The sequence below is a fragment of the Podarcis cretensis genome, assembly GCF_951804945.1.
Source record: "Podarcis cretensis genome assembly, chromosome: 6".
In the NCBI taxonomy this organism is placed as follows: domain Eukaryota; kingdom Metazoa; phylum Chordata; class Lepidosauria; order Squamata; family Lacertidae; genus Podarcis; species Podarcis cretensis.
Window position 1 is genome coordinate 49615756 of NC_137175.1, and position 60948 is coordinate 49676703.

The 60948-nt window shown below is 41.7% G+C and overlaps 2 protein-coding genes across 3 annotated transcripts; both read right to left on the bottom strand.

Moving 5' to 3' along the window:
• Window positions 1–532: 532 nt before the first annotated feature.
• LOC307218442 (galanin receptor type 3-like) lies at window positions 533–1495 on the bottom strand (the record flags this gene model as incomplete). The annotated part of the gene is made up of 1 exon (XM_079980702.1): window positions 533–1495. One exon carries the CDS (start codon window positions 1493–1495, stop codon window positions 533–535), a length of 963 nt encoding a protein of 320 aa, XP_079836828.1.
• A 5710-nt stretch (window positions 1496–7205) lies between these two features.
• On the bottom strand, window positions 7206–59875 carry SORT1 (sortilin 1). 2 transcript variants are annotated; one of them, XM_079980285.1, is made up of 20 exons: window positions 59632–59875; window positions 34227–34286; window positions 32590–32663; window positions 29348–29450; window positions 28289–28453; window positions 26623–26696; window positions 26069–26118; window positions 25115–25242; window positions 22605–22749; window positions 21905–22060; window positions 20553–20659; window positions 19749–19851; window positions 19355–19523; window positions 17983–18173; window positions 17327–17516; window positions 13871–13987; window positions 13065–13173; window positions 12242–12348; window positions 10885–10996; window positions 7206–10643 (listed from the first exon to the last, which is right to left on the bottom strand). In XM_079980285.1, the coding sequence occupies exons 1-20, from the start codon at window positions 59812–59814 to the stop codon at window positions 10629–10631; spliced, it is 2358 nt and encodes a 785-aa protein (XP_079836411.1). In that variant the 5' UTR covers window positions 59815–59875; the 3' UTR covers window positions 7206–10628. The 2 variants fall into 2 exon arrangements, with proteins under 2 accessions (XP_079836411.1, XP_079836410.1); XM_079980284.1 differs by having other exon boundaries at window positions 25115–25245.
• Window positions 59876–60948: the final 1073 nt, after the last annotated feature.

Below are 60948 nucleotides of genomic sequence, written 5' to 3' on the forward strand. Positions count from 1 at the left end.
GTACATTTGAACTTGCCTCTCGCGCCAACCCAGTGACCTTTCTCCTAACCGTTACACTACTTCGGTCACTGCTTCCCTCTTCCGGGATACTGGCCGGATCTGACCTCCCCTCCGTTGTCCGACTTTCTGATGGAGGTGTGGTCAGCCCTGCCTCATCTTCTCTCCCTGGTGGGGAATGCACTGGCCCCGATACTTGGGACTCTTCCCCCCCACTCTGCTCTGGTGGGGAAGCTGGTCCTGATTTCCAACTACTGCTCTGGGAGTCCCTGCTGCCCCCTTGCTCCTGGGGCGTTCCCCTTGGGAACCCCTACCCCTGGCCACTGGCGCCCCCTTCTGTGAATCTTCCGATTCGCTGGAGAGGCTCATGGAATCCCTCGGTCCACTGTCCTCTTCTCCTACGCTCCCCTCGGATTCTTCCCCTTCGCTCTCCATCTCCTCTCTTCCCTGTGCCTCTGCTCCTGAGCCCCTGACAGTATTGTACACCTTAGTCACATGCTACCTAACACTTCTATCTTACCCAAATGGATAGGACCTACTTGACGAATTCCTTTCCTACCCTCCTAAAGAGGTTCCTCAGCCTGGCCTGGAACTGGAAAGAAAGGCAGAAGCAGATCATGGGGTTAATGCAGCGGTTGGCAAAGGCCAGGAGAGAAGTCAGGTGATAAGCCAAGTACATAGGGGCTGTGGTTAGCAACTGGTCGTACTTGATAAAGAAAATCACCAGCCAATAGGGGAGCCACATGACCACCAGGGTCACCATGGTGACCAAAGCCATCACTGAAGCTCGCCAGTTCACTTGCAGGCTGGAGGCTGTGTGCATAGAGAGCCCCCTCCTAACCTTGAGGGTACAGATGATCCTCAAGTAGCAGAAAACCATCAGCAATGTGGGAGGCAGGAAGCCCACCCCTCCCAGGAGCTGCAGATAAAGGTTAACTTCCTTGCTTGCCATTTGGTTCACGCAGTACGTCTGCCCCTCCACGTGAATGATCTCATAATTAATCCAGAGCGGAGTGGAGAATATAAGGCAGGTCACCCAGATGAGCCCGCAAGCGATAACTATCTGCTTTTGGGAGATGGGCATCACTCTCATGGGGTGGAGGATCGCCGTATAGCGAAGCAGCGCGATGGCCAGCATGCTGTAGAAGGCAGCAAAGGAGACCCACATGGAGAAGCTGTGGTTGGTGACGCACAGCAGGCGGCCCAGGCGCCAGTCCCTGAAAAGGATGTTGCCAAACATCACAGGGGCATTGTAGAGGAGGAAGAGGAGGTCCAGGACCACAATGTTGAGGAAGAGGGGCTCCGTCAGGCGTGAGATGTGGCTGCCACTCTTTCTTTGGAGACCTCGGAAAAGGATCCAGAGCAGCAAGCCATTTCCAGGCATGCCCAGGAGGAAGAAGAGGACATAGAGGACAGCAAACACGTTCTTGCTATAAAGGAGGAAAAGGTCGCTCAAGCCAGAGCTGGTGACATTCCCTGCACTGGAATTGGAGTCCATGGTAGCATCAGTTACTTATTTAGTCTGTGCCATAGAATTTTCTAGCAGTCTGCCAGTCTTTCTTCTGTTCCCTGGAAACAAAGATATGACTTTCAATGCACTCTGAAATGCAGCATTTGGGATAATCATGGAAATGATAGTCTTGTTCAAAGCAATCTGCACTATTAAGAATGAGGAAGGGGCGAGGAAGGTGAGAGGAGACACCTGACTTTCTACTTACGGCTTGCACAGGAAGAAGGAAGAAAGTCTGCATGAATTATTTGAATGTCAGTGTGTGCCAACAGTCTTTCCATTTGTACTTCGTCTCTGCCCAGTGTTCCTTATTTAAAGTGCTCAGCAGAGTTCAGATTTATGGTGGGAGTCTTGCTTGTCAACTGTACTTGACCAAAGACACACACACACACACACACACACACACACACTTACAGTCTGTCTCCTCCAAAGTTATGTGTATTGTGTGTCTTTGACACATAGGGAGGCATTCACTGCAATATACAAACCATGCAGCATGCACAGCTGACCACAGCACACACACACACACCCCAAGCAAATGGGCTTCTCCAGGGGTTTCTGTTTGTCAGAAGGGCATTTAAGTCTGCTTCCTTTGTGTTTGAACAAGGCACAGAGCATTTTTAATCTCAATACATTAACATTACATGGGACAAAGAAACAACAACAAAAAAGGACCACAGTGACCAAAATAAATCAATAGATTGCATGGTGTTTATTTTTCGATAGGCTCTTTTGTTTATTTGCAAACAGAAAATTCTGCCTCGGCACATATGCCCACTTCAGGGGATCAGTTTTAGCTGGAAATGTTTTACTCCATACTGTTACATTGGCTAGGACAAAAAAACACCCCCATGTAAAATTTAATTGGTTTTCTTGGGTTGTTGTTGTTGTCTCATGGTTGTTTTGTATTACTTTGTGTGTGTACAGAAAGATGCTATTTCCATCGCACAAGTAAAACAGCGGCTTTAATTACAACCCAGAGTTTATGATTGTGAAAAGGACAGTGTCCTAGAAGGACTATGGTTCACGCCTACTTCCATGTATATCCTGCAGTGAAAAGTGCACTAGGATTCACACCCCAAGGTCTGGCTTAGGGGCCAGAATAACAAACATGGATAAATGAGCTCTTACTCAAGTCTCTTTTAGATCACCAGACACCTGCATTGCTAGCAGTGACTCAGTATAAGTGTTTTCCTCCATGGAAATACACCCATAAAGAATTTACATGAAAAGTGAAATGAAGAATCATGTGGGTCTTGCAGGAAAGAATCATAAGAAGAGGTCTAGATACAGGTTCAACAAAACATACCAGGATTGTGTGTTCTGGGGACAGAGGAGCTATTTGCTATGCCTGAAGCTTGTAAGGCTAGTTCTCAGAACAGACTTTAGTTTCACAACAGAGCCTCCATACAACAGTCTTTACTTGAATTTTGATCCACATAGTAAGATACAGAACAGGGGGTTTCACTGGGATCTTTGTAATTTATTCTAAGGTGTGCAAAGAACTTTCATTATTGGATTTTATAGAAATGTGAAAAATAAATATATAAAATGCTCAGAAGATTATAACTGCCCTCCCCTTCAAAAACAGACTTCTGCATAATCATACTTTGAAAGTGCAAAAACCTGGACCCAATCTCTGTCCAACAGATTTTCAAATCCAACAGATTTTTTAAAATATCAGATTCATTTCTGAGTCACCAATAGCATGTTGAGATCATCTTCTTTCTTTCCCACAAAGAAATGCATCCTCTGTAGGACACATATGAAATGGCCCAGTGTGAACAACACATCTGAACAAGACTCTGTTCTAAGATCTCTACCATTTAACATGCTTAGGATGGAGGGACAAGTTCAACAATCCGGAAGGGTAACTTTAAAACTAAGGATTTAACAATGAGAGGATGTGAGGAAGCAAAGGATCATACCTCACTGCTGATGTCTGAACCGGATACCACTTAGAGAGCAAAGCAAATGGATGTGTAAATTACGCTGGAGTCGGGAGCATTTTCCTTTTGCCTTGTCTTTGTCTCTTTTCAGAACCTCTGCAGACTGACTTAGGTATACAAACACACACACCCCAAGTGGTTCGGATTACTGATGCTGCTGTGGCTCTCTTACTGATGCTGCCACTAAAGAAGACCTGCCTATCAGCACTCTTTCACCTGAGCACCAAAGGCAGCCAGCTCAGTCAGAGAGAATCATTTGTCACATCATATTGGAGCAGAAATCAACCTAGGATGGAGTGAGCCATTCTACCCCTCCATCTCTGCTGGCAAAACTTAACTTCTTGAAAGTGAACTATTGCTATTAGAATTAGTTTCGGGACCATCCCTTTGGGAACAGATTGATAAAAGGGCAAGGGTTCAGGGGCTTCTGCTGAGCAGACATGCACCTTCACCAAGCATTTAAAGGCATCTAGGAATGGGGAAAGTAGCTGAAAAAAATATTAAATTCAGAGCCAAGTATCTTCAGGTATGTATATTTTTTCATACATGTAGTTGATGGAATAACCACATGCAAGCTGCCATTAGTTCTTTGTATAGAAGAACTTAGTACAGGATAGTACAGAAATGCAGTGATTACATAGAACAACTCACAATACAAGCAAGTACTGGAAAAACAAGTGGCAATGTGGATTTGGGGATTAGAGCCCCCCAAATGGTTTAGTCACACTTGATCCCGTGTAGCCAATGAGCTCATCCTTATAGTTTGGATCTGGCATTTGTTAATTCAACAGTGTCCACTTTTAAAGGGGGGGGGAGTGTGTGTGCCAAAAAGAGGTGCTATACTTTGGGGTGTACTTCATTTTTCCTTATGGAAAAGGTGGTCATTGGTAGGGCTGTGTGACGTAACTCATATCCATTGCAGTACACATGAGCAATTTCCCATTCATTCTTTTGGTGCCATATTCTGTCCTTTAGAATAAAAAGAAACTCTGAAAAGGGCATCCTTTTAAAGTGGAAAACAACAGGCAGATTGCAGGAAGCAAACTTGCACTGTTGCAATAGAAGAGTGAGTTGGGGGATGGAAGAGGCATTGCAAAAATCCACTCAATCTCTCCCCCCCCCTTAATATGGACCAGTTGCATAGCTTTTTTTCAGCCAGAACTTGCCAGAACTCAGTTCCAGCACCTCTCAGGTGGCCCCCATTGCCATTACAAGAGAACAAGGGAGGTGTTCATGGTGAGTTCCAGCACCTCTTTTTCTAGAAAAGTAGCACTGGCCAGCTGTATTCTGTTTAAATGTTTGCCTATCAAACATTTATAGTGCATGTGCAGTCAAAGGATTATGAGAATGCTTGTGATGGGTCCCCAAGTCTTGACCCCACATGGGCCACAAGATTTTAAAGGAGACATTCTCAAATTACTCTTCCATTTTTCAAGTAGATCTATTTCTGTATTATATTTCAAGTCACACAGTTTTTGACATTATTAGTCAAAAGATGTCTTGGAGGGCTGGCAGGTGGAAAGCAACTCGTGACATGACCCAGCCTGTTCCAACCACTGGAGAGATGCTAATGAAGGTCTTGATGCCTGTTTTTGTTTCAGAGTGGATGTCTTCAAGGCTCACACCTTTTGCTTTTCCCCCATGCACATGGCATGCTCTGAGCAAAGGTAAACTTGTTATGCTAACTTCACTCTCCTAGTGAAGTGTGCAAGTTTGTTTCAAACAAACTATCCAGGCAGGTGTGTGTGTGTGTGTGTGTGTGTGTGCTATATAGTTTAGATACATAGACAGACAGATACATAGTTTAGTTTAGATACATAGACAGACAGACAGATAATAGGCAGGCAGATATAAATATGAATAAAAATTAGGTCTAAGTTTCAGGCACACAAAAACTATCTATTTTGTACATACAGCACAAAATGAAGATGGGGGAGTGGCGAGGAAGAACACCAGAGAGATAAGAAAAATCAGAGCCAAGAATAAAACAAAAACAGCACATAAAAAGTGGGGACTGGCAAGTGATTGTGTGGCTTGATCCTCAGAATGAGATAAGACATTAAGCAGCAAATATGGGTCTGGAATCCTTGGGGGAGGCCTAACTTGCAAGGGAAAAGTAGCAGCTGCGGAAGTAATTAAAAATCTTCCCCATGTACTGAAGTTTCCAACTTGATTTGTGGCATGCACACCTCTAAGAACCCTGACTGGGGGGGGGGGGCGGGGAGCTTAAAAATATCCCCAAGATGTGTCACCCTTTCTCCACTGCTTCTCTTTGTATTGAAAAGCAGCAGCCCAGGTCCCCAGTTCCCCATTTGCCACTTTCTGATTCCATCTTAAGACTCTGTATACCAGCAAACACATTCTTAGCACAGGACATACAAGCAACTGCTGTGCTACTGCAGAAATAGGTTAGGGTCTTGAAGTAAATGAAGGGCATGCCATGCCCTTAAGGTGCATCCGATGCCAGGAATTCACAGGTGCCTGTGCTGGGTGTGAGAAGTGGGTGTCTGGGGCAGGGGGAGAGAAAGTACCAGTCTTTTCTTAGCCCTCCTTTCTGTGTAGGAAAACATGGAGCCAAGCTTTGAGCCGATGTTGCCAGCCCTTATTGTGGAAGAGTCTACAGATTCCAAAGCTTTGCCACTGAAATGGTCAGCAGCAGCTTTTACTTTACGTCCAAGGAAATAATTTCACGGTAGATCATCTTACTAAAACAGGTTGTAGAGTAAGGGAAAATGAAACTCTGCAAGGTTCAAAAGCACACCCTAGAGATATACCCTGGGCTGAATGGTCAAACACACACACCTTCCAACCTCTAGAACTATCTGGGAAATTGTAATGCAGATGAAACACTACAGGCTGTTCACATGGGAAAGAGAACTGCAATATCTCCAACAGGGTAGCTGTGCAAGTGAAGGACAGCCAGGCATAAGATGGCAAGGCAGTCTTCTTGTTGCCTCTTCTTTTCCCATCCATATCCAGGGCAGGAAAGGCAGTGCTAGAAACCATAGACAGACAGGGGTTGCCTATCCCATTTTATTGTCGGAGACGAAAAAGGGAAGGACCAGCCTGCACATGCAACCCCATTGCAGCCTTGCTTACTGGGGTTGCACAGTGACTTACATGTTCCGGCAAGATTTCATAGGGCTGTTTGTGAGATCTCACTGGAACCCCAAACCCGCCACATCTCAATTCTGCAGTAGCAGTGGTGGGTAGGTGGGGTACCTGCAGTGCTCCTTCGAGATCTTGCCAGAACCCACCACAGCCGCTTCTTTGGGGGAGGGTAGGATGCCCACAGCAGTGCCGCTCCTTGGATTCTGCCACCCAAGGCAGCTGCTTTAGTCTGCCACATGAACAGGCCAGTCCTAGAGACAAAACTACACCTTTACTTCTTATGTTTATCTCAGGATAAGATTAACCTATGGAACTCACTCCCACAGGAGGTAGCGAAAAACTCATAGAGGTTAAGGCTATCAGCGGCTACAAGTCATGATGGTTGTGCTCTGCCTGCAGTCAGAGGGAGAAATTCTTTTGAAAATGTTGCTGGAAACTATTCCAGTTCTGCTTGAGAGTTTCCCAGAGTCATCTTGTTGGCCACTTGGGATTTGATGAGCCATTGGCCTGATCCAGCAGGCTCTTAAGTTGCTCAGTGCTGAGCAGCAGCCCTGAAAAAATGGCTAAATGATGTACGTTGCTCCTTATGATCGGGTTTCAGCAAGGTTTCACACTCACAAGAGTAAAGGCAGACCACATAAAAGCCCAATTTTTGTCTTTATTTCTAACCCAAATATTGCAAATATACAGAAAAATACCAGTACAAATTTATAATATAGCCAGGCTTATTTACAAACTCTATACATGGCTCCTTTATTTTTCTTCTGCACCTTGCCTCAGACTGTACATCTTAAGAAATTGTGTGTAGAGGAGTGTGTTAGCTATGGCTTTTTGTTATGTTATATTTTACAGCCATTATGCACATGGTCTGGTCTGGTCTGCCTTACAGACACATCAGGGAGACAATGATACTTCAAAGCTCATGCAATGGCAACATTTTCAGGACTGCTTTGTCACTTAGGCAGCACCCTTAGAGCAGTGACGAAGATGCAGTGTTACCTACATACTCAACACTATGGAGGACAAGGCTACTGTTGTGTACGGCAGCAAATGTGTGACAGTAACAAGGACCTGGTTAGTTTATTGAGGTTTCTAGTTCCTTGAATGCTCTCACTTTATAAGCCAATGTGCCACAATGTGGAGTGTCTTATGAGAGGGGAATCAACAGAAATGGAGCAATGGAACAGGTCATGCCCAATAATGAACTCCCTTACCTAACCACCCTTCCAGAGATGCTTTAATAAACATAGAAAATAGGACATATAATAGCAAGAGTAAGTAGTCAGATTATGTTCTCAGTGAAATGGAAAAGGTCGTCACCAGCTACATTACAGGCTTTCCATCACAATCCCAGCCCAGCACTTAAAAGAGTTTCAGCCACATCACATGGATAGTAAAGCGATTTGAACCTGGCTCTGCACAGAACAGATGTACACAAGAAGTTCAAATATGTTAAGAGCAGGGGTTTTGGAGCAGCTGTCAGACACAAGGTTATTGAGCCCCCTTCAGTTCCTGGTTGAGTTACTGTGAGTTTAATATTGACTGTAAACAGCACTCTTATTTACATGCAAGTGTGCTTCTGTATCAGGTTTAAATGGAGTGAGAATAAACAAGAAGTGGAATACGGTAAGCTACAAGTGTCTTCCAGGGACAAATGTTCCTCCTTGCCATGTGTTCCTTGTTGGTACCTTCTGCAAGGGACAAAATAATTTTATACCAAGGAAGACAATAACACCCTGAGATATAATCAAATGATGCAGTGATGTAAGGGAGGAAGTAAGGGCCCAATAAAAAAGCACAGTAAAGCCAAAGTAACTGTGGGAAAAACAAATCCAGGACAGACACTTTATTTCATGTTTCTGACTCTCATTATTGCCAAAAAGAGGGGTGAAAAGCTCTGTGACTTTACCAACATGTCCTAACCACTAGGGCATAATTGATAGCCACTGAATATCTAACAAATCCTGCTTCTTTGAAGAAAGGCAAGTTAAACTGATTAATGGTGGAAATACCCAACAGTCAGTGCCTCCTGAAAAATTGCGGAGTGTGGCATTCAGAGGGTAGATGCCACTATGGAGAAGGACCACTTCCAGACTGTCGCTGGATGACACTCAGCAGGTTGCAGCATTACCAGCAAGTTTTCCTCTGATAATCTTAGGGAAGTACTGGGGCTGGGTAAGGGGAAGGTGGTCCTTAAGCATCTCACACACACACCAGAGACCCTGGGGAAAATATGCTATGTGTCCCAGGGCTCCTCGTGTCTGGATGCATGCCCTAGCACCACAAGGGAGCAAAGGCAGCCTCAGCCTGAAACCTCCAGTGAGACCTTCCTGGTAGTGCTGCCTCACCAGCAGGAACACTTGGGGAATAAAAGCAGAGTGGGGCAAGTTCCAGTATAGGCGTTCATAGCAAGATTAAGGGTACAGGTGGTATGTGGAAGGTATTCAGACCCTGCCACGCTCCCAACACAGGTGAGTGGGGAATCATATTTTGTCTAGGGGCTTATCCACACTTCCTCTTGTCCTGCTGCTTTCCTCCAGGGAAAACTGCTCTTTAGCAATAGATCTCAACAAATTGCAACCCAACCTGAATTGCCATTTGTTGCGATCAAGCACAAAAGAGTGGTTTTCCCTGGGGAAATGCAGCAGGAAGTGTGGACAAATTGTGACTAATCACTCACCTATGCTGGAATAGAACAAAGTCCTAAGATAAGTGTAAAAAGTACCACTGGGGACCAAAATTCAAGAAAATACATTACTGAATGTTATGAAGGTCTTTCAAGTTCAAACATGTCTCTCCAAGCATCTCAGTCCCTTCAAAGCAACAGAAGCCGAATATTACCTATGCCACGCACTGGCTCAATACTTTGTGTTTCTATGGATTCCCTATAGTAAGAATCCCTTGGTTCTTACTATAATAGCTACTGGAGTGGGATGCCTCCGTCGCCAATTCACATCCCAACAGGCCAACTTTTAGCTACTGAGTTCAAGAAACTTAACTTACTACCTTCTCCAGGTTCAATTCACAATACCCTCTGTGAACCCAAAAAATATTGAGAAATAGTTATGATTCCACATGGCACATAACAGTCAAACTGAACAGAAGTCAGAAAAACATAGTAGCAAAGCGGTGCATGTGTAGCAACCACTGATCTACGTATAATCTAAAAATATAATGAAAATTAGAAACAATACATCAAGCTGCTGCTGGTAGCGCAACAAAACTTTCCTTCAAGAACCTGATTTAAAGCAAACAATTTCTGTTCCTTCATAACATTCTAAACAAGTCATATTTCTGGAATATCTGTATACTTAGTCTTACAGTTGATAAATTTACCCCCACCCCCACCCCCATGCTTTTGCTTTTTAGATTTATGGCAACACACATGCCGATTTCACACTTTAGTTCCTTGGAATCGGAGAGCCACAGAGTTGCTTCTAGCCTTGGAATAATCTCTGCTTTGCATGGCACACATCTGCCCAGTTGATTACATTTCAGTGAAAACGAAAAGCAACCCTGTTTTGGCACACAGCCCCGGGATGCTGGTTAGCTTTCTCAGTCCCTGCCATAGCATCTCATTGCCCTGCTTGCTAGGAGAAGTGCTGCTCACACTGCAACAGCTTCAAAGCAGTGTCATCACAGTGTTGGAGTGGAACATGTCCCCCACCCAGGGATTTGGAGCCTTCTCCTAGTAGCAAGGTATGTTGTACCTAGTAATGCTAATATTTAACGAAATGTTGCTTTCACATTCCTATTTAGTTTTCCTTTAAGAGTTGGAAAAAGAAATCTGATTAAGACAAAGTTACATTTTTTAAAAAAAAGGTTTCCCTTCTTCCTTATTCAGAGCTGCAGTATCTCCCCCTTCTACACCCACCCACCCAAAGCAGTTCTTGCAGCCTTCTTGGTTTTAGACAGTTTGATGGAAGCAGTAGGAACACAGAATCCCTTGGATACGGAAAAGGCATTCAAATTAGAAGTAAAATGAACCGTCTGCATTCGTGCCCTTCTGTAGCAGCATCTAAATCCATGTGAATCCAATTCTAGTTAGATCTGCAATATCACTATTCCAGAAGGTCCTGGGAAGAAAAGAGGGGAAGATAATACTTCTTGTTAACATTTGATGATCATGATTCTTTGCGGTTTTGCTGTGGCGAATACAACCCACTTAGCCCCCCAGAGATATACAGCTGTTTCTTTTTCAAAGTGACATAAGCCAAAATCACATGCTTGGGGTTCAAATTTATCTTTCTAACCCAACATGTACTGCTCAGAAAGATGCATGGTGTGCACACATACACATCAGTTACAATCACTTGCCTCATCAGAATCATCATGGTAGCCCGTTTTATTGGCATCTGGTGTGTCAACTCCATCAAAGCCGTTAGCTTCCGCATGCTGCTGCAGGACAGAGTATCGGTGAACCAGAAACCTAGGGGGCAAGACAAACACACATGAAATGAACTTGGCCCTATGGCAGTAGCATCAACATTCTTCGAACAGAAGTGAATATAACGTCCAGAGACTTTTGGAAGAACTTTATATGGGTTGCTGCTGAGACACCATTTCTCTGGCTGTCTTATCTGGTCTAAGCCAATAAACATTGGGTAACTTTAGAACCTATATAGGATTTTTTTTAAAAATCTGGCAGTGCAACAATGCTACATGAATCCATCTGTCATTTTGGGCTAAAGTGTCGTAGGCATGCAGCTGGCATGTAGTTTTATCTCTCCTAACAAAGTTGTGGAACAGGTATTGGGATGGATGAGGGATGAAGGCAAGAATATAAGAGTCTAGTTCAGCATCCTCTTCTCACAGTAGCCAACTAGATGTCTATGGGAAGCTCAAATCAGGCAAGACAGAGGTACTGTGGGCAGACAAGCCTGCTGATCTAGGAATGTTGTGACCAGGGTTGCCATGATCATGTTTGCAGTTTGGGGGTTCTCCTGGACTCAGAGCAGTTTATGGAGGTACCCATGACATCAGTTGTCAGGCACTCCTTATGGGCTGTGGTCAATTTGCCAGTGGCATTCCTTTGTGAAGAAAGTGGATCTGACTATGGTAATTCATGCCCTGGTTACATCAGATTGGGTTATAATGTGCTGTACGTGGGTCTGCTTTTAAAGACAATTTAGAAGTGCCAACTGGTGCAGACTGCTTGGCCCCCATAAACAGCTGTAGTCTGATATAAAGCCTTATCTGTACTAACTACAGTGGTTGCCAATGTAAAGCACTCGTTGTTAGTTTTAAAGTCCTAAAGCATTTGGGATCTGGTAATTTGAACAATTGCTTACACTTCTGTTTGGGCTCCAAGACCAGCCACAAAGATCTACCACTAAGATCTATCAGGTCGACAAACATAAGAGCACCTTTCAGGATGGCCCTGTCCCTGTGGAACTCCTTCCCACAGAAGCCTCTCTGGCTTGTTTTAAGTGGGCCTTACTGATTTCACTATCCCAATCTGCTTTTAACTGAATAAGGTTGGTGATTTTATAGTTACAACTCCTGCTGTTTTATGTATGTGTTATGTTACATGGCTACTGTTTTCCTGTTTTGAATTGGTTTCATGCTCTTAATTCTGTGGCGGGAGAGTCTCTGGCACTGAAAGGCAGCATAAAAATAACTGAACGATAGTTAAAAGTAAGAATGATCTTGCCAATCCCTTCCCAAGGCTCACCTTCCTCCACAAACGTATTTCTTAATGATGACTACTCCAGCTACAGCAGTCATAAGCATCAAGCCTATTACAGCCAGGATGACTGGAGTGGAGTTGGAGGAAGTAGACTGTAGAAAGAAAAGAGAGAGATGCATCAAGATTTTATGACAAATTATTAGATCACTTCAATTACCAAGTCATTTCTATCATGATTCTCCTAGCTTATTCTCCATACCTCAAGAACTTACTCTGTTGCCCTGCATGGATCACAGGAGGATTATAAAGATTTGGGGAGAGAGAATGAAACAGCTGATTTTGGAAAGGGTGAAATTTGACTACTTGGTTCAGAATGCCAAACCGCAGCTTCAGCAGCCAATTTGGAAAGCTCATTCATTTTACTGCTTGAACAGAGTCAAGGTTAATATTGGCAAAGCATTTTAAGAAAAACTGCTTCTCAAATATTAACTACAAATGGGCTGTTTTTCAAGCACTCTTTTTACATTGGTTAGATTACTCTCTTTCTCCCTCTCATATATATAGGCAGCCGGCAGCCTTTGAACTATATGCAGCCCCCAGCCCAATTTCAATTGACCCCCTGCATGCCATCACTGCAGGCCTCTGACAAGAGTGATCTGTCACTCTAGCACACTGGAGAGGAAAAAGAGAAGGGGGTTCAGAGAGAAAAAAGGGGTGATTCCACTCACCAGTGGCTTTCCCCTGCCAGCATGTGGCCTCACACAGAATAACCCAAGGAAATATGGCCCTTGAAAGGAGAAAAAGGTTGCCCACCCTTCCTCTATCGCTTTGCCCCACTACAGTTCTTTCTGCATTTTTAAAAACTCACCAGCTGGCTTGAGTTCAAGTAGTTGCTAGTGCATTTTTTCTTCAGATCAGTCTCTTCACGAATGGGATTTTCCCCACCAACACATTTGTCTCCTGGGATCTTCCGATATCTGAAATTCAACAAGAGTCTCAATAATCTATTATTGCGAAGCTTCTTTTATTAGTGACAGCTCTCCAAGCCACCTAAATTAGCTAACCCCTTCATTTCCAAGCATCAGTGGGAAGTCAAGAACATGGTTTCACCATTGCTAGGCTGGGTATCCTCAAATCACCTGTCCGACATTCCCCAAAGCCATGATTCTTTCAGGGCTGAGCACCTAGAGGGGTATGCATGTCAGGTCTATAGGGCTGCAGTGGCCTCCAAGAAAACATGGAAGTCACATGACATGAAAGTCCAGAATTCTCAAACAATAAATGCAAACATGGCATGCTAAATTATTTCAGCTGCTTCTGGTCCACAGAATTTACAAGCCAAGATAGTTCTATCTTCAGAACTATCTCCCCACCCAATACAGAATACAGAATGAATCACCTTAAATGTATTACAGATGGCTATACTACATCTTCTACTGGGAGATATAGTGCCATGGTCACAACAGCAAGGGGCATATTTTGATTCTAAGGGAGATTCTTACTGTTCCAGAAACACAGCGTGTTCAGAGAGAGGAAGAGAATAATTTTACAGCGTATTTGCAGGGCATCAGAATATAGTCCTCTTCCCAGTAGACTACATATATCTGTTTTATAAAAACAAGTACACACAGGACCAAGCCATCTCCTCCATCTATTATAATCATAGAAAATTACCCGCTGGTCTTTAGCCGCTCTCGCTTCCCATATAGACAAAATTCTAGGTCATGCCCCTTCAGCTCTGGCTGCTCCACACACTTGGAATGGTTTTCTGGACGGTAGTAGCCAAAATCACTGCATCACAAATTCCAAGAGTAGGAAGACAGACATTAACAACCCACACACAGTATGAGTATCAACTCATGCATCACCTCATTATTGCTGCAATTAAATGTGCAACCACTAAATGTGGTTGCTCAAACTAGAATTATACATTTTTAATGGTTATTCGGGAATTTGGTGATAATACTTCACATGCCTAGTTGTATCACTGGCCCATATACTGACAGAACATTCAGGAGGAGAAACTACCCTATGATGAAGCATCCAGTTTCTTCAGGGGTGGCAAATACATTTCAGCCCAATAGATGCGTTGAGGGTTAGCCATACTGCCAAGAGCCACATGCCAGCAGTGAGTGTGGTTGAAGTGGGTATAGCCAACACACACACACCAAACAAACAAGAAGACAAATGCTGATTAAGTTGGTGCTGCAGAGGGGAGAATTCCCTGTGTTTTTTCTTCCCACTGCTGGCTTGGGGGCTTTCCTCCTACCCTAGAGCTGTAATAGCAAGGAAAAGAAAAATGTCTTCAAGGTCTTAACTCTGAATGACACTGCACCATAGGGATAAATGGTTCCCATGCTAGAAGACATTAGAAGAAAGGGAAAAGGCTTTAGAAGACTTTTCTGTTTCCTTCCTATAGGAGCTCCTAACAAAGGCACTGCACCAGAGGGAGATGTGGAGCTTTTCCAAAAAAAAATAAAAAGAGGTGCCAGAAGAAAAAAAGAAGGTTGTGGGTCACCAAAAATGGCAGGCTACAGGTTCGTCAACCCTGAATTATTTCCTACCAAGCATTAGCAATCTAATTTGCTAATATGCAGCACACGTATCCATGGCAATGAATGTGGCCCTGAATGGAAAGCAGATTCAGTGTCAACAATGAACCCATGCAAACCGAAAAATTAGAACAGAAACCCATTTCAGTGCTGCTTGATAAACTGGGTGTGAATGAAAATGTTTTTTAAATATTCAAAAAGCAACAGCAGGTGGGAGAAGATGATAGAGATATTGGGTACTGATTCCTTCTAGGGCCCTCTAAAACAACCCCACAACCAGATTGACATCAATGTTGTTACTGGTTTTGTACAGCCTCAAAATCTATTGTGAGAAATCCAGATTGATCTCTCCATTTCCCCAGCACTCAAAAACCAGTGCTAGGCTAAAACTTGTCCTCCAATTTTGCAAGGTCATTTGTCCCTTTGCAAACTGGGGAGCTGTTTTCTGCACCTTTCATCACTGCTACATTTGTAGAAATTTTTGTGTGTGTGCATTGCTTGTCTTATTCAACCATATGAGGTGGCTAAGGAACCCTCTTTTTCCTCACTGAGTTCACTTGAAGTAGTTCAGAACTTACACCGGCTTCCATTTCAACAAAACATCCTGGAACACCCACATAACTATGTGATGTCAGCCGCCATATGGATATACCAGGAAGTACTGCTGGGATGTAAGCCAGCATACAGAAAGCTTTCCATGGCTGCAAGTGTGCACAAAATTTCAGCTTTTAAAAACAGCTTCTTAAAGCTTGGGTGTTCCAGGAAGTCCTGCCAAGCTGGAAACCAAAATGAGGTCCATGTTGCTGTGAGTGTGGTGCTTTTGTTTATACAACATTTCAAGAGAAAAGCAAGATGCTTTAGCCATCTCATAAGGTGGCGGTAGTGGAAATATCTGCTTATTCCCACCTTGCTCTTTTTGAAGGCATGCTCAGTTCACACATACACCGCCCCCTTGAGTGGTTTTAAAAAAGAAGCCATTCGGGTTTAAGTCCAGCACTGTTCAAGACACACATTTATTGCAGTAATTTGTGTACTCTGGACTATGGCTCTGCAAGTTTAAGGGATGCAAAGGCCATGTTCAGTCTTGTTATTTTCAGGTATGAATTAATCATATACCAGCAAATTTAGTTTGTGCAGTTAAAGTGAATTTGGCACTCTTGCACAATAAAGCTGCTTACAATCCCCACCCACCCTTCCAAAACACCCTGGGATTTTTCTGGTAACAAAAGGGATGGGGAAATGCACTGGAAAGTGTGAGATGCTGATGTTGTGCAGCATTATATCTGTGCAAACAAATCAGGATGAATGCTCAGTTAAACAGGTCATCAGAATGAGCCAGTACATGCTAGAGTCCAGTAGAACAAGCTACCAGCAACACAGTTCTGCTCCCTAATGTTTGAACTATTTTCCGTCTTCTTAAATTACACTCCACCCTTTTCGTTGTTCATTTTTCCACAGCTGAATGCTCCCCACAGAAGTTATCGTGAGGTCCTTTTTAAAGCAGCACACACAAGCAAAGCTGAACATCAGACGTGACTATTTACTGCAAAACCTAGCGGCTTAAATGAGAAGCCATTGACATGCAGCTTATTTTCATGATCAAGTTCGCAGCCTGAGACTACAAGGAAACGAATAAACAAGCAAGCAGCATCTGCTTAAGACCCTGAACCACAGGAAGTCTCAGTAGGAACTTCTCATGGTCTAAAGCTGTGTGCGCACCATACATTTAAAGGACATGACTTCCCCTAAAGAATCCTGGGAGTTGTAGTTTGTTATGGGTGCTGGAAACTGCAGCTCTGTGAAGGGTAAATCACAGTCACCAGGATCCTCAGGGGGAAGTCATGTGCTTTAAATGTATGGTGTGTACACAGCCCAAGTGTGGGATATGTTTATTGTCCCTAATGCTGCCCCTCTCCCAACACCCCAGTTCCTGTCCGAGAACTTCAGATCCTGCCAAAGCCACATTTTGGATCTGAACAAACAATGAGTTTGCATGATTTCTTTTAGTGAAGAGGATTTCTGCCACTTTTGTCTCAAATAAATGGCGTAGGTATGTGCATCTGCATGACATCTGTTTGTGAAAGATCTGCCTGCTTAAAATCTTGCATGCTCCTTCAGCCACAGAAAATAGACCAACATTAACCTGCACATCTTGTTATACTGATAATGGAATCTGGATTGCAAAATGTGGCATTTCTTCTGAGAACCCCCAGGTTTCACCATATTTAATCAATGTTTAATCACTTGACTGCCTCCTTGAAAATCCTCACACTTATAGAGTCATAAAACCACAATTCTACATATGTCAGGAATGGGGAACCTGTGGCCCTCTAGATGTTGCTAGGCTGCAGATCCCACTAATCATGCTGGCTGGGCTAATTAGAGCTGCAGGCCAACATGTGGAGGGCCACAGTTTCCCCATCTCACTATTTCAGAAAATGAACTGCAGAGTCTGATTTAATATTTCAGTGAAGCTCAAAGGTGGCAGGGTGGGAGTATGGTCACTCCCCAGGCCATTTCAGAACAGAAAAAAACACAGCCATGGGAATAGATTATGGGAGGAACACTCCAAACATACCAGAGGAAGTCACCTAATGTGCAAGTGCAGACAGATGGTTGCTTGGTCACAACGTAGTCTCGGCCATTCTGACAGAAAGATGACTTGCGAAGGCGCAGGTATTCCTCCTTGTAGCCCAATATGCAGCCATCTGCAGGGTCATTGGGATTGCTGGAGTGAGCCAACCATTTTGTGTAGTCCTTCTCCATACCTAAGGAGGGAATAATGACCAGATTCCTGAGATAGCCAAAAACTACTAAAATTCTGTGGGCTTTTCTGTAGAATTCTGTGGTGCAATCAGCCACAGAACTGGGGCAGGCACTCTCTGGAATTAAGGGGAGCTGCAGGGGCCGGATCCAGCCCAATCACCTTCTAAATCCGGCCTGCGGACGTCCGGGAATCAGTGTGTTTTTACATGAGTAGAATGTGTGCTTTTATTTAGATGCATCTCTGGGTTATTTGTGGGGCATAGGAATTTGTTAATTTCCCCCCCAAAAAATATAGTCTGGCCCCCCACAAGGTCTGAGGAACAGTGGACTGGCCCCCTGCTGAAAAAGATTGCTGACCCCTGCTCTAGTTGCATCACATTTTTTAAATTCACAGATACAGTCAAGACCATTTAAAGACAGGCAGCTGGCTAACATTCTTATTTGTTAAAAAAGGAAGAGATTACTCACACTCCCTGTTGAGAAGATCATTAAAGTCAATAGTATACGAGATCCACTGACGAGACAGGAAGCTCTCTGTAAATCCCCAGATGCTAACATTCATCGATTTTGCTCCTGGTTCTGATGCCAGGCCAGTAAACATCATAGGAACCTTACTGAAAACATAGTTGTGCCAGCACTGCCCTTCGTCTGTGGAGAACCTGAAACAGATAAGATTAGGAATGGAGGTTTGGCATTATCACTGTGGTTAATTTAGACTGACAGAAATCCTAACGAAGCTTAAGGCAGCCACTCTCAAATACTGGGGATGCAAGACAGGTGACAGGAATATTAGACTAAACTACATGCTTACTTGCCACTTTGCATATCAGAACCTTGGGTTCCGCTGTACTGTGTCCGTTTCTGGGCACCACAATTTAAGAAGGATATTGACAAGCTGGAATGTGTTCAGAGGGAGACCAAGATGATCAAGGGGCTGGAAACCAAATCTTATGAGGAATGGTTTAGGGAGTTGGGTGTGTTTAACTTGGAAAAGAGGAGACTGAGAGGGTGGCATGATAGCCATGTTTGAATATCTGAAGGGCTGTCACATGGAAGAGGGAACAAGCTTTTTTTCTCCTACTTCAGAGGGCCTTGGGACCTGAACCAATGGATTCAAATTACAAGAAAGGAGATTCTGACTAAACTTTAGGAAGAAATGCCTGCTGTTAAGAGCTATGATTCCCTCGGAAAGTGGTGGACTCTCCTTCACTGGAGGTTTTGAAACAGAGGCTGGAGGGTCATCTGTCAGAGATGCTTTAACTGTGATTCCTGCATTGTATGGGGTTGGACTAGATGACCTTTGGTGTGCCTTCCAAGTCTACAATTATATGACTGACTTCTTTGCAAATGAGTGCCAGGAAAAGGTGATTTGCAATGGAGAAGTGCACTGGGACTTCTTCTGTCTGTTGCTTTTATCCTAGCTGGAATTCCAAACATATTTATGTCTGCCTGTTCTGGACGAGAGCTTGTCAATAGGGATAGAAATTAGTGGTTCTTCTGAAATCACTCCTCTCAAGCAACAGCTTCGTGGTTAGGATAGCCTCATTCCTTTCAAACGTTCTAAATTGAGAGAACCCAGTTTCTTCCTTTACATCATTCTACAGCAGTGTTTCATAGATTTGGGTCCCTAGCTGTTGTTGGACTTCCCAGCATCCCTGGCCACTGGTCCTACTAGCTAGGGATGGTGGGAGTTGTAGTCCAACAAACAGCTGGGCCCCCAAGTTTGAGTAACACTGTTCTATAGGGATAGTTCCAAGTGACGTAACAGTGAGGAAGTGGGCACTGAACTTCTCATGTCCTCCCACCATAGAAGTATTAACAAAATAAAGTTCCTGCATACTTAATCACATTGATAGGATGATCCGTTTGCTCAACAGCCACAATGATGCCCCCAGAATCCAGGATGGCATAGTGATGGGGTCCTTCAAGCATCCGTGCCCAGGTGTAGCCGCCATCATCCGAAATGTAAACATCTGGGTTTATTATTGAAATGGCATCCCCAACACTTCCTGCAACACAAGGCCATTGCCAATACAATGGATATGAGTACACTACAGTTCTCTCATGAAGGTCCACCACTTGTATTCATTCCTAAGTTCACCCACCCTTACTGGCGGAAGAAGGAAAAAAACAGATCTGTAAAATACAGAAACCAGTAGACAATCCCAAGTACAGCCTCATCCTTTGCCAATTATCTTACATCGTATTATACGTGCATAAGGATAATTCATTACCGTGAGCAATGACAATTCCAACAGCATTGGGCTCAGACAGAGGAGCCATTGGTACATTCAGCTTCTGGGAGATGCTGTAAGATGCATGGATGTGAAGGCTGCACTGTAAATGTAAGACAACCCCAATAAGAAAAGGAGGCAAAATGGTGAAGCATTAACATATTTGGTCTTATTAAAAGCAAAACAACAAAAAACCCCTTGAATTTCAACAGAATTGCCACAAAGGAGAACCTTTACTGGTGCAAATCCAAGGCAAACTGAACCCAAGCTTCCAAGCTTTATTAGCTGACACACTGTGTTTTAAATAGCACATGGACCAAGGCAGCTTCTTCCACACGTAATCCTGTTCCCTTCTGTTGTTGTTGTTTTAAATCAGGCTGAATTACAAACTGTTTTCTGTTGCATAGTTTGGGCCCAGATCACTGAAGAAAGTTTGTTGAGCATTCCACTCCTCTTGCAAAACATCCCTAAAAATATGCTTTATTTTTGTCTTTATTGTAAGTTAGATGCTCTAACCACGCAGCATGAGATAATACAGCTATTGGTAAGCCAATTTCCTAATGAATAATTTACAAAGGCTACAGCAACTTTAATACGTTTAATGCTATTTCAAGACCTATAAATTTGGTCTCTAACTATGATTTTGCACACCCTGTACCACCACACCCTAATCTTGCACTTGAGTCATACACTCAATTTACTAGAAAGCATAGTTTTCAGTAGAACCAACTTCCAAACAAGTAACTTAGAACTATAACTTGGCCTGACAATATTATCCTACATCCAATATATAAACATACAAACCTTTTCCTTATTTTTGGCAGTTGAGTCACATTTGGCATTTTCAGGTTTCCTCAAGTGCACCCACTCCCCTCCTTGATCAAAGGTAATCACCGATTGAATGGAATTATCTGATTGAGAGGAGAAAATGTCAGTATTTGTGCAATAAATTCTATACAACATACTTACTCTCTGAGTAAAACCCAATGCAGTGCTAAGTCTCACATTCCATCGGTGCAAGGATTTTATTGTGAAATGGAACATTATCCCCCTCTCCTCCTCCCATACGCTCCCTAAATCTGTTCCATGGGTTTCCCCAACTCTCTAGATTATATTTGGGGATGGTGTGGAGTAAGTGCTGAAGGTGGGGGGGGGGAGGGGAGAGCCCTGTGGCACAAGTGGAAATGCTTTCACTAATGGGATGCAAAGGTTGAATGCCACCTGCTATAATTAAAAAAATGAATGCTTTCTTTTATTCCCATGCCATGAAGAAACATTCCAAGCATTCAAAAAGACAAGACATCTTGCAAAAGAGGACCAAACTCTTTGAAAATTGAGTAAGACTGCAAACCTAGTCCCACACTGCGCTGTTGAGACTCATTGGGTTGGCTCTTGCAGCACACCGGCTGAGTTCAATGTCAGGGCATCAGCCATTATTTCAGGGACAACCTTTCCAGTATTCACAGCTTGATATTAAAGCTCCAGCCCCTGTGCAGATGTGTCATCTTTCTGCTTCAAATAAGACACTCCTGATTCCCATCTATAGGAACTGTCAACCTTACAACACAGTTTAACATATGAGTTTGGCTTCCTTACTTCACTCAGACTGTCTAAAGAGATTCAACCTGGGCTGAAACTAAGTAACTCTCTGGTATGCATGGGAAACCTGTGGCTCTCCAGATGTTGCTGGACTACAACTCCCATCATCCCTGTCTCTTGACCATGCTTGCTGGGAATGATAAGAACTGACTATATGAAGAGGCAGAGGTCCCCCATCCCTGCTTTACAGGATGGGTATTAACAGATATAGTAAGCACAGGAACAGATCAATGTTGATTATTCCTATTAACTTCGTAAAAGCAGAAGAGACCAGTACTGCAAGACAAGTGAACTTGTCCTCAACAAACTAAGACAGTAACATGATTGTTTCCTTTAGTCAAAACACCTATGAGAAAACCTAGCTTCAAAACAAGCTATTTCAAACAAATTAGCAAACATAAGCATTATGGATCTCCCAAATGGATCTCCCAGAAATGCCTCAATTCCATCTCACTGAAAAGTTTCAGCTACTTTCCTAACAGATTCCTCAATCTTCAATTACAGCCAATCTAGAATCCATCAGTCCCCATGACGCCATGCAGAAATTGAGTACTTACCCTCTGAGAGCACACTAGTGATGTAGATGCCTCGCAAGGAGGTCACATTGGTGAAGTCTGTCTCTCCCCCTGTGGTGGTATAGAGATGCCTTTCTAGGGATTTCGAATATATGATGCCTTGGTCATCAGAGGTGTAAATTGTCCCATACCCAGTATCTGCAAGAAAAACAATAGGTTGCAGGGGGTGAGGGTCTTCCAGAGAGTCCCTAAGGAACGGGGCTCTCATCTCAGTATTATTAACATCACCATTAATTTTAGATTACCAGGTCTAGAAAGCTGGTAGGCCTATGCTTATGCCAATTTCAAAGCTGCCTAAAACTATTACAATAAACTGGATTAGGAAATAAATAGGGACTATATGAAACAAATGAACAGGGCCACAGGGTTCTTGACAGAATAAGAGTGAGAACAGCGGGGTCTCAAGTGTGTGGACGCAGCTACAACTGTCCTTCCCTAAGGGATGATCTGGCAGTCTCTTCACCAAGTGTATGATTCAAATGCTTTATCATTATGAGTGCATATATGTTATTTCAAGGATTAACCTTAGGTGCCTATATGCTATACAGTTCATCTTCACATTTTAAGAGCTGGTTCTCTTCATGAACCATACGAAGTTTTGCAACCCACATCAAATGCATGTTGAAATTCAGAACTTTTTACGATTTTTAAGTATACACCACACCAAACTCCCTTCTCTCACCTCCAGGCTCATCTACATGCATGAATACCATGTCATCATTAGCTGCCAAGATAGAGTAAAACTGCTCTTGTCCAACTGAAGGAAGTTGTGCCATGTTCCAGGTTTCTCCATGATCCAATGACACATGGATTCGTCTTGTATTGCCCTAGTGAAGGCAATGATAGTGTTGTTGAATTACTACCACATCCTACATACTATTGGTGTTTATATAGGAGGTTATTCCTGACGGATACCAGAAATTCACACTACGTAGTCTTGATAGTATACTAAATAAGTAATCCCCTTCAATAACTCGCTTATTTATCGACCTGATACTATATATTGGGATGGGAGCTGTAGGGGCACTTCCTCACTGCATAGTGAACTGTTATCTTTATTAAGGAGTGAAATCACTGAGTGGAATTTAACATCAAGCTCTTCCAGTCGTTCCATCTGTACAGGCATTCCAGGTTGCCATTTCTGCACTGTTTGAGGGTTTATCCTGACATCCCACCAAGCAAATTTTGGGGGGCACAGGAGTTGAGGGAGGGAAGCTCCATTGCGCAAGTAGAAGTTCTTGCACAGGGTTTCTGCTGACAGGGCTGATTAAACTGAAAAATCAGTGGTGCTAAACCTTGGCCTGGATGCCTGATCAGTCAGCCACTTCTGGCCACTTCTACAGCTGGAGGGTTGGCCAAGGATGAAAATGGCCCTCAGACTAGAAAAAGCCACTTGCATTAAAAATGAACTAATATACATCAACATTCTTCAAACACTGGTTCCTTTGCTTTCTATCATAGAGGGGTGGGACCATAGGCGCTGACTCCATGGGGCCTGAGGGGGCCCGAGCCCCCTCAAAAATTCGTTTGGGGGGGCTCTGCCCCCCCAATAATTTAAGAAAATTATTACCGTAAATTTCGCTCTATAACACGCAGATTTTTTCTCCTAAAAAGTAAGGGGAAATGTCTGTGCGTGTTATTGAGCGAATGTGTGGTCCCTGGAGCTGACTCGCCGGAGCGCAGGGGCAAAAATAGGCAAAAATCAGGCAAAAATAAGATCGGGAGGGCGGGCGGAGGGAAGGCGGAAAGCTGCTGCTTTCCTGCATTCTGCCTCAGGGTCTTACTGCCCACCCGCTTCTGTTGCTGCGTTTGCTCAAACTCAACAAAGAGCAGGTAATCCCCTGCCCTCCTGGCAAGCAGAGGGTTAAGGAAAGGATCGAGTCCTTTCTTCTAATTCTTTCCTAGTCACACTGCGTGCAGGCTCCAGCCCACCACCTCCTCCTCTCCATGCTCTAGGGACTCGCAGGCAGCCGAAAAACATGCAGGTGGGAGAGAGAGAGAGAGGGCTGGCTTGGGGGGGGGGGGACTTTTGCCTTCCTTTCCTCCCCCCCACCCCGTTAAACTCCTCCCCTGCATTCTTAGCCAGCTGCTTCTCCGCACACCCCTCTTGTGCTTCTTGTCCCTTCTGTGTTTTTCCTTCCCTCCCCATGTAAAACGTGGTGACAAAGCACGGATCCCCATGGATCCTCAGGATTTTTGCATTGGGTCACCCCAAATTCACCATCAGATCACATAGCATCTCCATGGCTACATCTTGCACCAAAAAAATCACGCACCCACTGTTGCCTAGGGTCACAGTGGTGCAAAAACGTGGTTACAAAGCACGGATCCACATGGATCCTCAGGATCTTTGCATTGGGCTACTCCAAACTCACTGTCAGATATTAAAAATCTTTATAAAATAGAGAATTAAATACATACAGAATGTTAAATTTTCAGTTTCGAAATATTAGTACTAGTTTAGTACTGTATTTCTATATTACTATAGTACTGTATTAGTTATTTTCAAATACTTAAATATTTTTAGGGTGTAAGACCCAATTAAAGCCCGTTATTTACATACAGTATTACAGTATTTACATATAGTATTATGCATACTGTTTTAACTTTATTAACTGTATTAAAGCATTAACTTTGAGATATTATTTTTATTTAATGAACCCTCAGCCTTATTCAAAGTAAGCTTAAATTAGCTATTTCACTTATTAATCAAAGTGCTATTACTGTGCGACAGCAATATTTTATGTTTTATTCTTTTAATGATAGTTTAGGATTTATTTAAATATCATTTCAGTCTTTTCAGAGCTATATATTCACTGCTCTGTAATAGTCTATAAGCATAATTGTTACTGTAAATTAAATTAGCTTTTTACGAAAATACCGTGCGTGTTTATGTTTTGTTTCTTTTTTCAAAGCCAAAAAGTGTTTCAGGCTTGTCGAGTTTCCCGGAGTGTGGAGTTATAAAGAGTTGAGTTTTCGGGGTTCTAATGTTGATCATATGACTCTAAAATACTTTTAAAAAACTTTAAAACTCACTAATTTTCATCTAAAATTTAGAAAACTTCCCGGGGCAGGACCCCGGTATGGGCCCCCCCAATATTTTTTATAAGTCGGCGCCCCTGGGTGGGACCCACTGTAAACTAAACTCCTGGGGCCTATGGAAATAGAAAAAGAGAACAGTGAATTTCCTACCTTTTCTGTCATCACAGATGCAAAGAGGAAGCGTCCTCCAAGACCAAAGGAGTAGATTTTGCTTCCTATAGTCTTGAATGTCTTCCCAAAGTCTTTGGTCCTTTTCAGCTCAAGTAACCCAAGATCAGCTTCTTGTGAAAGAGGAAGTATATGAACATTGTCCCGATTAGAGAGATAGAGAAGCCCTCTTCATGAAATACACACAGCAAAGAGATTTCATCCATTGAAGGGGTTGCAAGGCCACACCACTGCCCCATAAGCCTGTAGTTTCCCATCCCTAACTCCCCCCCTCAATGTCCCTGAAATGTCAATGAGCCTGGAAACTTGCAGCAAAAAAAAAAATGTCTAATTGCATAGGCTACTCTTTTGCAGGCATCTGTGGTCAAACATGCAGGGGGTAGGCCTTAGGGGCTGGACTCTGCAACTGCTTCAACATGTGGTGCCCTTTTCATGTGAGTAATGTGTGAAAGTGCTGTAGAGCAAATGAAAAAAAAACAGCTTCAAAGGCCTTATTCTTTAAAGCAGGGCCATGCTAGGTCCATTTGAGGTTCTGGCTAGCCTGCACAGTGCTGATCTTGTTTAACACATAGGTATGCTGCTCTTCGGTTTAGCAGAACTCCAAGGATGGCTCATAATAATAATAAAGCACAGTATCAAAATACAAAATAAAACTCAACATAACCCAACATAACCCAAAATTTGAGCAACACCATCAGAAGAATCAGTAAAAATAACTGATTAAAGCCATCCAGGTTAGATTAGGGCCTCTGGTGAAGATTGTGTTATTTAAGCATGCTCAGTGAGAGAAGGTGTCCGTTACACATTGTGTTCCCAAACTGCTTAAAAAGGGTGAGAACCAGCACTTGAAGCCATCTTCAGAAATGGACTGTCCACAGGTGAGTTGTTAAAAACTAACATGTATCATTATTACTTGTTGTACTTGGGAATACTTACTACAAGAGCCATTCAGGAATGTGGTGAAGAAAATGGTCATGCCAGAGCCCCTGGAAAAAGTCAAGGGGAAGAACACTGAGAACAAAATCCTGAGAGCAAAGAAGCTAGCTAATTCAACAACTGGCAACAGAGAGCCACTTAACTGGAAAAGTCAGGGATGAAATCTGGGACCCTCTATACAGAAGGCAGGTGCTCTACTGCCAAGCTATTGGATCTACTCTCCAAACAGCCCTGGTACCCTGAAGGCGAAAATGATCCAAAGCTGGAAAATTTAACACACAGCTACCAAGTTGCCCCTTTATATAGAGCTCTTCCTGCATATGCAAAGTGTTCAAGTACTGCAAACATCAGTGTATGCGAAGGCATTACAGCAACTTTTCCAAAAAAGCACACAATACAAACATGACCACAAGAAGGGCTATTAGGGACCAAGAGAATTTCACCCCAAAGAGAGTTATCTTTCTGTTTTTGCAAGCAGCCAGCTCTAGTGTAATCAAGAGAACATTAAACTACTAACTCTCCCTGGGGAACATGTTTGTTTTTCAGCTGCTCACCATTTGGCCAGGCAAACATCTTTGTGTATTTCTTTCCATTTCTCACCAAAGGTCTTAGATACCCACAGGCTGCCCTGTAAACATTAAGAAAGGATTATTCATCATCTGCTTAGCATTTTCAAGTCTGAGCTAAAAATATTCATTAAAAAATATTTTAGCCCAGATTTCCATTGAAAATGCTCAAGGTGGTTTACAATCCAACCAACATATTAAAAAATAAAATGCAAAATAATCAGTAAGGCAGAGAAAAGAGGCAGCAGAGAAAACATATCTAACATATCACAGAGAATAAGATTAGCAATTTGGTAGACCAATTTTTTGCCGGAAAATACATCTTTGCACAGCAGTGGAACACCATCAGAAAAGGGTCAAGATATGACTCCCATTGAGAGAGTAACTGAAGTGTTGGTGAGCCCACAGAGAAGGCTCAGTTGTGTACAGCCAAGAACAATTCAGATGTTGGTGAGACATGGAAGAGAACCTCCATAAAAGATTTTAAGGACAGGAAAGCTCATATGGGAGAGGACAATCTTTTAAACATCCTAGTGTCAGATCATTTAGGACTTTAAAGTTCATTATCAACACTTTGAATTGGGGCCAGGAACACAACAGAAAGCAGTAACAGTCTGGACACAGTTTCTTGACCAGCTGAGGCTTCCGTACTTCAGTTCTGCCACTGAGTCAGACTGTATCTCTTAAATAAGCTTGATTCACCTATATACAGAATCTCATAGTCCTGTTAGAAAAGAGCTTCATGCAGCCAATGCAATGAGTTTCATTTAAAATATACCCCACACTTTCATTATGTAACACAGCACTTAGGGCAGTAAGTATAACCGTACAACTGCTGTATTGATGAGACAGAAACTATGACGCTGCCAATTATTACCACAAGGGGTCACACAAGAGCCAAGCCCTCCTGCCCATCCACTCAAATATACATTAAAAGCCTCTCCAGACTGGAGCTTTTTTGTGGGTGAATTCTGCAACATGTTACTGATGCAATAATTGTGGTGGATTGATACTGGGCCATCCATCATTCCACTTTATTACAGATAGGTAGCCGTGTTGGTCTGCCATAGTCAAAACAAAAAAAATTCCTTCCAGTAGCACCTTAAAGACCAACTAAGTTAGTTCTTGGTATGAGCTTTCGTGTGCATGCACACTTCTTCAGATACACGTGTATCTGAAGAAGTGTGCATGCACACGAAAGCTCATACCAAGAACTAACTTAGTTGGTCTTTAAGGTGCTACTGGAAGGAATTTTTTTTGTTTCCACTTTATTAGTTGTTCTGCAATGCTTCCCCAGTATTACACCATTATTGCTGTTTGGAGCAGTACTCTTGCACTACAGTATCATAAAAGCAGGACAAAAACTAAAGCAAAACATTTGTGGTATAAAAGGTTACAAGGATTTCAACAGGACATTATGGGATAAGCTGAAAATGAAGCAGTGTACCCACTCTAGAACTTTTTCAGGTTTAAACAGTATTGAAAGTGGGATCAGGGATAACAGCCCCAATACCATCATAAGTCCAAATCATCATGAATGCATAATAAAAAGGATGTCTGGAGGAGCCCTAAATGGCTTCTTGGAGCCTAGATTCAGTGCCTAAATTACCAGTGAATAAGTGAACCAAAAGCTCTATTCTTCCCAAATCCTTACCTCAATACTGAGGGCCAACAACAGATCAGAATTCTGAGGGTGATAAATTATTTGAGTTGAAGGATGGAAAGGAATATCTGTCAACTGGAAGTTCTTAGCAAAATCAGATGATCGAAATATTCTTCCTGTATGGTATGGTCTAGGTCTGTCCCCCGTCAGTATCACCTAGTCAGAAAAATAAAGATCAGTGTCCCTTCTCAACATATCTGTGCTTCTAGTTTATCACAAATAAAGAAGTCACCTGAAGCTATTTGAAACATTGCAGTTTTGAAGTTGGCAGAAACCAGAATAAAAATCCCAACTGTGTGGGAGAACAGAATTCCTCACTAACTTCTTGTGCTTATGCGCCTTGTGCAAATTTGCTGTGCAAATTAGTGCAAAGGGACTGCTTCACTAGGATATGAGTGCTTAGCTGAACTCCATTAATTTTTTTAATACAATCTAAAAGGATGTAACATTTTTTCTCACATCCATCTGGAAGTCATGTGGGAATAAACCAAACCCATAAAGACCAAAGGAAACAGTGATGACCTGAATAAAACCAATAATGTTGGTGTAAACATTATTTCTGTTTCGGCAGCAAACTAATGAGTCCAGAAAAAGTAGTAGAAACCCTATAAACCACCACCAATCATTTGACTATTAGAAATATATCTTATGCAACCTGCTTTAGGATCAAACTTTGTACAGCACACTACAGAATTTTCTGCCAAGGAAACTGAGCTGCTCTGAAGACAAGACTTTGTGAAAATCACACAGCCATTCCTAGAACACTGTGTGATTGCATAGGTACTGTAACATTTTGATTTAATCTACAATCAGGTAAACTGGAAAAAGCAGGTAATGGCTCCAACATGCAACCAGGAAGCATCAAGCAGGATGCTATTTCTCAAGTTCATATAGCAAGTCAGTGGCGAGTAGGGTGGATAGGTAGGTAGGTAGAGATTTTGTGGCAGAAATCTGTATTCCATAGATATGATATGGACAACTAGGCTATATTGTGCAACACTGTAAACTTGTTAAGCAGATGGAGAAATAGGAACAAAGCCCACATCCTACCTTCCCTGAATTTTCTGGTCCAATGGCCATTCCAAATTCTGTCCGGATGAAAGTGTTGTTAATGAGATCCGTAATGTCTACGAAAGTTTTCCCATAGTCTTCACTACAGTGCAAAAAAAAAAAAAAAAGACATTGTAAATGTAAAAGCTCCTCGGTACAGGATAGTTTTACAGATGCAGCCATTTGTGTCTGGAGGCCTCTTAAAACATTAGAACACACCAAAAAAATGATAGAAGGAACCAAACCATTTTATGGTCACCCTGTGGAGGTCACTTAACAGCCCTCGTAACCTTTGTTTCAATAATGTGGTGAGCCTATGTTTGTAGTAAAGTTTCTGACACTCGCAAAGTTGTTGAGATTTTTAAAGAATTTTTCACCCAAACACCAGGACCATAGTACCATACTGTGGGCTTGCCTTATTTCATAAAGTAAAAATCTAGGCACAAAAATTGTTGAGCTTCGGGAAAATCGCAAAAACAACAATGCTGATATGGGTTGCCATACCCCGGATTTTCTGCCTGGACCCTGCTTCCAGGTATGTCTGGGATATTCCAGATGTATGGCAACTCTACCAACATCTGAACATGTAAAAACTAATACAGGATACCTGTGAAAAAGGCAGGACAGCTTCTTCAGATGATCACAGTGATCTGGCTGGTGTACAAGGCAGTTCTTAAAGTAACCTGGTACTAGGCCATTTAAGGCTATGTACACTAAAAAACCTCTCCATTCTGAAGGAAATCAGCCCTGAGTGCTCACTGGAAGGACAGATTGTGAAGCTGAGGCTCCAGTACTTTGGCCACCTCATAAGAAGAGAAGACTCCCTGGAGAAGACCCTGATGTTGGGAAAGATGGAGGGCACAAGGAGAAGGGGGCGACAGAGGACGAGATGGTTGGATAGTGTTTTCGAGGTTACCAGCATGAGTCTGACCAAGCTGCGGGGGGCAGTGGAGGACAGGAGTGCCTGGCGTTCTCTGGTCCATGGGGTCACGAAGAGTCGGACACGACTAAACGACTAAACAACTAAACAACAACAACAACACTAAAAAACAGTATCTTGTACCTAGCTGAAAAATGTACTGGTGGCTAGGACAGGGCTTTCAGCACTGTTGTAATATGCTGATGCAGAGCTGTTCTGCCCAAAAGCTGGGCTGCACTAGCTGCAATTTCCAAACCAACCTCTGGGGTAGGCCCACATGCAGTGCACTGCAATAGTGCAGTCCAGAGGTTACCAAATCATGCACCACTGTGGCCAAGCTATCCCTGTCCCAGAACAGCCATACCTAGCGTACTAGCTGAAGCTGGAAAAAGGTAATCAGTCTTTAATTAGCTAGAACATTGCTGCTTATGCTCTGTATTTTAAGGTAACCTATTACTTTTCCTACTCACTTTATATTGAATGTTTTAATACAACTCCTCAAAATGGACACCTGCACTTCCTCCTTGAACTTTGGTTTGTAAACCATCTCCCCAGGGCTAACTGCCCATGCTTACAGCTCTCTGGCAACTTGTAAGAGAGTTAAACAGGAACGCGTCTGAGGTAGTGACGTAAAGCACTTCCAGCTTCAAAGCCAGGGAATCAATGGAGGTGCAAGGGTGATCATTTATTAAAGGGAAGCCCCTCAGCAGAGAAAGTTGCTTGTTTATTGACAGCCAGTTACTAAAAATCCACAAAAGAGCATTCAGTCTAAAAGGAGGAAACACTAGTGAAAGTAACTATGTGCTGGGGAACACCCAAGAGGGCAGGATGGACTTCGCCTGGCATCCACAAGAAAACAAAGGCAGGGCCAGGTAAATATTCCAAGGGAGGGACTTGTTCAGTGTAAAGCTCCTTGCTCTATATAGTAGCCGTAATGTACAAACTAACCCTACGAGTTCCACATGTAACCAGCCAAGACTCCCATAAGAAGTCTTGGCCTCTTGCAAGACTAACTCTACCCAGCCATGCTATCCCTACACTTTCAGAAGCCTCGAGTTAGAGAACTGCACATGGCAAAGAGTGCCTAAACTTTTTCTAAACTAATAACAAAGGCTAGAGTCTTTCCCAGTTCTCTTTCTCAGGATACCTGGCATTTTAAATTTGTCACACTTTGCATATGTGAGCCATTTTTAAGCAGGGTCACTTGTAGAATCATAGAATCATAGAGTTGGAAGAGACCACAAGGGCCATCGATTCCAACCCCCTGCCAAGCAGGAAACACCATCAGAGCACTCCTGACATATGGTTGTCAAGCCTCTGCTTAAAGACCTCCAAAGAAGCAGACTCCACCACACTCCTTGGCAGCAAATTCCACTGTCGAACAGCTCTTACTGTCAGGAAATTCTTCCTAATGTTTAGGTGGAATCTTCTTTCTTGTAGTTTGCCTATTCCAGCTGTCAAAATGGGCAGCAAAATTTGGTGAGTGCCTGAACTTTCAGATGCCCTTTACCTTTCCCAATGCGCCTGGGGAAAAGGGTGCCACCACTGCACACCACTCTTAGCAGATGCTACTCCTAGCCAAAGGGAATTGCTCTTAAGACTTGCTGTCTGTGGTGCAACTGATTTTCTCCAGCCGCTAAAAAAGAGAAGCTCAGCCGCACCAAAGAAACAAGGAAGGAAAGATCTGTCTGGCTTCTGTCTGGCAAGGAACCACACCTAAAGAAAGTGCAGTTTGGACTGTGGTTCACACAAGCTCCATCCCAGCAGGAAGCATGGGGAAAGATAAGAGAGGTGAGCTTTTCAAACCCTCTCAAGCTTCTTGACACCAGTAGCAGCAGTCAGTAAGGAGCTTACTCCTGTAGGATTTCCAACAGGCAGGCAGAAGGGGGATGGCTTACTTACAGTCCCTTAAGGCAAGCTAGATAATAAAGTAGCATATCCATTGTTTAAAAGGCAAAGGTAACTGCCTCTGACAAAGAATACACCACTTAGTATATGACTTATTATTAAACCAGCAAATCCCTCAATGATTGCTGCTGGGCTTTTGGTCAGCTTGTGCCTCTTTACATGTCAGAAAGTTTGACTCTCCCAAGACAGGGTAGACCTCAGGATGCAACACTACCCACTTATTCAACCTGCTATTCATCACTGGCTTTGTAAAGAGGGTGACCTATCACTAGTTTAGAAGCTCTGTCCCTAACCACTGTACATAGGCAATGTGAGGCTGCTCACAAATCCTCATATATAAGAATTGGCAGCAAGCTCTTGGCTTCAATACAATGTGCATTTCAGTTCATAGACATTCACAACACAATGCTCTCACCTTCTGTAGAGCTTAGACTGTCCAAAACTCATGATTACCAGAGGTATCTGAAATGTGGTCAATACAAGAATAACCTGGAAAGAGAGAAACCTGTTAGCAACAATAGTCTGAGAACAACCGCCAGCACGCACACTGTCTAAAAGCCAGGTAACCATCACATCCCACTAAGGTACATATTTGGGGGTACACGGCTGAGCTAACACAAGTTTATGATTTTAATTGGGTTTATTTTGGCATGTTGGATTGCTGTCATGCATATTTCAGCACAAGTACAAATCACAACACATTTTTAAAAAATGTTTCAGAAACATTATAAACTTGTGTGGAAGGATTTATAAAGGTCAGCTGAATACACCAACATTCACTAGAATTCATTTTGCATATTTTTTAATGCTATGTCTTATCTTTGCAACTTCTTTTATTCTGTTTGATGACATTTTAGAAAAGCTACTTCTTAACAAAGTCACCCATGCTTTGACATCCTAGCTTGAAGTGTCAAGGTGTTTTTTCCCTAAGAGAGAAAAACTCGCTTAATCCCTGGTATACATAATTGGCCTGACACAGGTTTCTTAGTTAATAGCTAATCTCTCAGAACAATATAAAATTGCTAATCTCTACAGAACAATATAAAATAAAAGATGTTACTTTAGCCCAAAATTGTACCATAATCCCTTTGTATATCAGCAGCCTAGTAAACCTGGTAAGTTAGGGCACATCCTATTGCATTTTGGAATTATCACACATTGTCATAAAATTGGATTCCGAATCCAATTTTATCTTGCTCTTATCGTGTTTCTCTAAGGCTGCCATTCTAACCCCATTTACCTGGAATTAAGCCCCAATGAATTCAATAGGAAATACTTCTGAGTAGCCATGACTGGCATTGCACTGTTAGCCATTAGGCAAGAAGCAGAAACAGCTAAACTCTAACCAGAAGAGGAGGTTTGCTGATAAATAGTTTACTTTAAAAAAAAATGGAGGCAGGGGTGAGTTTTAAGAGATGGACAACTGGACTACTCTGGCAGTTCAGCTGAGATATTAGTTCTATTAGCCTTTCTTCTCCCTCAACTGACACCTGGTATCAGCCATGCAACAGGATGCAGCAGAGGGAGAAATGGGAAGCAGAAACAAACAATATCTATATAGTGCAATTCTTCAGTGTGCCTAGAACATTGGTTGTTGCTTACACTTTCAAAGAGAGATGCATTTCTCTGTGCCGGATGTGAAGAAAGAGGTGGTGAGTACTTCCTCCTCCTCCTTGGGAAGACTTCAGTATTGAAGCAATTCTCACCTCAAGTCTGGATGGGCAGTTAGACACTTCTTACCAAATCCAGAGTGAGTCACCCAATATACACAACACCTACACTGTGTCCCTTCTTCCTTGGCCATGAGTAGGAAGGTAACAGCTAAAAGAAGAACCCAAATGGCTTGCAACACCTACATCTGAAGAGGATCATTATTCATGACCCATCAAACAGGAACGACCCTACTTTTCCATGTGGCAAGATTAAAGTAAAACTCCCATTATTGAGAGTACTGAGTCATGCACTTGGAGGAATTATTATTTCACGTGTTGTGCTTTTGTTCCTTTGGAAATTAATATTTAAAAATCCATTCAACCTATCTGTATTACTTACCCCAGTGCTGTCACCAATCCAGGATAGAGTCACTGAGCCACTGAGATCATTGAAGACACGCTGTAAAAGCAATTAGAAATATAATTCAGTCTTGTAGTCTTCCATCCAGTGCCAGAAAGGAAACAGTCTCTCCCAATTTCCCCTTCACTCTAAATCATGGTAACAAGCAGTTCCTGGACACAAATTTAGGGTCTTTATAATCACATTGCCTCATATGTGCCCTATGTGAAAAATAAAACTTACAGAGCTTCGGGGAACACAGCATACAACCCAGAAGCTGATCCAACAGCATCTCTGTACTACTATGGTTTAGATTTAATTTCCTATGCAAGGGTTTGAGTGGATGAAATTCTCATAAGGAAATGACCCAAAATAAGCTCTCCTAGATATGTCTTGCTGGCATTTAATATATTGCCATATGGATCTTCAGTCCTTTTACTCAGGATATCACTGGATTTTTGCTGGCTCCATAGAACTGGGGAAGAGAGTTCATGCAGGGACTCTTCCCACAATCCTGTTCATAATAAAATCCCTCTGACATGTCAAGCAATAAGGAAGAGGTGCAGAATATAGTACTGTATATAGTTTTGGTCTCTGTAACCCATGAAGGTGTAGCTATCAGTGTAGGAGAGAAACTGGAAGCAGCACTAGCCTCATGGTTTTGTAGAGACTTCCTCAAACCAGTCCATGGAATTCTTGGAAATCCCTGAGTATGTTACCACCAGGAGCTTTTGATCACTTTGGTTACTCTTCTATTACAGTGGTACCTCGGGTTAAGTACTTAATTCATTCCGGAGGTCCATTCTTAACCTGAAGCACCACTTTAGCTAATGGGGCCTCCCGCTGCCACCATGCTACCGGAGCACGATTTCTGTTGTCATCCTGAAGCAAAGTTCTTAACCCGAGGTACTATTTCTGGATTAGCGGAGTCTGTAACCTGAAGCGTATGTAACCCGAGTTACCACTGTATTATTATTATTATTTTATTTATTAAATTTCTGTACTGCCCTTCATCCAAAGATCACATGGTGGTTTACAGATATAAAACACATAATGGCTCATTGTCCTACTCAAGGTGCCTAGCATGATTATTTATTCTATGCTATCTGTATGCCACTGCTAGACCAGAAGACTGAGTTCAGAGTCACACCACACCAAAGAGTCTTGACAGCTCCTGGACAAGACCCTGGGGCCATTTAAAAGCTTGAACACCCTTCTTCCATCTCATAGTTCTGTTGGACACCTAGAGCCTCCAGCAAATCATAAATATCCATGCGGTGGAAGGGCATTAATTAGGCATAAGTTACCCTAAAATAGAATGTCATTTCTTTTCACACATGTATTATTCTTTGACTTTGCAAAATTTTGATTTTGCTTAAATGTAGGTGAATGACACATTTAAATTAAGGCTTCCTTCACAGCAATTAAAAAATTACTCCAGTTTAAAATAACAACAACAATGGAGAATAGATGAAAGATTCAACAGAACTTACTAATGAAGCACCTTTGACACATGTACAAAAGCAAACAGCATTATTCTGTCATGATGTAGCCAAGGCTCAAGCATCATGGTATGCCAAGTTCAGATTCTTTCCTCCATGGTTTGTTTGCTTTTAAAACTAAAGGAGCCTGCCAGTCTGAGCACATGAAAGGTGTGCTGCTTAACACTTGTCCTTTTTTAGTTTGAAATCACCTCTCCCGAACTACTTTTTTCAGGCAGAGGACAAAAAGGGAAATAGTCCCCATAGTTTCCCTTCCCCACTCCTCTGGGGGGAAAAGCAGCTTGGAGTGGGCAATTTTGAACTGAACAGTAGTTAGGCATCTCACTTTTCTACTCAGATACAGCCTTATATATGTATATATAAAATGCCACTAGACACAGATGAACAAAATCACAGAACTGCGTTTACATTTTTAAAACTGCTTTTTAATTGTGCTTTTTAATTTAAAAAAAAAATAATAAAACTATTTTTATGTGTTGGTGGATTATTTGGTTGTTTCTGTTTATATTTTGATTGTGTATTTTGTGTTTTTATATTGTAATTTTATTTTGTGAACCACCCTGAGACCTGCAGGTATAAAGCAGTATATAAATTTAATTAATAATAATAATGTAACATGTACTTCAAGCCCAAGTTCCTATACCATTGACCTCCATTGAAACCTGTACCAACACCTGCTTAATAGGGTCTCAATCAGAATTAATCTTGCACTGTAAGGTTATTACAATAGCACAGGAGAAGTTTATGGTTGCAAAGAGATACACCAACCACAATGTGTGTCAAATGTTAACACAGAAAGCAATACAGTGCAAAATAGATCTTCATAAATGGCCTCACCTTAGAATTTTAAAGGCCACCTCAAATTAAGCTCAAAGTTTCCTGCAGTACTGTGAATGCCACAGTGCTTTGTTCACAGCTCAGCAAGCACCTGGGACCCAAAATGTTGAGGGTCTTTCTATTTCCAGTGATCCAACCTTTTTACCTCATGTCATCCAATTTTCTTAATATTTTGTACACTTGTTGAATGATCAAAACTACCGTAAGTTTAAATCTAAAATTTTAAATTTTTATCTCATACTGTTTTTTTATTTATGAGGGTTTGAAATTTCAAAAATGTGACAATTTTGGCCTTGCCGGACTACACAAAAAGCTTAACAGCTCAGCCCACGACTGAGAGGTGTCAAAACTAAAAACACTAATTTCTTCAGAACTTCATGAACTTTAATACAATATGTCACATGATGGACTTACTCTAAATTTTAATTTTAAGTTACAAAATTTAATTTTTTTCAAAGGATTAAATATGAATATATTACAATTTTTCAATAATTTGTATTGATTATTTAATATTTCTAAGAGCTACCTGCACAATCTCATCTTGGGATATCAATGGGATCACATTAAAAAAATATTTTGTACATACATGTCTGCCTTATTGGGTTCTATTTAAGATGAATGGGTCTTCTTGGAGTAAAATATAACAGAATATCACTATAATATCAGCTGCTTCAGGCATTTCTTTAGACAGTTATTCAGTTAAAAGGTGTCTGAAAAGCTAGCCAGGCTGCAGACACTGCTGTAAACTAGAAAATAGAAGGCTGGCCAACCAAGCCCTGCCTTACCAACTGCATCACTAGGAGTATATACTAGAGCTAACCTTAAAAATCTTCCAATATCAGTGCAGATCTGTGAAAGCAGCCAAAAACGTATCATGAAAAAATATGTGTGCTAGAAATGCTGCTTTTCCAGGTCACATTGATTAGAAAGCAAACAAGATGAGCTATTGTGTTCAAGAATCCAGTTGCAATTGTTGATTCTCAGGGGAAAAGAGAAAGGACAATAACTACTGCAGACCACAGTGTGTTTTCAAAAATGCTTTCCCTAGGGTCACATCCTCAAGTTTTACACAAATAAAACTGGGAGTCAAGTAATAGCTTGTGTTGCAACCTGTTAAATATTGAGATATCTGAAATATTCTGAACTTCAGGGACAGCATTAGTTTTGAATTTAATAGCAGCTGCTAAGTTATCCATCACTATGAACTGGAAAGATCCTAATCCTTCAGTATTAAGAGAATTCTGTTTAAAGCCTTGGAACAGTGGCAATGGATAAACTGGTGGAATATATTGTCTGTGTGATAGCAAGCAACACTGAGACTTTTCAAAAAAAACCTGCACCATTACTTTCACGAGCAATTATTTTAATATAAGAATTGGCATCTACAAGTCTTGTGCTGTTTATTCTTTTCTGTACCAAATCAAAGGTCAGTAGGAAGATACTAGAATATTTTCTAAATGGTATTTTACAACTTAGATATTAATATGCATGTTGGAGAAGTACAACGTGATGCAGTACCTCAGCTCATAGAGTTGTTGCGGTGTTTTATTTCAAAGAGAAGTGACAACTGAGTATGAGGTTTAACCATACACTTTCCCTTTATGACAAGGACAAAGGAACAACTTCACTTAGATGCATGTCCCTGGAGATCCAATATTAACCCCCATTTTTCTGCAGACAAACTGGGATGCTGGAAAGATAATGATCATTTTCAACCATAATGGAAAGCCATAGAATAAACAAACAAGCCTTGAATTTCTCTTGTGGTTTGTGTGGAAACAAACCAACAGTCCTGATTCACATGTAGCACTAAGCCGATCACATGATCCACATGCAACACAGTTTCTTTCTTTCTGGGTTGGTAAAGAAAGGAAGAGGGAAGAGAGTGTGTGACTTAAGCAACGTGTACTAGCACGTTGCTCATTCATAGTAAGTCCTAGTTTGTTTCAGACTATGGCTTACCGCGATATGCAAGTATCAGTTTACTAATTTAACAAAGCATATTTTTTCTACTTTGGTCACACAACAGCAATGTTATTTGCTATCTTTGAATTTTGGGTCCAAAAATATATTATATTTATTTGTGGTGGAAACCAACTATGTCAAATTCAGAGTAGACCCATTAAAATCAATAGACCTAAGTTAGCCGTTTGTAATGATTTCAATGGATCTTCTATGAGCATGACTTAAAGTTGGGTTCAACCCTTAATTTCTTTCCTACCCTTTCTCCCAAAGGAGATCTGCAGCTTATTCTCTCTCTGAAGGAAAGAAACCTTTGGAAACAACACGTAATTCCAAACCACTTATTTCCAAATTATTTCAACCAGCATCTCTTTCAGAATGTTGTTTGCAACATTAGTCCTATTTTTGGCCTGATGGTGGAGGAGCAGAGAAAACCATTCCTCCCTTGTTTTTCACCAAGTCTTCATATCTCTAGGTCGGACAGCAATTCAGCCATCACTTTCTCCACACAGTGAGGTAGAAGAGGCACAAACAAGTTTCAGCAAGGCTGGAAACTTCCCAAAACAAAGCATGTGAATCAGAGTCAGCTTGTATGGCCAAGGCCAGATATATGCCAGACTTCCTTGCGGATTACTGAAATTATTTTACTTTCAAGGTACAGAGCAAGGTTACCAAAAACTGCATCCTGTAATATGCTACGCACAAACAGCAATAAAAGAAAGAGGTAAGCAAAGAAACTGTATCAGCTATGAAAGCAGAACTGACTGAGAAACTGATCATTAGATGCTAGGGGGTTAAATTACCCTTCTTAGCTATGGAAACATGGCTGTAATTAGTAGCTAGTCTGAAGAAGGGAGAGGTTGCTAAGAACTATTTGTGTACAAACTGCTCCTTCAATAAAGACACAGAAGGGGCAATGTCAATGCACTTTAATGATTTGAAACCATATCTGGTTCAGAGATATGTTTAGCGATGCTGAGAAGTGTCAAACTACTGACCGAGTTAAAATTAAGAATCAGCAGCACAGGCAAACTAGGAAAGTGCTTTCAGTGAAAGAAATGGAACAAGAAAGAAGAATAAAGGTAAAATGGATGTTTATTAATTGCACAATAAATTAGACACGTTCATAAGCAGCATTTGCAGTGTGTGTCTCCTTTGATGTCAGAAACAATACCAATGTTACTCAACAATATTTTCACACTCAATGTCCACCACCAGTTTACAGTCCAAATAATCTGGGATTTTAGCCTTTGCTATAATGGCTAGTTGCCTTCAGACAAACTGAGAATTGCTTGTCTATCAAAACATTCAAGTTAAACACTTGGAATGTAATACTTCAATTTAAAAGGGCTGTTTCTTTTCCTCCCATATTTTTACTAATCTACCCTTCATAAATTCAAAAATTAAACATGTCAGTACAAGAAAACAGAGTTCTTGTATCAGTTACTCAAAATATTTCTGCACTACGCTTCAATCAAAAATTTCCAATAATAAATTAGGATGCTAATCTATTACTTATAGGTAACATTGGTCATTTCCATATGACCTGTTTATTGAAAATTTATCCTGATTTGCTTGCACAAAACTTGCACAGAGAGGTTATGTAGCAGGCATAGGCAAACTCCGGCCTTCCAGATGTTTAGGACTACAATTCCCATCATCCCTGACCACTGGTCCTGTTAGCTAGGGATGATGAGAATTGTAGTCCCAAACATCTGGAGGGCCGGAGTTTGCCTATACCTGTTATATAGTGTCTGCACCTTATTGGATATTCATTCTGATTTGTTTGTGTGGAGGCTATATGGAATTCAGTATATGATGAGACTTCACCCTGATTTGTTTGTGCGGCGGTAATATGACTTCTCATTAATTGATCATTATCCTTTTTCTGTCACTCTCCTTATCACAAAAAGTTCAGTTTTCTTTAAAGTGGGTTTGTTGTGTTAATGCACTTTAGTCTACTTTAGCTGAGCTAATCTGGTATGTGACTGAATCACCCACAAAATACAGTCTGGAGGCGACCAGTGGCAAATTATCCCCACAAATCTGGAAAAACAAGCTCCTGCCAGACGTAATTACAGAGGGGCAATAGTGGATCAATCACATCTCAGAGCACTCGCTGACTTTCCTAACAGATATTATCTGACCCTACAGGTATGTTATCAGGAGTGTTGTGCCTTGAACAATTTCATGTTGTGAGCCACCCTGAGATCTAAAGATATAGGGCGGTATACAAATTTAATTAATTAATTAAATGGAAGGCAGATGGTTCTGTCAGTCCTGTTGGCAACATTCAAAAACAAATTAGGGAAGCTTCTGACCTAGGTTTGATACGCAAGAAATCAACTGGGCAGTTAAGGACATGTGAGGTCTCCCCAATTATATTTTCAAGAGCTGTCAAATCCATATGTTCCCAAACAAGATGGATGTCAGCTGAGAGCACAGCACCTTTATTTTTTACAATTTGTATCCCAAAGAGCTTTCAGTTTAGTGGTATTGGCAATTCCAGACACTTAAGTGATCCAGGAGTCTCCAGTTCTAGTAACCGATTCAGCAGGCTTCTGACCATGTTTTCCGAAAGCCAGCAAGTGGAAAAATACATTAAGCACAATTTACATCTCACTGTCTGTCTCAAAGGCTATTTTCAATCAAGACTTGGAGAATATCCACAGTATAGATTGTGCTGTTGCCTCACCACACTCATGAAAACACTCCACATAGAGGCAAAGTCATGTAAAGCACTTGGGGACCTAGTAAGATGGGTCTGTTAATGAAACTTGGGAAACAATTAAGCATAATAAAATTAACTTTTAAGCACTAAAGCTAGTGAAAGGTTTACAGATGTTATACTGCTGGAACTTAGTAAAGGTAAAGGGTAAAGGTACCCCTGCCCGTACGGGCCAGTCTTGACAGACTCTGGGGTTGTGCGCCCATCTCACTTAAGAGGCCAGGGGCCAGCGCTGTCCGGAGACACTTCCGGGTCACGTGGCCAGCGTGACATCGCTGCTCTGGCCAGAGCCAGAGCCAGAGCCGCACACGGAAACGCCGTTTACCTTCCCGCTGGTAAGCGGTCCCTATTTATCTACTTGCACCCGGAGGTGCTTTCGAACTGCTAGGTTGGCAGGCGCTGGGACCGAGCAGCGGGAGCGCACCCCGCCGCAGGGATTCGAACCGCCGACCTTTCGATCAGCAAGTCCTAGGCGCTGAGGCTTTAACCCACAGCGCCACCTGCGTCCTCTATGTTAAAGAAAGAATTAGAAATCCCACAGAAGAGAATAGGTTGCATTTATTCATGATATAGGAAAGTAGTTATTCTATTTATTATCAAGCCCACATATTTTTTATTACTTAATATATTTAATTTGGATTAGAAGATGTCTTTAACGAACCCCTATAAAGCATATATATAATAGAATATATTGTTAATAATTTATTATTAATCATACTGAATGTTATTTTTAACTATTTGTTTTTCAGTTACTGATAAATAACAATGTGGAGTACATTGATGTGCAAAAATGCACCAAAATTTTTATTAAAAGGTTAAAAGACATTCCACACAGGAACTAATTTTCCCTCAAAGATGGTTCCTAACAATACTGGCAGTTTTAATACTTTGTCCAGTCCACCACCAACTAGCTTCCAACATATTACTTTGCTGTCAAGGTAAATAATCACTACCACTTTGAGAGTAATCAGCTCTCCATCACACAACCAAGAGACAGGCAAGGAGAGACTATGGAAATATGCATTTCTGTGGGTGTACAGTAAGAAGAAAGGACATAGTAAACACCCCAATATTCAAATACTGAAAACAATCTCTATAATAAAGTGTCTTCCATTGTATGTATCCTATTATTGTAATTAAATGATGTGTGATCATGGACGTAGCCAAGGGGGGCAAAAATTATAGAAAAGCATTGAAAGTACTCAATAAACTGAGGTTCCAATACCCTCCAAACCAAAGCCTGCCCCTAAAACTTTAGGGGGCAATCTCCTAACAAAAGCTCAACAACGTTGGCTACTCCACTGAAGAAGCCAAGAAGCACAAACAAACAGTGAGGGCAACTACACTATCTGGTTTTCCAATGAAGTTCTATCAACATATTTTCTTGGAGGAATATAAACAAAAGAGTGATTAGATCAGGGGAACTATGCTGGATGCCATCACTTGAAAATGAGGTATTGAAACAACCCCATGTTATCTATTGGGAAGGTTTCTGGTTGGTCCTTGGCTGGGGGCAATCGCAGCTCAGCACTCAGGGTGATCAACTTCCCAATGTGCATCTTCTGATTGAGTTCAAACAGTCCCCCAGACATCTGTGTAGTTTCTGATCATGCTTGCTCCTCCTCCATAACTGTGGGCAAAGTATGTTCTATGGATAGAGGTGTGGATGGATTATCTATAGTATTGTACATGTTGATTCGGCGTATAGTTGGATCCAGTCCCTTGGTCTACAAACACCTTTCTTGGTTGGGTGAATCTCTTACCGGGGATTACTCCTGTAGAAAGGCCAGTATCTCCTCTTTCCCAGACCTATCATTGTTCATATTCCTGTTGCCCACATTAGCAGGTTCATTGGGGTTTTTCCTAGGCTTGTTCAGGTCAAGCATCAAATCTTGAATACTGCTTGTTATTTCTTTAGTTTCCTCTACTATGGAGTTAATTGGGGTTGTGTTTATCATTGCTCTTTGCTCAACATTCCTAAGGAGTGGAGGTGTCTTTAAAGTAGGGGAGGTAGTGCTGTACTGTATTATTTATGCAAATTGATTTTCTCTGGAGTTAAAGATCTGACTGGGACAAACCTTGTTATGTTGAGCTCGTATTTTGCACAATTTGTATACGGTGTCTGTTTGATAATGTGTGGTTTGCTATGCCTAATAAAGGATAACTATTTATTAACAACCCCATGTTTGCACCTAATAGTTACATATCCAGGATCTGAATCTTTATCAGCAATGGAGCATGCTAAACCTCTGCATCTAGTAGGAGAGTTTTCTGCAGGCCTTGGGGGTCTCCTGCTTGTGGGTTTCCTCACAGGTATCTGGTTGGCCATGATCTTGTCTAATCCTTATCTAAAAGCTATTAATGACTTGCTCAGTGCTAATTTGCCCAGGTTGTGGACGTGTGGGGGAAATGGTCTTATTACGAAGTTTAACATTTTTAAGTTTAAAAAAAGACAGAACTAGAACATCTCAAATTAAATTGAATTTAAGTAAAACTTTGCTTTGTTGCTCTTATGCTAATTCTGCCTGCTACTTCTCAATAATAAACCACCCTGAGACCTCCAGGTATCGGGCAGTATATAAACTCAATAAATAACAACAGCAACTACGAATACAGTGGGGAAATTGCTTTAATTCCATTGCATAAAGCCAATACTCTCATCTGGTTTTATAATATTATTGCCCCTCCTTAGCAACACTAATTTATGAGGTTATATACTCTGGGAATTAAGCTGTATTTTAATCACATCACCCACTGTGGTACTTACAAGAACAGATAGTGTGCTGAATAGTCGAGTGACAGCAATAATGCTACTGTGCTCCATAATTATGAAAGATTCATTTCTCTCCCACTGTAGGCAGGACTAATGTCTCAGTTCCTCACATTTCCACATGAAGATCAATGATCAAGTGGTAATTCACAAGCGAAAACAACGGAACCAAAAATTAGAACAGAAGTCTTGCATTATTAACACGTTCGAATACTAATTCAAATCAGATACTGCACTAAAAGGTACATTATAGGTGCTGAGAGACATAAATACTGCATCCAGATCACTGCAACCACAGTGAAGGATTACCTATACAAGAGAGCCCAGCAAGTTTATATGTAAACCATTTTGAGGTTTACATTGAAACAGTATATAAATGTTGTGAAGTATGTCCAAAATAAAATAGTAATATCTTTAGAAGAGTAGCTACAGAATGAAAGATCTACAACAAAACAAACATTTAAATAATATTGTTGTCTTGGATTCTTTACACATACTGCTGATAACTCAGTTAACATTCAGTGAGAAAGGAAAATCACAACTTAGCACTTTATTTTGCCAATCACCACAACATTCACAAAGCAGGGCCATTAGCAGCTCAGCTTCACAATGTTTCAGGGACACTAGAGCATACTGTAAAATCATGGAGCCTGTTTTAGACCCAGCAAAGATAATACTCATCTAGCAAGGACTAGTGGAGGAATTCCTCTTCAGCTTTACTGAAACAAAGTACCCTATACTGCTTGCATGCAGCGGGGAGAGATTAGGGTTGCTGGAGTTGCGGTAAAGATGCTAATGCAAAGTGATGGAGTAAATGATGCCTATAACTTTACTACAAACCAGCTTCTAATATATTTATCTACTCAGAACATTTTTATTATCCGATCAGTTATTTAAACTGTTTTACTTTTATTCCTTTTTCCTTCTTTAGATGTGTCCACGTTCCCCAGTGCTCATACCCAGAACTCCTACAATTAAATTTTCAGCCCTGCAACCTCCCAACAGTTAGTCCCACCCCCATCCATAACATGGAGGAAGGCAAGAACATTGTTTGGTAATACAGACAGCACTAGTAAAGTGCTAAAAGCACTAGTAAAGTTCCTATTCCTATAGGAAAGAACCTTCATCTAAAAGGCCAATAGTGTTAGAAGAGATCAGCAAGATATCCTTGACCAGATTCTTTCGCCCAAACCCTTCATATCAAATGTTTGCCAGCATCACTCCCAATGCCTCAAATGAGGTGAGAGTAACTTTGAAGGTCATGTGATCAATGTGGAAAGTAGTCCCCAGTTAAAAGTGGACAGGTAATGGCATAGTTCATAATCCATAGTATACTATACACTATTGCTCCAAAAATTTTCTATGGTACTGAAGGACAACAGAGATCACAGTACGAATAATGAGAATGTTTCCTGACAATAGGATCCCAGGGACAACCAGGGGTCAAAGTGGCAGCAATCTGAATGAATGTATTGCCTAGAATGTTATTTCTGTTTCAAACATTGCAAATTGTGGACAAAATGGACTGTTTCAAGAAGTGGCAGAAAGATATTTCTAAATTGGTCTGGCAGGGCAAAAAGCCCAGAATAAAATTTAAGATTTTAACTGATGTAAAGGAAAGGGGGGGCTTTGCCCTGCCGGACTTCAAACTCTATTACGAATCAGCAGCTTTTTGCTGGTTGAAAGACTGGCTGCTTCTTGAGAACACAGACATTTTGGATTTGGAAGGTTTTAATAATGCCTTTGGGTGGCATGCATATTTATGGTATGACAAGGTTAAGGTTCATAAAATGTTTAAAAATCATATTGTCAGGAAAGCATTATTTAATGTTTGGATAAGATACAAAGATTTATTGGAAAATAAAACCCCAAGGTGGTTGTCACCGATGGAAGCTAAAGCTATTAAAAAACTTAACATGGAGTCCAATTGGCCAAAATATTGTGAGATCCTGGAATAAGAGGGAGACAAATGGAAATTGCAGAGTTTTGAGAAATTAAAGAGTAAAGTACGAGATTGGCTTCACTATTATCAGATAATGGAGGTATATAAAATGGACAAAAAAATCGGATTCCAGGTGGAAAAATCGAAATTAGAAACAGAATTGTTAGAACCTAAAACTAAGAATTTGTCTAAGATGTACAACTTGCTGTTGAAATGGAACACTCCGGATGAAAATGTGAAGTCTGTTATGATTAAATGGGCACAAGACGTTGGACACAAATTATGTTTGCTGACTGGGAACAGTTATGGAACACCGGTTTGAAATTCACGGCATGTAATGCCTTAAGAGAGAATGTTATGAAAATGATTTATAGGTGGTACATAACTCCAGTCAAGCTTGCAAAAATTTATCATTTGCCTGATAATAAATGTTGGAAGTGTAAAGAAACTGAAGGTACATTCTTTCACCTTTGGTGGACTTGCCCAAGGATTAAGGCCTTCTGGGAAATGATATATAATGAATTGAAAAAAGTACTTAAGTACACTTTCTTGAAGAAACCAGAGGCCTTTCTTCTGGGCATGGTCGGCCAATTGGTGTCAAAGAAGGACAGAACCTTCTTCATGTATGCAACAACAGCAGCAAGAATACTGATTGCGAAACATTGGAAGACACAAGATCTACCCACTCAGGAAGAATGGCAGATGAAGATGATCGACTATATGGGACTGGCAGAAATGACCGGCAGAATCCGAGACCAGGGAAAAGAGTCGGTGGAAGAAGATTGGAGGAAATTTAAAGATTATTTGCAGAAATATTGCAAAATTAATGAATGTTAGAATGTTGTTGGACAGAAATTAAGTGGTTACCAGCTGTAAAGTAAAAGTGGAGTAATATTAAAATAAGTTATAAATAAGTTAAAATAAGGATTTGCTGAATTAAGATTTGAACTGGAATACAAAAGGGGGAAGTGAGAGGAGGTTCGAGAAACAAGGTAATAGAAATAAGTTTTGGAAACTATATTTGTTTTGTTTTGTTTCTTCTTTTTTGATTGTGTACTTTTGTATTTTTGTATTTTGTATTAAATTGGAAAATCTAATAAATATCTATTTAAAAAAAACAACAAAGTGGCAGCAATCTGTACTAGAAGCAAGACCAGGAAGCATGTGAGGACTTCCTCAGTCGGGGGAAGGACAAAAACTCTGTGGGAACAGCTATGCTGCAGAGAGTAGTAATCACAGAACCAGGAATGATGGTGGAACTGTCAAAGTGAGTGAATCCTCCATTCAGGAAGGGTTTGATCCTGAACTTCACCCTCAGTGGAGACATGTACTGGAGCTTCTTTAAGATCTGAGATAGTCTTCCGCTGTGTTCAGGCTATTACTGAGTAGAAACCATCTCTAGAGATGCTGGTTCTGAGATAATCCCCTACTTCTTCTTTTATTTTTCAGTCATGCTTTCAGTGACAAATATGACAACTTATCATTGGCCATTCATTCCAATGTACTTGTGTCAATGTACTTGTCCAGCAATGGGGAAAGTTCCTCCAAGGTGAATTCCTAGGCCGATATCTTTACCAAGGTATGCACTTGGACTTCCACACCTAATGAGTCAAGTCAAAGCATCGGAGCAACTGTCTCCACAACAAGGTTTGGGAGAAATGTTGATACCAAACCAGTCAGCACTAAGTAAGACCAGAGGCACACTTGTTGTAGAGGGTATGCCAACTGCCACACTGGACAGTGTCTTAATTTCACTAGAGGAAACCACCACAGCACTTGCAACAGTCCACCAAGGCAGATTCAGCTGTCAGTAAAGGTAAAGGTAGCCCTGACCATTAGGTCCAGTCGCAGACAACTCTGGGGTTGCGGCGCTCATCTCGCTTTATTGGCCAAGGGAGCCAGCATACAGCTTCTGGGTCATGTGGCCAGCATGACTAAGCCACTTCTGGCAAACCAGAGCAGCGCACGGAAACGCCGTTTACCTTCCCGCTGGAGCAGTACCTATTTATCTACTTGCACTTTGACGTGCTTTTGAACTGCTAGGTTGGCAGGAGCAGGAAACGAGCAACGGGAGCTCACCCCATCATGGGGATTCGAACCGCCAACCTTCTGATCAGCAAGCCCTAGGCTCTATGGGTTTAACCCACAGCACCACCCGCTGTCAGTGGCAAGAGTGAAAGGATTGAGATGCAGCAGAGTTATGTCACAGTAGAGCCCTGATAACTTGAGCCTCAGAATTCATCACAAGAATCGGCTACCAGAAGGTCATAGAAAGCCAAGACAGACCTGTCTGTGTGTCTGCCTTGTGAACTTTTGACAAAGAGGGAAGGTGTCACAATGTGCCACTCATTAATGCAAAGGTGGCAGCAGTAGTGTCCAAATGAAGGAACTACTGCTACAAATAGAGCATTCTATCAATAAAATATTCATTGAGAGAGAGATCACTGTATCATAAGTCTCCTGTCAACACTAACGGAAACACGAACAAGCACAGGGAATCACCAAAAGAAACAAAATGAAACTCATTGTAGACTGAACAAGAGAAAAGAGAAAGGAATCTAGATTTTAACTTTCCTCCTGGGGGAAAAAAAAGAAAGTTTAATCTGCTGCAGCCATGGAGGAATTGAATGGGAATGCAAGGGTCATGGTCCTCCTGAGAATATGCCCAGAGTGCAGGCCTCCCACCAAAAATATTAATCATCTAGGCCTAGAGCAAGGATGAGGAACCTGTAGCCCTCCAGATGATGTTGGACTCCAACTCCCATTAGCCCTAGCCAACCTAGCCAACGGTCAGGAACGAGTTGCAGTCCAACAACATCTGAACGGCCACAAGTTCCCAGCCCTGCTCTAGAAAGTCCTAGACTTTGGCTGGGTATAAGCACAGAACCCATACATGGGACTCCACAGAGACCACAAAGAACAATCTTCTCTCCTTCTACTGCAAATATTTAGTGACCAAGATATGTTCAGCTATAGTTTCTTCCCCAGACCAGCAGAAGAAAATGAAATTATTTTAGACAAAACTAGTCTATCTTTTCATTTAGTCAACTGTGAGCATAACTACACCTTGAGAGGCAATAATGGAATCCCCAACCCTGCATTTGCCTTGTAATGTTAACATGGAAACAAGGAAAATGCTTAAACCTTCCCCACCCAATGCTTCTTCTTGGTTTCTGTGCTACAGCCAAGTCCAGGGCCAGAAGTAAGTTCAGCGTGGTGGCTGAGGTGGGGGTGGAGTGGGGAGAGAAAAAGAACCCCCCAATATTACCATAATGATCTTGGCAAATATGTGTTTCTCCAAGTGTTTGGTAACATACACTGCTGCCCTGTTTCTTCTACAACACATTGGATAGCTATTTAATTGCAAGGAAGTTCAGCACTCCCAGAAACTTGTTCAAACCCTGAAAAACCGGTCTGTCCAACAAACTGAGCCAGAATCCATGGACACTGCCCATCTTATTAAAGGTGAAGCTATCATGGCTTACAATTGTTTTGAAACTAAGGTTAGATTGGATATGATTGCAAAACGATTTCTAGGAAAACCAAGGTTGCTTTACATATTTAAGCACACAGCATTCCCAAGTATCTCTCTCTTAGATATACCAGTATGTTGCATTGCCATATGGACTACTTCTCATTTTCTTGTGTTTTCCATGTATTGTTTTGCTTTTCAAATATGGGACAAGGATGTTGCTCTAATCATTAGAATCTAATGCAGTAATGCACAGAATGGCATGAACTACATGATTTTCTTATTCTCTTCCATGAACAAGAGTAATGTCCATAGTATGATGTGTGCAATTCCATTTTACAGGAAAAAATGAAAGCCCCTGCATATATATATGCAACCCGTTGGATAGGAGGGGAAATGTTATTTCCTTTTAGATACTCTTACATAATGCAGTTTTAAAACCAAACACTTTTGCCAGCAGCATCAACACAAATGTTATGTGAGCTGACAGTATAAATGTCCCATGCTGTTAAGTATGGGGGTCAAAATGCACCTGGGAAGACTGTTTTAATCCGACTTTCAAGGCATGTGCACATGTGTGACTGACAGAGTGCATGTCTTGCACTGAGTACATTATGGATGCACAGTCATACCTTGGGTTACAGGCGCTTCGGGTTGTGCAATTTCAGGTTGCGTGCCACGCCGAACCCGGAAGTACCGGAATGGGTTACTTCTGGGTTTTGGCACTTGCGCATGCGCAGAAGCACTAAATCGTGCTTAGCGCATGCACAGAAGCACTAAATCACGCTTTGCGCATGCGCAGAAGTGCCAAATCGTGACCCGTGCATGCGCATAAATGACGCTGCGGGTTGTGAACGCTGAGGGGGTTGCAAACGTGCTTCCCGCATGGATCACGTTCGCAACCCGAGCGTCCACTGTATTGCTTTCACACTGGTTACATTTGCTGCATGAAATACTGGCACTTTTCACAGGAGTCATGGCACATAGCACTGTCCTAAGCAGCTTTTGTATCAGTGACCATAAATGGTAGTTCTTACAAGGTTCTAAAACATTTTCTATACTGAAGTAGGTATTTCCCAAAACTGGAAGCTTCAACAATAGGACTCAATTCTTATTAGTTGCCTCTGCACCAGATGTCACTATACTATGATACAGCAAGTGTTGCTAGTTGCATTTGTGAAATGTCATTTGCCACTGGCGAAGCAGGGAATATTTCAGGACAGGTCTACACAAATCACCAACAGCTTTGCATCTCACTTCATTTAAAAAAAAAAAAAAGCAAGTGGAGTACCTTTCTCTACAGAATCTGGTGAAGATATACTAGGCAAATAGCAAAAATCAAGCAGTATTTTGTTGAGACTGTGTGCAAAAGCAGGTTGATCAACTACTGCTCCTTTGTTATGGGCTGCTTCATGTGAAACAGTAAGCAAAGAACAAACCTTGGTGAGAGTTCATGGTTACCTAGAGAGTTCTAGCAACATGCCAAGACTAAACAAAACAAAACCCTAGCGTTATGTACTGAGTTTTAGCTAAGTGCAGAGCTGCAGTAAAAAGGAGCAGGGAGAATCAAATCAGCTGTGAGCTCCTCTCCAGGAGTCCCTGTAATTTCAAGAAGCCACAGTACAACTTACTGTGACATGCCAACCCTGTCTATAATAGATGGGCTCTCAGAGGATAAAAGGGATGTCAACTGGCTTTTGTCAATATCTTTTTCCATTCCACTCCATTGGAAGAGCCATTAGTTATGCATTACAATCCCAATTTTGCTTTTGATCTTTTCACATTTACAACAATATGTGGCAGTGGAACAAAACTCATACCTTCCCCACAAAAAGAATACTCTTTTTTAACACAAAAAGCCACAGAAAATTATGTGGAGAACATGCTGACCAGATACCACCATCTTTCTGGATTATGAAAAAAACAAAAGCACAGGTAATATAGAGAAAGTCAAGATGGGGCACAACAGCAACCCAACATGACTGAAAATGGCAACTAAAGTGGCAACATGAGGTTAGTTCACTGTGAAGTCACACAAATAGGAAACATTAATGCACAACTTTTGGTATAACTTACACTAGAATCTATACTCTACTTTCCCGTTCAGTTATTAAACCAACTTCAGCTTCATAGTATGGTATGACTAATCAGGGATCTAAAAATACAGGTAAGTTGTTCAAGTTTGACTATGGCTTTTATTAAAAATAGCTTTAGGGTCACATACTATGTAACAAAATGGTGTATTTCTATAGAACCGCCCTATTATGTCTATATCCCAATCCAGCAAAGAATGAGCATGAAAAATTGATTCCTTCTCCACTATTGTCAACAAGACTTAACAATAGTTTAGTACATGCACTTGAAGGATCCTTCACATCATCCAGAAAAACACTTATGTAAAAAAGGAAATTGTAGTTGGTTTTACTAACACACAGCAAAATAGCCAATGGAAACATTTTATGTTGAAGGAATTGGTTCCCTACCACAGATCAAAGCTGATTCTTTTGTATGTCCCCATACAATACACTGGGTGATAGCCGGCTTATCCTCACTTACTTTCCCTCTGCTCTTTCCAGGCACAGTCCACAATTTAAAGCTCTGTGTCCAAGCACCCTTTTTTTGCTCTAGAGCTTTCCCCATGAAAACTCACTCTTTAAAGATCAACTGGAGCAAATGTTAATCCACAGAAAACCTGAATTGATTCTTGCACCGATTGAGCTTTAAAGAGCGGGTTTTTGCAGGGAAAGCTCGCCAGGGGGTGGGGATGCTTAGACATAAGAGCATTTAAGCACAGACCTCTTCCTGGAAAGAACAGGGCAAAAGGTAAGTGTGGATAAGCCCCAACTCTTGATTTTAATGGGGCTCCTCTGAGTACATCTTAGTTGGATATCACCCACTGTCAGCATCTGAGGTTATAAGCAATCTTCACATATAGCATTCACAACAAAGTGAAATTATTATTAGGAGTAGAGACTTGTAATCATATTTGAATAATCACGCCACATTGCAAAAAAAAATGAGCTGCTTGCAACAAGGGAATTAACAGGGATTCTCCTGATAAGCATACCAGAAGGTTCATTCTAGATTATATCAGTGAGAATTAGACTTAAGTTATTGCACCAAACATGTGCTCTAAACATCACAGGACCTTCTATATATGTGATAAGCAACTTTTCTCAAGTTAACTTTCAGAAAGCAGAACATTGTAAGAGCTATTGTATAAGACCAGCCATCAAAGGTTTGCAGGATTAGGTATTAGAGTGGCCTAACCTTTAGTTGGACTTTTTTTTTTACTGTGCAAGTATACATGTTGCAATGTAGTGGGGGAGGTCAGTACCTAGGAAGCTGCTTCATAAAATAATTAATACAATACCAGTCAAACTAGATAGATTTTTACAGATGTAATTAGATCATTTATACCAAGGAAATAAATATAATAGCACGTTCAATGAAAGCAGTCAAAACTGTTATGAAAAACAAAATTTAAACAAGGTAAAAGTATGTTATTGAATTGCTTTGTCTTATCTTACAAGTATTTCAAATACAGTCATACCTCGGGTTGCAAACGTGATCTGTGCAGGAGGCACGTTCACAACCTGCAGTGCTACATCTGCACACGCGCGTGATGCAATTTGGCACTTCTGCGCATGCGTGTGACATCATTTTGTGCTTCTGCGCATGCATGAGCATTGAAACCCAGAAGTAACCTGTTCCAGTACGTCCGGGTTCAGCGCGGTCCGCAACCCGAAAACGCGCAACCCGCAACGTTTGTATGCCAAGGTATGGCTGTAAAAGTAATTTCCTAGCTAAATGTTGAATTTATGGAATGTAACGGGTGGCGCTGTGGGTTAAACCACAGAGCCTAGGGCTTGCCGATCAGAAGGTCGGCGGTTCGAATCCCCGCGACGGGGTGAGCTCCCGTTGCTCGGTCCCTGCTCCTGCCAACCTAGCAGTTCGAAAGCACGTCAAAGTGCAAGTAGATAAATAGATACTGCTCCAGCGGGAAGGTAAACGGCGTTTCCGTGCACTGCTCTGGTTCGCCAGAAGTGGCTTAGTCATGCTGGCCACATGACCCAGAAGCTGTACGCCGGCTCCCATGGCCAATAAAGCGAGATGAGTGCCACAACCCCAGAGTCGGTCACGACTGGACCTAATAGTCAGGGGTCCCTTTACCTTTAACATTTAAGCCACATTAAGTGCACTTTTTTGCATGTTTCCCCTAGTCAAATATTTCCGTCCAAATATATTTGGCTACTGGAAAAGCCATTTATCCAGTTCATAAGATTGTTTTTGAATTTTGGTGAATGAATGTAAGTGATGTAAAACAGTAAATCGGATCCCAATCAATAGAGGCTTTTGGGGGTGGGGGGATCAAAAAACCAAAACTCCACATAAATGCGCTAAAGCCACTAAAGGAGGAGTATAATGGAATCTCTCCTGTACGTAAAAGTTCTTATGGTAATGAGAGTTTCAACTGTATGCATCTGTATGAGTGAAGGTCCCCAGAGATATGAAGAATACACTTGATCCAAAACTGGAGCCAGAGGGCTGAAGATGAAACCAGCTTTTGCAATTCACTCCTTTTAAAATGTGCAAAAGCCCAAAAGGAAAGTATCAGAGCCAAGAATGGCTCTCTCGTCTCCAACAGGCACCATCTATTCTATCACAGTGATGACAAAACAGACACCAAAAGAAAACAGTTACAGTACACATTATTTCTTGTGCTGAGACACCAAATTCTTATGACACTTGTTTATTATAGAACCAAGCCTCACAGAAGCTTTGTACTAAAAGGGAAAAAAGCTTTGTGGACTAGAAGTGAATAACTTATTTCTTCAGCTAAGATTCTCAAAAAGATTGGTTTAATCAACATTCAAGAATTTCAAGTTGATGTACATTAGGTAACAAATACTAGTCTCCACCTTGCAAAGTTCTACTGAAGACAGAAGACATTAAGTTAACATTGAACACTCAATTCATTCCTGTTTGTTACATTTTGGCACAAGAGATATGAGAGCTAGGGAAGACAGAACTGGAGAATGGAGGTTTAATCTTGGGGTAGAGTGGCTGAAAGGAACAGAAGTAGGTGAAAACTACTATTGGCTACTGAATTTCACATTGCACCATGAGGTTTCAGGAGAATTTGTATCAATTGAGAAACATTTTTAAAATGTAAACTATCCTAAACCTAAGTACCCAAGAGAGCAAGAAGTGTATTTAAATACATAAATAAATCCTGGGATCTTTCTGTGTATATGGCAGGTTCAGAAAACAAACAGCCAGCTCATTGTAAAGAATGCATTTTGAATGCATTCTCAGCAGGCAAGATCTAATGCAGCACAAATAAGCATCTGCTTGTACCATTCCCACTTCCTTGTCTTCTCCATTCTATTTAAAAAGAGAAATAAACAGTGAGGGCTTCTTGGTGCCTTGGCCATGAAGAAGTATGAAACAGAAGTTTTGTTTGTTTTGAATTCTTCCTATTTCAAATCAGCTGTGAATGCATAGAATGAGAACCTATAGTGTCTCTCAGAAAGTGTCTTGGAGAAAAACTGAACATTATTTCTACAATTTTGGATTATATATACACCAGCTGTTTTAGATAGACCTTAATGCTCTGATAATGTGCATTAGTATGATTTTCAAATACCTTAGAAACATTTTGCTCTGTAAAATGGCCAGATGATGAATGCAAAATAAATAAAAATGCATGCAAGTAACCTTAAAAATCTATAAAATAACTATATATTGGCATTCCTCTCATTCTACTTAGTAAATGGGTGCTGAGTTGGAATAATCAGATTTTCTTTTATGTTTTAAATAATCAACAGTACTTTTAGGTTTTATGCGTTGTTTAAATTGTTTATTCATTCAATTAATCAGTGTCTTCCTGCTTATAGGATTCTCATGCTGACAAACTGTAGCACTAGACAGACCTGTGATGAGTTAAGATAATTGTACATGTACCTATGCAAATATGGCAATATAACAAACCATAAGCAAGACAGTTCTGTGTGGTAGGTGGGGGGTGGGATGCAGGGTGGAGTAGCAAAATGACAACACCCAATTATATTAGAAAAGCAGAGAACAGTTGGTGTTGGGCACTCTTCTTCTCAAATTGACACATTTTTTATCTTTATTTTACAAACAGTATCAAATGTTGAGGGGAAATACAGCATAAACTGCTACGTGGGGAAGACTATAACAGGGATTTAAGCATTGCTAACAGGAAATGATCAGGGCAGATAAGATTTTCAGGTTCACCAAATCCAGCAGCATCCTCTTAATCTTTATTTCATGGTATCATTACATTTGCCCTGTGATATAGTAGTTTACTGCTTCTACCAGAGTTTTAGCTCATTCATGCAATATTATTTAGAACTACAGTATATAAACAGCATAGCAGCTGTTATCTATGTCTCAGGGAAAGGAAATATGGCCCTTTCCCCTCTTAGGAGCAATACATTTCAGTTGAAAAGCTAAGCTATGAGAAATCCACTGAGAAAGAAATGTGCATTGTCATTGTGATCAGGAACAGAACATTAGAAGAGGGGTAAAACTTATCTAGCTCCCCCAGCAGATTACTACAACAAAACTCCTGCTTGCCTGATGAGCTTATGAAACTCTCCCTATTTTCTGTGATTGGAGCGTTCTTCCTGATCCACCCAGATTAAAGTCTCTGAAGGAATTACGATTCACCACAATCATCAGCATAATCATCAGTTTATAGCCAAGCAGGTTAATTGAAGAAAGAGGGATGAACACTCAATGCATATGTAATGACTTAAAACTTGCTTCATGAGAAGTAAAAAAGTTTGCTGGAGATTGTGGGGTGGAAAGGGAGGGAGGGTTTGGCACTTTGTGCACAACCCCAGAGTCTGTCAAGACTGGCCCGTATGGGCAGGGGTACCTTTACCTTTACTCTTCCACCTTATTCTGCGGTAGTCAGACCTCCTTCTGAACACAGTGTATGGTTCTGGACACCAGAAGCGGATTTACGGGAGCACGACCAATTCAGTCACACTGAGCATAGAGCTTCAGGGGTGCCACAGGGGAAGCTGCAACTATGATTTAGAATGGAGTGCAAAGGGCGGGGGGGGGGGGAGGACCAATTTTTGGTGTTGCACAGGGTGCTGCTGAAATTTGAGACCACAACGTGGGCAACACCCCTCAGGAAGAATGTAAACAAACTAAAATGGACTCAGAACAGGGAAACAAAGATGGTGAGCAGAATAAAGAAAACAAGTCCTGTTAGTTAAGGTTGAAGTAGGGCTGCCCTACAACCGGATTTTCCCAGACATTTCTGGGATTTCAAAGCTGGAAATGACGTCCGGGGGGAATTTCCGAAATGTCCCAGATCACAATTTGGCATTTGTCTAAAAAAAGTTTGTCTAAAAACACCACAATTTCGGTGGTTTCCTAAAAACAAGCTCAACAATTTGGGGGTGTCCTGGTTTTTACTTTTTTAAATATGACAACCCTAGTCGAAGGAACTAGGCATGTTTAGTTTAGAGAAGAGAAGACAAAGAAGACATGACAGCACCCTTCAGACTCACTGAAGGGCTGTCACATGGAAGAGGGCATGGAAGAGTTTGTTACTTCCCCAAATGGCAGGACTAGATCTAATTGGTTTAATTTACAGGAGGATAATATTTAGGTTCAACCCTAGGAAAAACTTCCTCACATTTTATAAAAAGTTTATCCCACCCCCTTTGAGAACCCTGTTAAAGCAATGAATTTATTGGCTCCAAAACACATTATGGGGCACAAAAACAACAGGCTATAAGGCATGTAATCTACTATTGTGCTACTATTTATCACTTAGTGTTTATACAACAAGAGGCTTACCATTTAAGTAAGGCAAGGGGAATGGAGAGGAAAGAAAGATGTGCATGATTAGTTAAATGACACAGCAAATACTCAACTTATTTTGTTTTTAAACACACCAACAGAAGGAACTAGGCAAACATCCAGTTTTTTAAAAAAAGTTCCAATGGTAGGGAGCAGCAAATGAGAATGCATGGAACTGGGAGGATATAATTTTGGTTTAACAGAATATAATTTTGGTTTAACAGAGGTCAAGAGAAAAGCGAAAAAAACACGGCAGTAGAGAGAAAAGGCAAAATTAATGGAGATAAAATGAGTAAAATGGTCACAACAACAATAAAATTATTGTGAGTTTAACAAAAGAAAGATTTGAGAGAAGAGGCCTAAGCAAAAGGTGTTGCAACTTATTAAAGAGATAACAAGAGTGAACACAATATTATTGGTTGCATCAAGACAGAGATAATTGTGAATGTTATAAATATAACCAAGATAAAAACCATGAAATTTAGCAGCTGAGTGAGTACTGGGAGAGAAATTAAGACTCCAATGCAACACCAAAATTACAAGCTTGAGGGATATAAAAAATAGTAGACCTACCAAGCAGAAGAAAATGTAAAGCAGGAAAAAGAGAAAGGAAGCAGAAACTTGTTTTTTTCAGAATTCAGTTTTAAGAAATGCCTAGTCAGCCAAGGAAAATAAATGGTGATGCATAGTTAAGAAAGTAATGAGATCAAGGGGGAGGAATAACCAGTAACTTCTTTCTTTCTTAACAGAAAGGCTGTAAAGTTAACTTGAAGATTCTAAGGTTGTTGTAGTAAGAAATGATTGGCTAAAAATGAGGAAATTGGTTTGAGTTAATTGCCACTCATACCATCAATAAACTTTCTCTGAGAGCAGCTGGCTGGTAGGGATTATTAAAGTACAGTAATACTCCCTTTTTGAGACACATGACAAGGGTGCACACATTTCTGTTCCATCCAGATATTACAGAGTCCAATTTGGGCAGGTTGATATAACAGGGAACAACCCCAGCCATATTACTCATACTTAGGAGTCAGGCAACAAAGCCATATTATTTGGTTAACATCCATCTCCTACATCATTCTTCCTCCTAGTCAGGGGCAATTCACAAGCCAATTGCTACAACAAGAGTTATGTAATACTCATCACTCAGTGAAGCAGTTGTATGAGTGTTTCAGCATAAGCTCAACTAACAATTCAAAGGGATTTTGCCATGTCAATCCTAAATCCACTTTCAGCAGCTTTTAAGTTAGCACAGTAAATACTGGTAAAATTGTACGCCAAGTCCATACCTGGTAGATTCAGGTGAACTGTTTATGCACCAGTATGCCCTGGTTTATGTAGTCACTAAATGCAGACTATCAAGCAGAACTTGTTTATTCTGAAGGGAATCCTTGTGCAACAGACTACAAAACTATCAGAGGCAGATTTTTGCAGGGCGGCCAATGAATATTTGCTGCAGAGCCAACTAAAGTTGAACCCCCTTCAGAAAAAGTTCCACCATCTAAACACACCAATTTAGGGCTTGTTCACGTGTATAGCAGCGAGCTTTGGGGGAATGAGTTGGTGTCAAACTCTAGAAACTTCCTGCCATGCAACTGCAGCTGGTCACATGAATGTCAGCCCCGTATACCGAACACAGCACACATCAGCTTTTAACACAAAACGCAGTGGCTGTGTGCAGTGTTGTAAACTAGCCTTTAGTCTGTGAATGTCAATGATTCTCAGCTATGAAGGTCCCACAAATGTGGGGGGAAATGCTCTCGGGACCAAACCAAATGAGGCAGAGGAGGCCACTGATCAGCTTCTGCCACATTTTAAAGCCTCAAAGCAGTCCTGAGGTTGCTCATTTGATTTGGGGAAAGTGTAGAGTCCACCCATTCCTTTTGTATCCTTTCTCCATCTGTCCTGCTTCACTATACCTATGCACCAGTCCCTCTCGTCCTTACACAACTCCCTGGCCATTCTGCACTCTCACTTCTACAGGTGTGGCTGAGCTGCATCACACCACACCAACACAAACAGACACACTCCAGCTTCTTAATGCTGCCTGCTTCCTCAGAGAGAGGTGGCTGGGCTCAACCCTCCTTTTGAGCAACGTTGTTGACCCACGCTGAAAAACTGCTGCCTGCTGCTGCCGTATCTTACGTGGCTGTCAGCGAAACGCACTCTGCACATGTTCAGAGGCGCCGACTGTGAGAGTTCTGGGGCGCCGAGGCGAGGCCAAGGCTCCCTCCCTGCACCTGCGTCAAGCTCCAGCCCGCGTCCCTCCCCTGCCTCCCCCCTCACCGGCCAGAGCGAACCCCCCCGCGTCCGCCACCTTCGCCGCTCCCTCTCTCCTCACCTGGTGGGTGCTGTTGCCCAGCACCTCCAAATCAAAGCCGCCGTCTCGCGGGCCGCACACTCCCTCGGATTCGGCCCGCCGGACCCGCGGCGGCGCTCCCGCTCCGAAGCGGAGCTCGCGGCCGTAAAGCGGGGCCGCCAACAGCAGGAGGATCCCGGCGCGCATCCAGCCCGACGGCTCCATCTCTGCCGCCGCCGCCGACAACAACCTCCACCACAGAAGTCTCTCCTCAGAGCACGGAGGCGGCTCACCCCCGCCGCCCCGCCCACCAAAGCCTCGATTGGGCTGCGCCGCTCAGGTATGCCGAAGCCATTGGCTGCGGGAGGTGGCACTCTTATCTCTCTTTCAGACAGCAGACAGCCTCTTCTGACAGCTCCTCTGCCATTCGCGCAGCGACCCCAGCCTCTATTTTCTAAGTGGTTTACAGGGCTGCCAATTGCGGCGCAGCAGCCAACCCTGCCCCCACCCCCCTGTGGCCATTGGCTACCTCCTAACACCAGCCTCCTCCTCCTAATTCTCTAGCTGGCCAGCATCACCCCACTTTGGAGAGCACCTTGCCCATTGGCTAGCTGCCTACCAGCGTTTCCCCTTACAGCTCCTAGGAGTAATCTTAGCCTCCTCGCTGCTGTGCTCCGATTGGTTAGAAGAGGGTGGCACTAAGGCTTTTTTTTTTAATTGGCGGAAATTCGATGCTGCTTTCGTCCTAGGGATTCTTGGAGTGGCTCGCAGCGTTTGGGATGGAGATTAAGACCAAGATAGGGAGACTTTTTTTCTAATTTTCACATACTGGTATTTGTTACATTTGCCCACTTATATGGGCAAGCAACTAGTCCTTTGGGGAAGGATTCATGGGGGGCAAGGCTGTGAGCCATTCTGGATTTGAAATCCTCTTCTGCAGTTAAATCACCTCCCCTTCTGGACACCTGCTGGCCTTCCTAAAAGATATGCACAAAGTCCTACTGCCTTATCAGTTTGGATCTCTGAGTCAGGCAATTTTTATGGCCATTCTCTTTCAGATGTGCTTTGAACGAGCACAGGGTCCTCGTTTGGTTTCTGTTGAAGACTCAAGTGAAAACAGCAAGCGAAAAAGCAAGGGTCAATTTACAGAAAAAGAAAAGGTCAGGTCTGTCACTTAGATTTTGTCATTTTTGAATGACTTTCTCTTCCACCCTTTTGAGTGTTAACAGATAGTCCAAAGAAAAACAAAAGCATACCAAGAGAAATGGTATTTAGATCCTTCCCAATATGCCTAAAATGTACAGTACTGCAAGACATGGGCTTAAAACCTACACCCATTTACTGAGGAGTAAATCCCAT

Excerpts from the sequence above, each read along its gene's own strand:
- SORT1 (XM_079980284.1), bottom strand. The coding sequence starts at position 59,814 with ATGGAGCCGTCGGGCTGGATGCGCGCCGGGATCCTCCTGCTGTTGGCG. Across the intron at positions 29,451-32,589 it reads CAGTCTAAGCTCTACAGAAG|TGAAGACTATGGGAAAACTT; the intron begins GTGAGAGCATTG and ends TTTGCACTGTAG. Across the intron at positions 13,174-13,870 it reads GAGCGGCTAAAGACCAGCGG|ATATCGGAAGATCCCAGGAG; the intron begins GTAATTTTCTAT and ends GTTGAATTTCAG.